Raw genomic sequence first — 53,818 nt, 5'->3', positions numbered from 1 at the left:
GGAACCTCATCTCTCTTACTGCACAGCATTCCCCCATCTTATCGCCAAGCCGAGAGCTCAAACCCACCCCACAGTTATGTACTGGAAATCAATGAGCTTTTCTGAGATGCAGTGATAATGAAAGAAGCGTAGACCGGCTGGTTCTAGATAACATCCTGACAGGAAGCCACGAGTCCCCACGCAGGTGATCTACCAGTCACATGGATGGCCCCATTCAGAACCCTGCACTAACCACATTCCCCCGCCACTCAACACAGCGCTCTTCTGATTTCTGTCAAGATTCCAGTGCTTCTCTGTCACCCTGCATGGGGAGGGGCGTCCCATCCCATGTAGTCACTGAAAAGTGATGTGTGGTGCCGACTAGAACACTTTCAGTGGCCAGCTCCTCTGTCTCCTAATTCTCATCTGATTCTTTCTGTAGCTCCCTGGCTACCAAGCCCTCAGACAGTGCCCGAGAGCAGCGTACCCAGAGACCGCACAGGCTTCTGGGAATCCTGACTTCGAGATAGCAAGTATGACTTTGGAGAGGGTGTTAGACCTCCTTTGCTTGTTTGTTTGGTTGCCCCGAGTTTTCTTTTTGCTTTCAAGACAGGGTCTCATTGTGAGGCTCTCCCAGGAAGCCCCTGAACTCTCCACAATCCTGCCGGGGTCCTCTGAATGCTGGGACTGCAGCTGGGTGACATCACCTCATCTGTCAAATGGAGGTGAAGTCCTTGTTCGGCTCACGTTTAGGCGATCATGTGGGTGAGACTTTTTGGGTGTAGTTTCTGACACGCCTAGGAAAAACAATCTCAGGGAAAACGCCCCGATCCTCTGGCTCTTACAGACTTTCTCTCCCCTCTTCCATGGTGTTCCCTGATGCCGTGCACCGCGGCCCCCGTCTGTGCTCTATGCGCTAGAATCCAGTTAGCGAGCTTCGGGCAAGGGGCTGGAGGTTGAGGAAACACACGCAGAGACAGACTGACACATGGACCTTCACTCACTGGTACCAAAAGCCCCTCTTTAATAGCACCATGGAGGCTTAAATATCCTGCAGTCATTGGCCAACAGATGAAAATCCCATCCTGTGATCCTCTAGGCAAAGCACAGCTTCTAGTAACTTCAATTAGAAGGCGCTAGCAGGGAAGAGCAGCTGAAGGCCTGGACTCAATTAGTCCCAACACCCTGAGGCTTCGGTATGAGAGGTGTCGTAGATGTATCCGCTGGGACTGGGCTCCACAATACTGCGTCTTGATCCTTTGTGGGTTTTCTGTGGTGGTCTCCGTCTGTTGCAGGGAGGTTTCCTTGATGAGGACAAATGTCGGATATAGTTAGGGATTATGCTGGTTTAGTAAAATGGTGGTTCTAGGTTCTCCGAGATCCATGAAGCCCTGGAGAGCTGAAATGACAGTAGACACGCTAATGTGGATGGGGGGGGGGGAGTCCAGGAGGCCTCAGCCCTACACAGAAAACCAGGGGTCCTCAGGGAACTGGAGAACTAGTCTTCCCCAGGGAAGAGCACACCGATTTAGTTATCCGATACCAGATGGTCAGCCCTAAAAATCACACATATGAGTAACATCATACAGACTGAGCAGGTTGTACTTATGCACTTAGGAATTTATGTATATAATTACAATTAATGAAAAGAATTCATGAATTTGAAAGAGAGTAATGAGGGACTTGTGGGAGTGTTTAGTGACTGCATTTGTATAGCTCATGCCCGCTGGAACGGCTCCCAGCGCCCTTTGCTTTGTTTTGCGTGTGTGTGTGTGTGCGCGTGCGTGCGTGTGCGTGCATGCGTGCGTGCGTGAGTGTGTGTGTGTGTGTGTGCGCGCGCGCGCGCGCATTTCTCACATTATGGAAGTTTGGAAGCTGCAAGGCCGATCCCGTGTCTGGTGAAAGCCATCCTCAAGAGCGATGCTGTGCTTTGCCCCCTCTGGTGGCAGAAGCAACTCCAGGACTAAAGTTTACTCCAGCTCACAGGTTAAGGGTGCAGTCTGTCCCAGCAGAGAAGTCAAGACAGCAGAAGCTTCAAGCTACATAGGTCACATGGCGTCCACAGTCAGGAAACAGTGGGGACTGCGCATGTGCACATATATGTGTGCATGTGTGTGTGTGTACCTGTGTGTGCAGGTGTGTACATGCACGTGTGTAGAGACCAAAAGTCAGCCTTGGGTGTTGTCCCTCAGGAGATGCCCTTCTTGTCTTTCACTGGGGCCTGGGACTCCCTAAGTAGACCAGGCTGGTAAGCTGGCGAGCCTGAGGAAGCTTCTTCCTGTCTCTGCCTCCCCAGTGCACGCCACCAGGCCTGGCTGTTATTGTTGTCATTATTATTATTATACTTGCATGTGTGTGTGTGTGTCTATGTGTGTGTGTTGCGCACGCTTCTGGAGGTCTGAGGACAACTTTCTGAACCTAGTTCTTCCTTTCCACTGTACATCATGGTGATTGATTGAGCTCAGGCTGGTTTGGTGATTGGCTTTTATATTTTAAGTGGGTTCCGTGTTTCTAGGGAGATTGCTCAGCTGTTACACGCACTGGCTGCTCTTCCAGAGAACCAAGTTTGAGTCCCAGCACCCACATGACTGCTTACGAGCACCTACAACTCCAGCTCCAGGAGATCCGACACCTTCTTCTGGCCTCTGTGGGCATACTTTTTTGACTTTTCTGACCACCACCCCAGCCCTGAGTGACCCATTGTGCCAGCTGGAAGGACACGGACCCTGCAGGGCATGGGCTCCCTTTCCCCTCATCTACCACTGCGGCGTGTGAACCAGGCCCCCATCGCCAGATGCTGCCTCCTCCTGCCTCAGGCATACGGGAAGACCCAGCCCTGCCTTGGTCCCACAATCTTGTGCGCGCCAAGTGCATGTCATGTATGTTCCATGTGCATGTCATGTGTGTTCCATGTGCATGCCATGTGCGTGTCATGTATGCACAATGCGCATGCCATGTGCACCATCTGTGTATCATGTGTGTCGTGTGTGTCATGTGCTTTGCCATGTGCGTGTGTTGTGCATGTCATGTGTGTCGCATGTGCATCACATGTGCCGTGTGTGCCATGAGTGTTCATGTTTTGTCATGTATGACATGTGTGTAGTGTGTGGCATGTATTTTTGTGTTGCCATGTGTGTCATGTGTTTATCATGTGTTTGGCATGTGTGCATTGTGTTTGTCATGTGTTTGTTGTGTGTTGTGTGTCATGTCTTTTATTTGTGTCTTGTGTTTGCCATGAGGGTGTCGTGTGTGCCATGTGTTTGTCGCGCTGTGTCACACGTCTGTCATGTGTGTGTGACGTGTGTTATGTGTGTCATGCATTGATAATGTGTGTGTCTGGTCTGGTTGAGACCGGTCTGGACCAGTATATTCTTGTCTGGTCCAGTCTGGTCCAGTCTGGACTGGTCTAGTCTGGTCTGGATCAGTCTGGTCTGGTTGATACTGGTCCGGTCCGGTCTGGACTGGTTGAGACTGATCTGGTCTGGTCTGGTCTGTGTCATGTGCTGTTATGCGTTTTTCATGTGTGTCATGTGTTTTTCATGTGTGTCGCATGTGTCTGCCATGTGTCACATGTTGTGTGTCATCTGCTATGTGTGACACATGTGTCGTGTGCTTGTTGTGTGTGTCGTGTGTTTGTCGTGTGTGCACTGTGTCATGTGTTGTGTGCTTTGTTATGTGTTTTGTCATGTTGTTATGTTTGTCATGTGTATGCCATGTGCACAGCAATTTGTCATGTGTGGCGTGTGTCATGCATTTGTCAGGTGTGCGCCATGTGTGTGTCATGTGCTTGTCGTGTGTGTCTCATGTGTGTCTCATGTGGGGAGGGGGAGTGCTTCATACCAGGACAAGGCCTCCAGGAGGCAGACGGGGTATGGGGACAATGGGCTGCCTGAGTGTTTGGGGTACTTAGGATAAAAGAGAGAGATTCGGTGAGATGGGGGCACAGCTGACTCTCTAGCTTAAGCGCTATCTGTGGTGAGGGCACCTCTTGTCACACATGCAGACTCCACTCCTGTGACCCACATCCCTGATGTCCCTTCCCTTCTCCCACACGCACAGTCTAGGTCCTCAGGAAGAGCAGCCAGGGCTCTTGACCACTGAGCCATCTCTCCAGCCCTGCATTTAACTTTTTTGTTGTTGTTGGTTTTTTTTTGGGGGGGGGGGGTTGAGACAGGTTTTCTCTGTGTGGCCCTGGATGTCTTGAACCTCGCTCTGTAGACCAGGCTGGCCTTGAACTCGCAGAGATCCACCTGCCTCTGCCTCCCAAATTCTGGGATTAAAGGCATGTGCCTCAACACCTGCTTTTTCTTGTTTAATTTTGTTTTGTTTTATTTGTTTGTTTTGTTTTTAAGACAAGGTCTTACCTGTAGCCTAGTCTGGCCTAGAACTCATTGCGTGGGTCAGAACTGCCTCAAACCTGGGCATTCCACTTATTTTGCCTTCCAAGTCCCAGGGTCACAGCCATGAGTCGTCTCCCCCTGCCCCAGCATCAAACAGCAGTTTTTGAAGCCATACATTCTAATACAACCTAACCCAAAGATGTATTAGCTTGATACTGAGGAATGATGGAGGGGAGATACTGGATGTCTCTGGGGAGCTACAGAAATGGCGCAGTCGTGCATGTATTTGCTGTGCAAACTTGAGGAGCTGAATTTGAACCCCTAACAGTCATATAACAAGCCAGACAAGGCTGCATGTGCCTGTAACCCCAGCGCTGGGGGGCAGGAGAGGGATGCGTGGATCCCAGGAGCTGAGGTTCAGGGAGAGACCGTCTCAAAGCAGTAGATGGCAAGTGATAGCCAAGGACGCCAGGCATCCTCTAGTCCCCACCTGTGTACACGTCGGCATGCTCACACGCATGGAGCACACATCTCCTTGTGTGTCATGATGAACCCATTGTGTTTCTAGAATGAAAAACGTTCCGTGCACTGCAGGAGTGCTGTGCCACATGGCATGATAGCAAGGTGTGCGTGTGTGCCCAGAGCCAGGGCTGCCGTGAAACCACGTGGTGAGACATGGCCTAACGCTGCCAGAAACACCTTGGATTCATGAGATTTGATTTTGAATTAATTTTTGTCGCAGTGCGCTCAGAAGCCTTTTATTGTTGCCAAAATCCTGGCAACCCTCACGTTCTGTTATGTAACTCCATGTGGGAGTGACAGCCTGCGAGACTGTGCTGGAAGGGAGAAGTAACTCCTGCAGGTCGTCCTCTGCCCGCCACACGTGTGTGTGAGCCTACGTGTACATACACAAACACTATACACACACAGAGAGACACACACAGACACATACACACAGACACACTCAGAGACACACATACACACATAGACACACACACAGACATATACACACAGACACAGACAGAGACACAGACAGAGACACATACACAGACACACACACAAACACACATACATACACACAGACGACACACACACAAACACACACACAGACACACACATACATACATTTTACATTGCAAAAAAGTTAGATAGTGCTGGTGTACACCTTCAATCAATTCCAACACTTGGGAGGCAGAGGCAGGCAGATCTCTTAGTTCAAGGCCAACCTGGTCTACAGAGCGAGTTCCAGGACAGCTAGAACTACACGAAAACCCTGTTTCGAAAAACAAAAAAAGAAAGAAAGAAAGAAAGAAAGAAAGAAAGAAAGAAAGAAAGAAAGAAAGAAAGATAATTGGGAAACAGGTGTCCTGTCAGGTGTGAAAGGGACTGGGCCTTGGGAAGCTCACTTACTTTCAGGCTCAGTTGTTGGCTCAAGGTGGGGCTGAGCAGGTGACCTGAGTTGCGCAGGACTGATGAGTGGAAGCTAGGCCAGGACTCTGAGGGTCAGGAATGCCTGGGGGGCATCCTCCTGATGGTAGGTCTGGTTGCCCGGCTGCAGCCTCAGGACCACTGTGGTGACTCTCCTGCTGACCTCACTTGTCTCATTTTCCCCTGTAGAGTGGGGAGAAGAGCAGAACCCAGAAGCCATCCCAGACACTGGCGCTACCACCTGCTAGGCCCCCTCTGTCACATGTGGCTTGTGAGAACCCTTTGCCATGAGTCAGCCATTGCTAAGCTGATCTCAGAAGGAGCTCTTACCTCCCTGGGCCCAGTGTTCATGGCCAGGCACCCACAAACACAGAGACACAGTGACAATCTGACCAGGCCCCACCCTGAGTGATGTCCATGACAGTCAGACATACACACAAACCTCTCTTCCTGCTCCTCCCCCTACTTCCCATAGACAGTGTCACCCAGAGGGGTCAGGGCTGGTCAAAGGAGGTAAGAGATGGGGGCTCAGGACCCAGCCAGGGCTTCCTTGAGAGCTGACATCTGAAGTGATACATGTTCTTAATGAAATCTGGCTAAACAGAATCAGAACTAATGGAGGTGGAAGCATCAGGACCTATCCACGTGACCTCTTACATCTGTTGTGTCTACCCAGCCCCTTGTGTGTGTGTGTGTGTGTGTGTGTGTGTGTGTGTGTTTCTGTCTTGTATAACCTCGATGACCTGGAGGCCCTGAAGTAGCTGAGAATGACCTTGAATTCCTGAGCCTCCTGCCTCTACCTCTGCCTTCCAAATGTTGAATCACACGTGGGTGACATCAAGACAGGTTCTGTCTTTTTATTTGAAAAGCAACCTCTCAATGATAAGCTTCTGGCTCCATCCCTGGTTACACGGATGAATGGAGTGTGTGTTCTAAGCAAAAGGAGCAGCACATGCCAAGGCCTGGGGACATGACTGCAGGGCATGTGGCAGGGCTTCATCCAGGACTTACTTGTCTCTCTCTCTCTCTCTCTCTCTCTCTCTCTCTCTCTCCCTCCCTCCCCCCCCCCCCCCCCCCCCCCCCCCCCCCCCCCCCCTCTCTCTCTCTCTCCAGAACTACAAACTCCAGCTATATCAGTGTCTCCCTGCACACTCCCATGCCTTTGTCTACACTGGTCCCTCATCTAACACACCTGCTTCCTACTTCATTAATAACCCACCTGTCAAGGCTCAGCTCTGTTTCCCATCTGCTCCAGAGAGACCCTCACTCCACGCATCACATGCGTGTACGCATGTGCATACACGTGTACACACACACACAGACAGACACACACACACCCTCATCTGGATTCCTTATATAACAGTTGACGGTAGAAGTCATGATGGTCAGCTTCTTGTATGTGAGGCCACCAGATCTGGGCTGATTTTCACAGCACAGCTTCTGGCCTCAGCTCACACAGGGCGGCATAAGAATTCACAGTCGGGTGGGGGTGGCTAAGAGCACTGGCTGCTCTTCCACAGGACCGGGGTTCAATTCCCAGCACCCACATGGCAGCTCACCATTGTCGATAATTCCAGCTTCAGGAGTTCCCAAGGCCATCATACAGATACACACGCAGGCAAAACACCAACACATAAAATAAAAATAAACAATTCAAAACTCACAGCCTTTCCAGGCAGCCTATTTGTTGTTGTTGTTGTTATTGTTGTTCGAGACAGGGTTTCTCTGTAGCTTTGGAGCCTGTCCTGGAACTAGCTCTTGTAGACCAGGCTGGTCTCGAACTCACAGAGATCCGCCTGCCTCTGTTTCCCAAGTGCTGGGATGCACCACCGCCGCCAGGCCCCAGACGGCCTATTTTGATGTGAACAGCAATCCCCTCCTTCCCCCCCCCTCCCCCACTTCTCCCTGATCCTAGTGTGAACCTGCCTGTCTCCTCTGGGATCTGGTCCAAGTCCTTCCCACCATGGCTGCATCTGAAGGCTGCCCTCTCTTGCTTCCTCTTGTGACATCCTGGAGCTCAGGGCCAATCCGGGGCAACTGGAATCCTTCCTACTGTCCCTTGCCTTTGTAAAGGGACAGCTGTAATCTAATGGCAGCCACGTGTTATGATGAGTCACAGTTAAGAGCATCTGGGGCCCAGGGATGGTGGCCCCGTTAACTCTTAATGGGCCAGGACTCTCTGCTAGATCTTGTAGGCTTCTTCGGAGTCTGCAAAGCCACCCCAGGTCTGGGTGCATAGTGGGCATCTGGGGGCTGACCCTTCACTCTAAGAGTGAGAGGGGACTGAGTATGAGCTCTGGAGTTAGGAGGGCTGAGTTGCAGTTCCCGCTTGCCACTTATTGGAGTGGCTCAAGACAGGTCACATGGACTCGACTGCCCCAGTTTCCACATCTGGACAATGGCAATTGTAGGAATTGTTTGAGAGGGCGAGTGTGAGCTGCTTGCTAGCGGTGAGCGTAATTTCCTGCCTTCTGGTCTCTTGCAAAACACTGCCCCCCCCCCCACGGCGCGCATCCCCTCCCCTTCCGTTGGACAAGTGGTTAGAATGAATGAATGTCCACGCCTGACTGCAGAAGCTAGACTTTCTCTGCTCAGATGGCGGGGCAGTGCGGCTGGACCGCGAGAGCTCAGGTGCGGGGCGCGCGGGGACCGGGAGCTGTGGCCTAGGGGAGGCGGAGAATGTTCCCGGCCCCACGGGTGGAGGCGTCCGCAGTTCCCGTAGTAGTTGTCTGCGCCACTGCTCTGAGGCCCTGGCCGCACCGACCTTGAGCGCCGGGGTCTCACCTGGCCAACGCCTGGGGTTGGAGGGATGGGATGTGGGGTGGAGAGGGCGGGCGCTGCGCAGCCGGGGCGCGGCCATGGCCCCACTGCGCGGGTGGGCAGCCCGAGACCGGCCCGGCCCCGACGCCTTCCCCGCCCCCCGGCGCGCCCCTCCCCGGCCGCCGCGTCGCGGGGATCCGGCCGCAGCACCTGGGCCGCGCCTGGCGTCAGGCGCGCGCAGCGATGACCACGGCCGGTGGCCCGGGAACCCTGCCCGCGGGGTGAGTGGCCGAGGCAGCCTCGGGGCGCGGGCCGTGCGGGGTGGATGCCGCGGGACCTCCCAGGAGGAGCCCCAGGACCGCACTGCGGCTCCAGCCGCTGGGCAGCCCGCGCCCCGCTGCCTCCCGGGGACCCTGGCTCAGTCACTGTCCCTCTGGGTCCCAACTTTCTCTCCCTCCTTGTGGAGTGTGCAGCCGTGGGGTGGGCCTTGTTACGATCAACCCTCCTTACAGATGAGGAAACTGAGGCATAGTTTTTAAGTGACTTGTCCTCCATTATCCAGGAGGTAAGAGTGGGGAGTTTAAGGTGTTTGAAGGGCTCTAAGCGTGCTCTGGCCCGGGATATTGGGTGTTGCAGGAACCTTGGCTGTCAAGGTGGGTATTGTCACTATCAACATGGCTGTCTTGGTCAGCCCCACCCCCACCCCGCCGAAGTCACGGTCAGACCCCCTACAACGTCCCCAGGCACTGCCAGCTGCTGTCTGGAGACAATCAGCGGCTCTGGCTCTGCTGTTCCCAGGTCTCAGTGCTTGAGGCTAGTTGCTGGTCTCCCTGGCTGTGGGAGGTTGCTGGGCAGATCCTGCTCAGGTGAGCTGGGAGGGGTGCCCGCCCTACTTGGAGATCAGAACAGGGACAATATTTGCCAAGGGCCCGAGGCCTGACAGGTGAACAGGGAGGAAAGGAGCCTGGTACCACAGGACAGCTGGAAGCCTCCCCAGGGCCCGCTATGGTAGTATGAGTCTGAGAGCTTGGAAGTTTGGTGCCAGGATACGGTGGCCTGGAGGAGGGCCGCTCATTAAGTTTTCCCTTCCTCGTTTCTCTTGTATAACTTTGGTCAAGGCCTTCACCTCCCGGACTTCTGGCCCCTCCTTTGGAAAACACAGAGAGGCTGGGCTAGCTGTGCCCTCCCTGCTGAGGACTGAAGGCCTCGCATCTGGAGCTTAGCCGGGTACTTTTCTGCACAACCCCTTGCGCACCGTGCCCTAGAACAGTGGTTTTTCAGAAGGTAGGCCCAGAGCAAGGCTTCCATCCACGAATCCCAGACTTCCCGTCTGGAAGCCACTCTGATCCCTCTGGCTCACACACCCACGTCTATGCTTGAGTCCCTGGAATGACCCTGGGCTTCTCCAGCCCTGCTCTAAGCTTCCAGTCAGCACAAATCTCTAGCATAAACAGAACAATCGTCTTCTTGTATGCCTGAGGGCCTACACAGGTTCATCTGTCCATTCCCCTGTCCCAGTCAGTGTTATCCTTGCAGGATTTGAGCAGAAGAGGGCCAAAGCAGAAGCATCTCCACCTCTACCACAGACACTTACTTAGTCACTCAGCAAATAGTCAGACCCCATCTAGGCCTAACTCTGGGAAAAAAGGGTCACGTCTCAGATTTCCACCATATAACAATAATTTCTTGGTAGTGGCGATGGGGTGGGTTGAGACAGAGTCTCATGTAGTCCAGGCTACCCTTGTAGCTGAGGATGACCCTGAACTCTTGATGTTCCCATCTCTATCTCCCACCAGGTGGGACTACAGGCCTATGCTACCATGCCCAGCTAAAAAGTTGTGAAATGTTTTGTTTTTAAGGCTTCAGAGGATATGATAAATAATTTTTAAAGATATTTTTGTTTTTAATTATATATATATACACACACACACGTGTGTGTGTGCGCATGCACTCGAGCGCCTGCATGTGTGTATATGTATAAAGAAAGAGTTCAGAAGAGGGCATCAGATCCCCTGTGCCCTGTGCCTGTAGTTATAGGCAGCTATGAGCCACCTATGTGGGTTCTGGGAACCAAACTCTGGTCCTCTGTGAGGATGGCACGCATTCTTAACCACTAAGCCACCTCTCCAGTCCCTATGGTAAATAATAAAATGGAAGCCGGTGGTGATGGCGCACACCTTTATTCCTAGCACTTGGGAAACAGGGGCAGGTGGATCTCTGTGAGTTCGATGCAAGCCTGGTCTGCAGAGCAAGTTCCAGGATAGCTAGGGCTACACAGAAAAACCCTGTCTCGAAAACAAACAACGACAATAATAATAAAGTTGACCCCATGTTCTTGTCACGCTGTGTTGCCATACATTAACCCTGTGCCCACATACTTTATTCTGTATTTAAGAGAGAAGTCTTGTTAGCGTCGCAAAGCCCTCGTGGAGCCTCCCTTCTGTCTTCCCTCTCCAGAGATAACTGCCAGCCGGAATCGTGGGTTTATCATTTCCCACTTTTATCCTCCTGCTGAGTATAGGAAAATCAAAAAACATACAGTTTGGGGATGGGGAATATTTTTTTTTTTCCTGAGACAGGGTTTCTCTGCATATCTTTGGCTGTCCTGGAACTCGCTCTGTAGACCAGGCTGGTCTTGAACTTGCAGAGGTTCACCTGCCTCTGCCTCCCAAGTGCTGGGATTAAAGGCGGGCACTTTTTGTTTGTGTTTGTGAGGTTTTGCCTTCTCGGTCCCACAGGCTGGTCCCTGTCACCCTAATACCTGTTTCATCACCCTGTGTAAAGACTCCATGTGTTTACTCACCTTGTTAGACATTGGGGTGGTTCCCTGGGTCCTGCTATTCAAACAGAATATTCCTGTATGGCTGTCTTTTGCCTCTGTGGTGCCCCTCAAGGGTTACTGGTGCACACTCAAGCACCGCCTCCCTCATCCCCTTCTTCCTCCCCCCCCCCCTTTGTTTCCTTCTGATAGGATCTCACTGTGTAGTCCTTGTCTGGCCTCAGACTCCAGATCCTTCTGCCTCAGCCTTCCTGAGTGCCGGGACAGGAGGAGTGCGCCACCACACCTGGCTTGTTCCTTTACAAAATCAGCCGTGCTTGGTGAGAGAATTGACAGCAATGGAAAAGAATAACCACACGGGGTGGCAATGGCGCACCCATTTAGGCAGGTGAATCTCTGTGAAGTTCGAGGCCAGCCTGGTCTACAAAGTGGGTACCTGGACAGCCAGAGCTGTTACACAAAGAAAGCCTGTCTTGAAAAACAAAAACAAACAAACAAAAAGAATAACCGGTAATGGTTCATGAGTACTTCCCACCTCTGTCTTCCCTCACAACCCTGGGATGTAGGGACTGCTAGGCCCATTGTATTGACAAGGAAATAAAGGCTTGTAAGGCTGAAGAACTTTCTGCTGGCTGGGATGGAGCTCAGTTATATGGTACGGGTCTAGCATGCACAGAGCCCTGGGTTTGATCCCCTAGCATGGAATAAAGCTGGGCATGACGGAACATGTCTGCAATCCCAGCACGCGAGAGGCAGAGGCAAGAGGATCAACCTCATCCTTGGCTACATAGTGAGTTCCAGGCCGGCCTTCGTTATAAGAGACCCAGTCCAGTCTCAAAAAACAAAAACACAAAGCCTTTACCAGGTGATCAAGAGACTGCAGAGCTACATCAGCCCAACCAAGGCTGTCTGCTTTCAAAGCTCTAAGAGACTTTGGCGTGTTAAGTCATGCCTTGGAGCACAGGCTGTGTGTGGCTAAGGGCCGCAGGAGTGTGTGGCTTTGGATGAAACCTCTTGACCATACTGGAAGCTTAGAAGGGTCAATTCAGAGCCACACACACACACACACACACACACCGTAGATATCCACTGCATTCTTTGATCTAGAGTCCCGTGCCACCAAAGGGCAGAGCAGAGATTAAAATCCAGGCCTGGTTCCAGTCTGTTCCCTGAGTGACTGTCCTGGCTGAGGTTAGGGTCGGGGATTAACAGGGTCTGAGGATCTCCCAGTGACCTTGTGGCCAGCCCAAGCCCATGACACAGGGAGATGGGAAGGGAAGAGGAGTAGAGTGGCTCTCTCCTAGCCCCTCCACCCCGCAACTTGCTTCTCACTGTGGCCTCCTATGTGTGCATGTATGCGGGGGGCGGGGTTTGGGGAAAGGGGGTGAATGCGTATGTATCTGAATGAGAGACATCCTGTGCCTAAGACCCCGATGGAGTCTCCAACTTAGTGCCTGCCCCTCCCCATCCTTTACCCATGCCTGAATGTCCTTAAGGCACAGCAGAGAGAGGCCACCATCACCACAAGGATGTAAGCTGGCAGAACAAGGTACCCTGGAACAGAAAGGGCAGGATGGACTTGGGGCCTCTTTCCCAGCCAGGGGCAGGGGAAGCCTGGGGAAAGCCCTGTGCTTTGCCCCAGCAGAAGCCCTGGGAGGAGTTGCCCACACCCGCTGTGTCTTTATGCTTATCTGTCAAAGGCAGATAAGAGCTCAGCTGGGAGGATTGAGCAAAATCCGTGTGCTGCAGCTAATTTAGATAAAGCTTGAGTGATCTCTTGGTGGATGGAGCGGCTGTCAGTGGCATTAATCCCATAGGAGTCTTCCTGGGCTCTGGGGCCAGGCCCTGCCTCATCTCTCCACCCAGCAGGCTTTCTGGACTGTCTTCTGCCTGTCGAGCCTGCTGGGCCTCGGAACCACCTTGTGGCACTGCCACTTTTACTCGCTCCATTCCCTTCATGGATTTCTTTCTGTGCCCTGGGTTCAGTGTGGTACCATCTGGCTGAGATACCTTCCTGTGCCAGGCTGAGTGAGGGCCTCTTCAGTCCCAATGCTTTCTACAGCCACAGCCCTGTTAACTGTGGCCGTCACTGCTCTGGTAGCTTAGGAGCCTTCGGAAGACTGAGCCCCTCAAGGGCAAGGTTCCAGTCTGGGGCCACTCTGTTCCCAGAGCCCATACTGAGCAGAGAGAGAGGGTGGGAGAGAGGGGGGGGAGAGAGCTCAGTCAGTGTGGTGGGAGGGAAGACAGAAAAAAATGGGTTCAACCCTATCTCTAGCATAAGGGGTAAGGGTGGCAGGGTCACTGTAGACCTTCCTCACATCAGTTAGGCCAAAGAGGTGCTGTGTGTCTTTCCCACTTCTCCTTGGGATGTGGTGAGGGGTAGGATGTTGGCAAAAATGAGAAGCAGGCTTTTGCCTCTGCACTTGGTGGATGTGAGCCTCTCGATTCTACGAGGCTCAGCCGATGGATATTGACGTAGGCAGAAACTGAGATTAGAGCCCAACCCTTGACTCTGTGGTCTCGGCCAAGTCAACTTGGCCTCTGTGGCTCTGTTTTCTCATCTGCAGTGTGATAACCACATGTCACAAAGCACTTTGAGGGTACAAACGAAGAATGCCATTGAGTGCTCGTAGCACAATGCTTGCAGTTTCCTAGTTAATTCACACAGCAGAGATGAATGGGTTGGACACTGGTTGCTAGGCTGGGCCCTGAACACAAAGGAAGACAGGCCTGCCAGGCTCCAAGAGAAGAAGGCCAGCCTGCTTTGGGTGGGGCCTTTTATGACTGTGGAAAGGAAGTGGGTCTTCTTCACTCTCAGAGACATGAGAAGCCATGATGGATTTGAATTAACATGGTCAGATCTGTGCTTTCAAAAGGTATCCGTGGCTGTTAAGACAGGGCTGGGTTAGAAGGGTGAGTGTTTCCAAGAGTCTGCCTTCAGAACGATTTCCTGGGGGCTGGGTGGGTTACACTAGGCACCCTCTAAAATGCCCTCCTGAACCCCTTGACTGCCACAGGTCCTCCCTAGCGGTGGGAGCTAGAGGGTGACTGGAAACAAACTGTGGTCACTGCAGCTTTGAGACTCAGGAACCTCCTGTTGGTCACTCAAGGCAGGGGAGGGGAGGTTTGGGGCTTGTACTGCTTGAAGATTCAAAACCAAACCTCCTTCGCTGCACTTAAACAGGGGCTTCCGGGTTCCAGCCTCAGTGAATGGGAGGGGGCGTGGCTGGGAAGAATCTACCAGTGGAGAAAGTATTTCCCTAAAAATGACAAACATTGGTTGATTTTCCTACAAGAGCTGGAAATCCACATTACCTTTGAGGACCTAGAATCCTTAAAGTAAAATAGTGATTTTTTTTTTTTTTTACAGTCTCAGGGTGGCAGCACCCAGGGAACCTGGCCAAAGTCAACAGAGTCCTTTCTGAAGGGATGGGTCCTCATCCCCAAGGTCCCTTTTGGAATTACTCAAATGTGAGTTACCAATAAAAGTACAAAACACACAAGGAAACAAGCCACTGTGAGTGACAGGCGCCAGAAACAATAATTAGCAGAATTATTTTCTCTGAGGATCTAAAATGCTAAATTAATAAATAATTAGTTGAGTTTACGATGTGTGAAGTTGAAGCTGAACGGGAAGCAATAAGCTGGGAACCAGTGGCTGTCTAAAATAACCGACCAGATTTGAAAGAAGAATCTAGTGGAATCTCTGGAAATGAGAACCACAATCAACATGAAAAAACCCAGCAAGCAATTAGCAAGTTCCACACCCAAAGAGAAACTAGCACAGTGAATGCCCTGTAAAGGGAGCAGGGAGCTGTGTGTTAAGGGGATCCCTAAAGGAAGTGCTCAGCCTGTAACCCCAGTTCTTGGGAGACTGGGGCAGGAGGGCTGAGCTGAGTGTTTGAGGACAGTTTGGATCACTGTCTTAGTCTCTTTCTTCTTTTAGGTTTACTTATTTTATCTAAACAAATGTCTCACCGATGTGTATCAATGTGTGCCACATGTGTGCCTAGAGCCTGCAGAAGTCAGAAGGGGTCTCTTCCCCCTGGAAGTGAAGTTATGGATGGTCGTGAGCCATCGTGTGGGTGCTGGTAATTGAACCGTGATCCTCCGCAAGAGCAGCAAGTGCTCTAAACTGCTGAGCTACCTCTCCAGGCCCTATCTTAGTTTCTTTTCCTGTTGTTGAGATAAAAATAACTCTGATAAGAGCGGTTTAAGAAAGAAAGGGATTATTCTGGCTTTGCAGTTCCTGGGGGGGGATGCTGTCCGTCATGATGGGGAAAGTGTGGTAGCAGGAAGCTGGCTGCCCATATCACAGCCACACTTAGGAAGCAAAGAATGTGACAGGAAGCAGAGCTGGACTGTAGAGCCTGAAGGCCACCCCTAATGGTCCACTTCCCTCAGGAAAACCCCATTTCCTAATAGATTCACAACCTCCCTAACTCAGCTGGGGACTGAGTGTTCGTATAAGAGCCCATAGGTGACATTTCACATTCAAACTACCAGAGCTACATAGTAAGTCCCTGTCTTAAAAGACAAGGGCGGGCAAGATGGCTCGGCAGGTAAAGAGGCTTGCTGCCAAGCCTGAGGATCTGAGTTCGATGCTCGTGACATACAGGGAAGGAGACGCTCGTCTCCCACACATGGTGTATCTCTCTGTCAACTTGGAAAGGGTCTTTATTATTTAAACAAGTCCCAAAAATCACCACTGATAAATGTGTGCAGAACCTAAGAGAGATTGAGGAAGGGTACCTTGTGGAACATGAAGTGTGGTATGAAAGGGGCTAAGACTGGGTAAGGAGGTCACAGAAGAGGAGAGGGGAGCTTTCCTGGCAGACTTGGGTCACCATGACAGCAGCTTGGCCCAGAGACAGGTGGGTGAGCAATGAAGCCCAGGGAGAGGGGTGGGTCAAAGATGGCTATCAGACTTCTGGCATGAGAAACTGGGTGGAGGTGTGTTACTCATTAAAGTGGCAAGGCTGAGAGGGAACAGGCTAGGGAGAAGGTGCAAGAGGCAAGCTTTGACTGCTTCTCAGTTTGCCTGGGAGGATCCGCTGCCCGGCCTCAGGGTGGGTGTGGGACTTGGCCTAAGTGGAGAACTTCTTTTCACTGGGGTTTGAAGATCAGGATTTTCTCCAGCAGTGTGGCAAGCTTCTATAAGAACCTCCTTCTAGTGCACACCTTTAATCCCAGCACCCATGTGAGTGGATCTCTGTTCTAGGCTGTCCTGATCTACAGAAAGGGTTCCAGGATAGCCAGGGGCTACATAGAGAGACCCTGTCTCAAAACACTAACAAGACTTCTTTTATTCAAATCAGACTCCTGGAAAAGTGGCATTTTCATTTTTTAGAAGGGAAAGTTTAGACCCAGGAAAGTCCCAGCCTTGGACTTCATTCATTCATTCATTCCTCCCTCCTTCACGAGTTTGTTAGGAGCCTGCTTGTACCAGACACTAGGGCTGGGGATACAGAAGGGGTAGAAGCAAGATTCCTGCTTTTTAGAAGCTTGTATTTTAGTGGCAGGAGACAGACAATAATTCAAATATGTAGGTAGGATGCTAAGAACTATAGGGGAACTTGAGGACCAGAAGAGGGCCAGGTATGTAGGAGATAGCATCAGGAAGGTGACTTAAGTATGGAAGGCTCTGGAATGCTCATACAGAACCATTGCCCTCCAGGGCCCATTGTGACAGGGTCAGTTCTAGAGTATAGGCCTGATGTCGGTAAGAACCTGGAGAAAGAAATACCTCAAGAGGGACGACGTGGAATCCATGTTGAGTGGTGCCCTTCTGGGTGGCAGCAGCGCCCAATGGGTCAGAAGGGCCACAAGGACTCCCTTTACACTTGTGAAGGGTAAGAAGCATCCCTTTTTATGGCTTCCTTGCTCCCATCCTCAATCCCGTCCCTACCCTGCCATTGAGTCCCAGGTGACACCCTGCCTTCTTCCACCATTGGGGATGCTGAGAGGTCCCTGTGTTTCTGCACGGAGGAGGATGTCTCAGCCCTGAGGAGGTTTAGTTGTCAGGTCAACCAATCCGGTGAGGCTCTGTCCAGGTCAGGAGAGGCCAAAGACTCCCTCAGTCACATGTCTGTTTCTTCTCTCAGGTCTCCTGTGAGCAGCCTCCATGAGGCCCTGGACCAGTGCATGACAGCCCTGGACCTCTTCCTCACCAACCAGTTCTCAGAAGCACTCAGCTACCTCAAACCCAGGTAAGCTCAAGGGGTGGGTGTGCACACATGCAGGTGCCCACAAAGGGATGGGCATGGACTGGGGGAACCCCGTGAATACATCATACTGACCCCTGAAGAGTTTTATCCAAATGGCCCAGGCACCCCTCTCCCACAGCCTGTGAGCAGCCAGGTGGTTTGCACAGTCATTGGGAGCTGGTGACTTCCATCCCATTGAATCCACTGCAGGTGATTTCCTGTTCCCTTTTCCAGCCAGTCTGAACTACTCCTTCCTCCTTTAGGACTGTTCGCTGGGCCTTTGGGTAGTGACGAGGGCTACGCTTTGAGGCGTTTCTCCAGTGTTTGCTGTTGGTCTGTTTGTTTAGTTTTGAGACAGGGTCTCCGAGCCAACCTCTGACTTGAGATCCTCCTGCCTCTGCCTTCCAAGTGCTAGGATTCCCAGCATGTACCACCAGGCCTGGTATACTGTTTCTAAATAATGTGCGCATGCAGGGTTTCTTTCCTAATCCCAATCCCCCACGTCTGTTTGGTTTTTAAAACTGAGGTGTAATTCAGATACCATAAAATTCACTTTTAATAAAAAATTATTTGTGCGAGTGTGCGTGCGTGTCTGTGTGTATACATGTGTGTATGTGCATGTACATGTGTGTATGTGTGCGTGTATGTGCGTGTTGTGTGTGTGCGTGTGTGTGCACGTGCGTGTACATGTGTGTATGTATGCGTGTGTGTGCATGTTGTGTGTGTGCGTGTGTGCGTGTCGTGTGTGTGCATGTGTGTATGTGTGCGTGTGTGCGTGTGTGTGCGTGTGCGTGTGCGTCTGTGTGTGTGTGTGTAGGCTAGAGGACAACTCTAGGGAGCCAGGTCTCTTGCCACCACCCTGTGTGTCCCTGGGATTAAACTCGGACTTTCAGGTCTGCATAAAGCTGAGCGATCTCATTATCCCAAATTCACCATTTTGTCACTTTAAAAACTCATCTCTTAGTAGACACAACTGTAGTTTTCACTGGGTGTGGTGGTGCACACCTCTACTCCCAGTACTTGGAGGCAGAGGCAGGTGGCTCTCTGTGAGTTCGAGGCCAGGCCTGGTCTATATAGTGAGTTTCAGGACAGCCAGGGTAACAGAAAGATCTTTTCTACAAAGAAAAGAATTTAGCTTTCTTACCTGGATATAATGGTGCCCTTCACCCCAGAACTTGGAAGGCAGAGACAGAAAGTTCTTGAGTTCAAAGTCATCCTCTGTTAGAGAACAAATTCAAGGCCTGCCTGGGCTACATGAGCTCTTTATCGTGAAAAGCAAAAACAAAAACAAAAGAATTTAGCTTTCTTACCCACAGGCCCCATGTTGTTTCCCTCACCCCCTTACTGTATTACAATATTTAACCAAATTATTGAGATTATTATACCTTCATAATCATTGCATCTCTTATATCTTTGTCAGCACACACACACGCACACGCACAACATGCACACATACACGCACGCACACATATACACATGTACACGCACACACACGCACACACACACATACACACACACACACACACCACAAAACCAAACCCACAGCTCTCATCCTAAACGGAACAGGAGAGAGTTTCTTCTGGCACCATTTTGAGTGATCGTGTCCTGAGAGCACAGATTGAGGTTACCCCAAATTCCATATTCCAGTATGGAAGCAGTCTCATGAAAATTTTATAGTTTTACAGAACCGATAAAATCGTAAATCAAGGCAAGTGTAAATACATTGGTGGGTACATCAGAGAGGCAGAACAAAATGAAGGAGGCCTTGCTACAGTCTCAGGATGCTCTTACGGCAGTCTTAGCTTCTGGATTGGTGGGAGCTGGTAGTCCACTAAGATCATAGATTCCATGTTAGTTCTGACACAGGCGTGGGCCAGGAGTGGCTGGAGCCCTTGATAAGGTAACTAGCCTGTTGGACCTGAGATATTCCAGTCTCTCATTTCAGGAGTTTTCCTTCATTATTATCGCTCACTGTCAGGATGAGTTGTGTGTTTGATGAGCTGGGTGGCATTTCCTTGCTGGACTTGTTAGTGGTCTTGGCTCCTCATCTCCTAGTGTGCTGTCTTTTACACCCTCCACAGGGTGACCCCATCACAAGTTGCCCCAGATATTCAAACACACCACATTAACTGTGAGCGAATCTACCATAGCTGTTGTGCTGGCTAGTTTTTTGTCAGCTTGACACAAGCTAGGGTCATCTGTGAAGAGGGAGCCTCATTTGGGAAAAAGCCTCCAGAATATCAGGCTATAGGCAAGCTTGTTGGCATTTTCTTAATTAGACTGCTTTGATGTGGAAGAGCCTAATCCACCGTGGGTGGTGCCATCCCTGGGCTCGTGGTCCCAGGTTCTATGAGAAAGCAGGCTGAGCAAGCCAGTAAGCAGCACCCTCCATGGCCTCTGCATCAGCTCCTGCCTCCAGGATCCTGCCCTGCTTGAGTTCCTGTCCTGACTCCTTCCGTGATGAACAGCAATGTGGAAGTGTAAGCAAAACAAACCTTTCCTCCGGAGTCGCTTCGGTCATGTGTTTCATCACAGCAACAGTGACCCTAGTCCTGTTCCTCCTCCGGTGTGATCTGTGTGTCCCCTTCTCAGAGCTGTTTCAGATCTTCTACTCTTCCTGTCTGCCCAGGTTTCTGAGCAGTGGGCTGGGACAAAGGTCTCTTTCATTCTGTAGTTTTGTAATCGACACTTTCTGTTCTAGGAAGTTCCCTTAATCTTCTGTTCCCTTTCTTTCAGCCAGGTGTTGGCCTTCCCAGGTGAGCCTTCTCTAAGCTTCGCCTTCCTTCCCTTCTCCTTTACGTTTGTTTTCGAAGGTGTGTGTATGGGTGTATGTGTGTGTGCGTATATGTGTGCATGTATGTGTGCATGTATGTGTGCATGTGTGTGCATGTGTATATGTGCATGTATGTGTGCATGTGTGTATGTGTGTATGTGTGTATATGTGCATGCATGTGTGCATGTGTGTGTGCATGTGTGTGTGCGTGTGTGTGCATGTGTGCGTGGCCACTGCACAACTTGTCAGAACACAACTTTCAGGAGTCATTTCCCTCCCTCCACCATGTGGATTCAGGGATTGAACTCAGGTCTTCAGGCTTTGGAGAAAGTGCCTTTACTCACTGAGCCATCTTGCTGAGCCCTCCCTTGCATTTCCGTCTTTTCCCTCGGAGTGCCATTAAGTTCTTCCCTTGACTTTGTTTCCTCCATGATGCCATAACTAACTTCCTAGTGCTCACTGTTTCTCTGCATATTCTTTTTGGTCCTTAACATCTATTTTTTTCTTCTTCTTTTTTTTTAACTCTTGTACACGTGTGTGATGCACGTGTGTCAAGGTTTGTGTAAATGTGTGTGTGCAGGCATGTGGGGGCCCAAGGCTGATGGTGGACTCATCCTTGATCACTCTCCTACAAGCTCACAGCCTGCTCGTGTGGCTAGTCTTGCTACCCAGCTTGCTCTGAGGGGTCCCCGATCTCCACATCCTTGGGGTAGAATCACAGGTGGGCCACCACGCCACCCAGCATTTATGTGGGGCTCTGGGGATCTTCCAGTCCCCGTGCTCAGACTGCAACTGCTTTAACTGCTGAGCTGCTTTTCCAGTCCCCTTTATATTTTTACTTGTATTTTATGCATGCTGGTGTTTGCCTGTATGTATGTATGTATGTATGTATGTATGTATGTATGTATATGCATCGCGTGTGTGCCTGGTGCCCAGGCAAAGAACCAGTAGAGAACCACAATCCCCTGGAAGTGGAGTTTTAAAAGCTTGTGAACCCTCATGTGGGTGCTGGGAACTGAACCTGGGTTCTTAGCGAGGTGAACGCCTTTAACTGCTGAGTCATCAGTTAAAGGCGTTTATCCGGCCGTCATCCCTTTTATTGGAGACAAAAATCTTACTATTTCATCCAGGATGGCCTCAAACTTGAGATCCTCCTGCCTCGGGTTGCCCATTTCTGGGATTGCAGGTGTGTGCCACCACACCTGGAACCCAGCATGCCTGCCTCACTTCTAGGACAAGTTGTTTCCCTGTGCCAGTCTGGGGGGCTCAGTGGCACGCTCCCTGCATCTCACCTTAGGGCAACCAAAAATTATCATATGTCCCAAGGAAGTAAAGTCATACCCCACCCATGACAACCAAAGACTCTTTCCAGAAACTGTCAGATTTCCTTCTGCAGAGCAGAGACAAATGCCCCTCATCACCCTCCCTGAGAACCATGGCTCTAGAGTGGTGGTCACCAGTAACAGCCACAGGCCCCGGACCCATTTATAGCCATTGAAACTTCAGAGAAGGCTGGATCCACAATTATTCATGATTCCGTACTGAGCACAGGTCTGCTTGTCTGTTCTGCCCCTAGTGAGGTGGGTAGCACCTTTCTGTGCTCCTTGGGCTTAACAAGGTTTGCCTCAGTCCCTTCCTTCTCTGTCTCTGCTGTCGGGATGCCACATCTCTGAATAAGACTGTCCTGCTGGCTTACGGTTCTCAGCACTGTCTCCAGGCACTGTCCGGAACACAGAAGCAACTCCTGTCAGTGGCAGAGCTGGGATGCAAAGCCAGGCCCACCCTGTGCTGCAGGCTGCATTCTGACTGCTGGGCTCTCCCAGGTCTCATGCAGGGTGGCATGGTCACCTTGCTTGGAAGTGCCTCATGTGGCTTCCTCTCAGAGAGGAGGGAGGCTGTGGAAAAGGGCATGCACAGAGAGAGATAGGTGAGTTCCTGGTACAGGAAGTTCAGGGTATGCCCATGCGATGTCTTGGAGTTTCTTTGAGACGGGCCAGGTAATTCTGGGGAGATAGCCAGGAGAGGAAATTGCTCTCTGAGAAGGCTGAGGGTCTCAGCGGAGGCTGACTCCAGCTCAGAAGTCACCTGTCTCCCGGGTGGTTCCCTGCAACCTTGCTCAGTGGCAGCTTGGGGAGTGGGCAGTTATGTGGCCCTGGCCTAGGGTTCCTAACTGGGTCCAGCAGAAGGTCTGAGGGCTCTGGATGGGAACCCCAGATGTTGAGGCTGAGGCGAGGAAGGAGGGCTGGCAAGGATTTGACAAGGCCTCAGTCTTGATTGCTAGTGGAGAAAGAGGGGGCCCACCCTCTGCACTCTTCCCCATCATGACAGCTGGTTTGGGCCCTAGGAGGTGGCACTCCAGGGGGCATCTTTTCACAGAGCTGAGTTCAGCTCAGGGGCCCAAGTGCCACATGTACAAACAAGAGGTTGTGAGGCATACAGAAAACTCTGGGTGTCTGAACTCGGGGGTCACCATACCTCTGTATCCCATTTCCCAATCCAGGTTGGAGTATTCCAGGTGATGGGCTGGTGAGGGCCAGGATTCCTGGCCACAGGTACATGTTGGGGCCTCAGGTCTCAGACTAGAAATTCCACTTTGTCTGCCAGCTGCCTGGGCAGGACTTCTTCCTTCCAGGCCCAGCAGGTGTGGCTGGGAGTATAGGGCTGAGTCCTGGGACCCAGGATGCAAAGAAAGAGGGAGAGAGAAGCAGGGAGAGGCCCTGGGAAAGAGGCTGGGGTGGGAGTGTTCTGAGAGATGCTGGTGGTCCTGCTGAGAAGCCCCTCAAGGAAGTGACTCTGGACGCTGGTGGGAAGAGGGACTCACATCTACCGAGCAGGGGTGGTATGGCCTGAGAGCTGAAAACAATTTCAGTCACTCAAGAAGCTCCCGAACAGAAAGATCATTGTATTCATTTTTCTCTTCCTTTCCTTTGTTTCTTCCCTTCCTTCCTCCCCCACTCCCCATTGTGTGTGTGTGTGTGTGTGTGTGTGTGTGTGTGTGTGTGGTCTCTGGCTGGCCTGGAACTTGCCGTTTAGACCAGGATAGCCTGGAATTTACAGACGCCTGCCTCTGCCTCCCGAGTGCTGGGATTAAAGGTGTGCTCCACCATGCACCTACAGAGGGGAATCCTGAGACTCAGAGAGGCCAAGAGACCTACCAGAGTCATGCAGCAGGTGACTGTCACAGCCAAGATTCCAGCCTGTGTCTGAGGGACTCTAAAGTCCAGGTTCAGCACCCCCACCCCCAGCAACAGACGGCCAGATCCTTTCCACTGGCCACTATTCCTACACAGAGTAGTCATGGCTGGAAGGTGCTGGGAACCTGCAGGACTGGGAGAAATCCAGTCTCTGTTCCTTTGGTCCTCAAGAATTCTGACCTATAGCAGGCAGATAATGGTGCATGCCTCTAAATACCAGCACTTGGGAAGCAGAGGAACCTCAAAACAAAACAAAATAAAACAAAAATCTCACCTCTGAGGGTTACCCAGAAGGAAAAGAGCAATGTCTGCAGGCTTTGCTAGTTTAATTAGAAAGGAAGACGGCCAGAGTCGTGTGATCTAACAATAAAACCCCTTATGAACCCTTGCCATCTCTCTCTCCTCTGACGTTCCTGGCATTGGCGTGATACTGAGGAGTTTAGAAAAGAATTGACCAGCCTGGTCTACAAGAGCTAGTTCCAGGACAGGCTCTAAAAAAGCTGCAGAGAGATCCTGTCTCGAAAAAACCAAAAAAAAAAAAAAAAAAAAAAAAGAAAAGAATTGACAAAGGCACTTGGGGAAGGGACCCAAACTGTGCAGGCTTCTGTCGTGGCAGGCAAGCTGTTCCCCTGACAGCCTCAGCGGCCCCAGCCTCAGCAGCCCCAGCCTCAGCGGCCCTAGGCCTCCAGCACCATCACCCCGTTGCTGGGGTAACAGCCAACTTCCAGGCTGCTAAGGGGTCCCTCCAAGTGCAACGAGGAATTGGCATTTTTCCAGGTATTACTGCCCACTGATGTCTCCATATTGGGCTAAATGCTGCCCCTTATACCATGGGACATTCCTTAGTCTAGAAGCTTGCATCAGTGGAGGCTCGGGGAGGCAGGAGGTGAAGGCTTTCTGAGGCTGTCCTGGCTCAACCCTGCCACATCAGACCACAGAAGTGAGTCACACTAAGCCCTGCCCCTTGGTCCCCACAGTCTTCAGAGGGAGAGCTAAACTTGTGCTCGTGGGCCGAGTGTGGTCTGTGCCCTGTCAGAGCCATGTGGTTCCCAAGGAGAAACCTGGATTCCCAGGGGTCCTGAAGGCTGTGGTGACTGAGTCAGAAAGTTAGCTCAAGCTGGAGGAGCAGCCTGGGCAAGGGCCCGGAAGAGGAAACTGTGGGGATTTGGTTGTCAGGTTTGGTGGCAAGGGCCTTTGCCTGCTGAGCCACCTCGCTGACCCCAGGGTTGCACTCTTGAGTGCTGGGAGGTTCAGCTGGAGCTGTGGGTCAGATGAGATGGGGAACCAGTGGTAACAGGTCTACATGGTGCTGGGAACAGGCAGGACCAGAGGAGGTGGGGCAGAAGGCAAGAGGCAGGTACCTGTGTGGACAAACAGCCTCAGGCCAGCACCAGGACCTGTGGCTTCTCCCCAGGAAGGTCACTTGGGGTCACTCAGCAGGAAGAAAAGAGGAGCTGGGAACTGGACCAAGATTTTTTTTTTTTTTTAGTTGAGAAAAAGATGTGAGCTCATTTTATTCCTTTCTTAGTAACAGGTATCAGGGTGGGGAGAACAAAATGGGGTGCTGGGAATCAGATCCCTCTGTGGGGAGGCTCAAGCTTCCCAGAATCCCTTGTCCCTCCCCGCTTTGGGCACTTGGTGTGGGCGTGAGAGGGCAGAGGCAGGGAGTGATTGACAGAGCTGCAGGAAGACAAAAGGCACTGGTGGGTTCTATTTTGGGCCCGAGGGAGAGAAGCCTCCTTTCAGGACCCAGGTAAGGCCAGAGGCTCTCCAGCGTCCTGACATTTCCCTTTCTTGGCTTTGGTCTTCGACTTGTTAGTTCTTAAACCCTTGGCAGTTTCCTGCTTGTCTGTAATGCATCCGTTACCATATTGGCCTCCCCCATTACCCCCATTACTCCCAGCCCTGCTCTCCCCCTCCCTCCTTGGATGGAGGTCATTTGAGGTGCCATGAAAGGGTCTGTGTCCCCTGCAGCCAGCCAGCCACCTCTGGTGCTCTCAGTGTCTGCTTTGCCCTGCAGAACCAAGGAGAGCATGTACCACTCACTGACGTATGCCACCATCCTGGAGATGCAGGCCATGATGACCTTCGACCCCCAGGACATCCTGCTTGCTAGCAACATGATGAAGGAAGCACAGTCGCTGTGTCAGAGGTGGGAGCCGTGGGGGCAGGGGTAGGGTAGCGAGGCCCACCCCACCCTCTCCTTCCTACCCACGGGCCTGGCGTGGGATAGGGTAGCGAGGCCCACCCCGCCATCTCCTGTGGGCCCGCGTGTTGGCTAAGGGCTGCTGCCGCCATCCCCGAGGATGCGTGTCCTCCAGTGCCGAGAGCTGGCCCTGTTGGCACGGCTGTAGAGCCTTGTCAGAGCCGATGGCTGAGGAGTAAATAGATTCTGTCTGCCACTTTTCCACTCTGTCTTGGGCAGGCCCCTCTCAGAACTCAACTTTCTTCATTTATAAAAGAGGCATAATGAGGTTTGAGTCACTGGGGTTGTGTGTACTTGAGTGAGTTTAGCCCGCAGTCTATGAGTGAACTAACTGTCCCCGAGTGTTAACGTGTGTATTGGTGGTGTCGCTGGCCACAGGGCATACATACACTCGCCTCTGTGCTGGCCCAGGCCCTGGTGATCCAGGAAATCTTTAGGCCTGGACTAGGGCTTGGGCTTGTGACTCAGTTGGTAGAGCACCTGTCTAACATATGGGGTGCTCTGAGTTTGAACCTCAGCACGGTGAGGAAGGGAGGAATGAAGGAGGAAGGATCCCAGCAAGTCCGCCCTGGACCAGAGTCTGGAGGGGCCTGTGGGAGGTGCCTACAAGCCTTCAAATGTTTGAAAGCCTAGCAAAGGTTGTCTTTGTAAAGACAAGTGGGACCTAGGCCGGCCCCTCTTTCAACCTCAAGGACTCACCGGACCCCCTTTTCCTTCTCCAGGCATCGGAGGAAGTCTTCTGTGTCGGACTCTTTCAGCAACCTGGTACACCGTCCCACCATGGACCAGTTCACAGAAGGTGGGGCATCCGAGATGCCTTTCTAAGCATGGGCTCTGGTGGCCCAGAGAGGGGAGGACAGTGTGGAGGGGAGGGGAGGGGGAGGGAAGGAGAGAAAAGTTCTCCATTCTGGTGTCCCCGAGGAGGCTGAGATATGGCCCAGGGCCTTTGGAGGAAGGGATAGAACAGGAGAAGCCCAGCCACCAAACAACATTATCAGCTAAGCACCAGGAAGCCTGAAAAATGTGGCTTTGCTCCTCAGGCCTGGATGGTGTAGAAAGGGCCTCTGTGACTTCATGTGCTGCCGCGGAGGGAATATGGCTTTACTTGAGCCTGCTGCCTTTGCTTTTTTCCTGCAGAGGAGATCCACGCAGAGGTCTGCTATGCAGAGTGCCTGCTGCAGAGAGCGGCCCTGACCTTCCTGCAGGTAAGGAAGCTCCCCTCATCCCAGCCCACACCAGAGATGTGCAGAGAGCCTTGGAGTTCTGGGTCAGTCCTGGAGTCCAAGCATGACTTCCCTCCTCAGAGGTGGCAAGGCCTGAGGCTCAGCAATCCAACCCTGGGCAAGGTAGATGAAGAAGGCAGGTGTTTCCTCCTCCCCTACCCCATGTTCTCACAACGGTGCTGCTTTCTGGTCACTGCTGCTGCTCCTGTCAAGAGTCACGCGAACACAGGCATTGCCACAGATCTGCTTTGCTTGATCTATGCAGCAAACACTTGTAGCAAATAATATAGTGGGCTTCTGCAGGTCTATAGATCTGTCATTTTGCCTGTGCGTGTGGTGTGTGCTTGTGGGGAGCAGAGGTTATCAGGTGTCTTCCTCTCACTCTCTACCTTTTAACGTAGTTAGTACATGTGTGTGTGCGCGCACACGTGTGTGTGACTGTGTGTATACATGCGGGCCTGTGACAGGGAGGGGGAAAGCATGCCATAGATGTGTGGAGGCCAGAGGAACTTTCTGGGAATCGGTTCTCTCCTACTTTGTTTTTGAGGCAGAGGCTCTCCTTCTTTCTCCTGCTGAGCTGTGTACTCCAGGCTCGCTGACCTCAAAGCTTCCAGATGACTCTCAGTCTCTGCCTCCGTTCTCTGGTAGGGATTATAGATTCACTCTGCTGCATCTGGCTTGGCACATGGGCTCCAAGGATCAAATTCTGTCTGTAGGCTTGTGTGTCTCCCTAGTCCCTGGAGATGCCGTGTTTGCAGAACTCCATAGCCCAAGGTCCTCTCTGATGTGTTTACACTTGTTACTGAAGCCCTCACAGGACAGCAAAGCAGTCGTAGAGGGGAGGTCTCTTCTCCCTAAAGCTACAGGATTAGCAAATAGAGAACTGGAATTTGAATTTGGGTCTGGCCAAGTTCCTACACAGTGGGAATTATGCACATTGTTACTGCACATGCATGTGTGTGTGTGTGCATGTGTTGGAGGAGGGTAGATGCATTTTGCTGTCGGGTGTTGTTTATTTTTCTTTAGCTTGTTTTTTGTTGTTGTTGTTTTCTATTCTTTTTAGACAGGGTCTCATTATACAGCTCTTACTGACCTGGAACTCACTATGTAGACTAAACTGGCCTTGAACTCACAGCAATCCAGCTGCCTCTGCCTCTCAAGTGCTGTGGTGGAAGGCATGTACCACCATGCCTTGGCTTCCTTAGCTCTTTTTAATTTTAAAAAATATTATTGAATTTTGTGTGTGGGGGTGTTTTGCCTGCATGCATGTCTTGTGTATTATATGCTTGCCTGGTGCCCTCAAAGACCAGAAGAGGGCATTTAGATTCTCTAGAGCTGAAGTTAAAGACAGTTGTGAACCACCATGTGGATGCTGGGAATTGAACCTAGACCCTCTGGAAGGACAGCCAATGAGCCGGTATAACACTCCACTCCATATAACATTACTTGTATATATGTTTTCTTTTCTTTTCTACCTTTCCCTGCGAGATGGGGTTTCTCTGTGTAGCCCTGACTGTTCTGGAACTTGTTCTGGAGACCATGCTGGCCTCGAACTCAGAGATCCCCCTGCCTCTGCCTCTCAAGTGCTGGGATTAAAGGTGTGCACCACTCCCTGGCTAGCTCTTTTTTAAAAAATTATAATTTAATTACAACATTTCCCTCTTCCCTTTCTTCTCAACCCTCTCATATACCCCTCTCCTTCAAATTGTGACCTCTTTTTTCACTAATTGCTATTGCATGCAATAAATGTATGTATATACGATACATATGTATATACATAAGTTCCTAAATATAACCTGTTTAGTCTGTATACCGTTACTTGTATCTGTGTTTCCAGGGCTGAGTTGGCACTGGAAAATCAATGGTGTGTTCTTTCCTGAAGAAGACCACCCGCCCACTCCCGACTTTCCTCAGTTGCCTGTAGTTCTGTGTGTAGGTTGAGGCCTCAGGGGCTGTCCCCTGTCCACTTTGGCGTGTCCATTGGTGTCATCCTTGGTCAACTCACTGTTGGGTAGCCATGGTGGTGAGCCTTTAGGGGAATGGCTTCAGACATCCTAGGAGACACAATCTCAGCCAACTCCCTGAACCCTCTGGCTCTTACAGTCTTTGTCCCCTCTCTCCAGTGTTCCCTGAGCCTTAGGTGTGGGAGCGTTCTGTAGATGTAGCCAATGGGACTGGGCGCCACCATTCTGCCTTTTGATTGGTTGGGGTTTTCTACAATGGTCTCCATCTGTTTCAAAATGCTTCCTTGATAAGGGGTGAAGACTACACATATCTGTGGGTATAAAGACAGATGCTTCTAGTTGTTGTTAGGGATTAGGCTGGTTTAGTAAGTCAGTGGGCCTGTCTTCTCCTGTCATACTCAGGACTTTAACGGCACTCGTAGCTGGCTAGGTTTCCAATAATAGGCACACTGTCCCTTACACTGAGTAGGTCTTCAATCCAATCATGGAGCTATTGGTTACTGCCAAGGTATGCATGCCGCTCGTGTGCCTTAGGCTTATCATGCCATGCTGTGTTACTGATGTGGCTCATTGGTGTCATGGGCAGGTAGCCTTAGGTTTTAAAATCTTTTTGACTCTCAGGTGACAGAGCTGTACTAATCCTAATCCTCAGTTTAGGACTCACTGGGAGAAGAATGGCATTTTATTTTATTTGGTTTTTTTTTGTTTGTTTGTTTTTCGAGACAGGGTTTCCCTGTAGTTTCTAGAGCCTGTCCTGGAGCTAGCTCTTGTAGACCAGGCTGGCCTCGAACTCAGAGATTCGCCTGCCTCTGCCTCCCGAGTGCAGGGATTAAAGGTGTGCGCCACCACCGCCCGGCCTTATTTGGTTTTTATTGTATATTATTATCACACACAGACCCGATTCTGCTGGAGGCTGAGCCTACATAGCCAGCCTCATCCCTCCGCCCCTGACACTCTCTCAGCCTCCTTCCCGCAGAGACCATCACCTTCCTCATCACCCCGCGCTGGTGATCCCGTTTGTGTCTAAACAGCATATTGTTGCTTTGGCTGCTCTTATCTCACAGAGGCTTCCAGTTGTGTGGAGCGTGGGTTCTCCATCTTTGAGTGACTGGATAATGTCTGTTATGTAAACATGCCTCAGTTTACCTAGCTTCCACAGTGAGCCTTGGTTGCATTTGGTTCTGGGTTTCATGGATGCTGATGCTGTGAACATTCCAGATACTGCCTTTTAGCCCATGTCCATTCATTTCTGAGGGGACACCCAGGACTGGGGCACCAGACAGGCTAAGGATTGCTGGGACTTTAAATAATCCACTACAGTAATTACCTTCAACATTCCAAAAATGAGCAACCTTTCTTATCTGGCATGGTCCTCCTACCCAGAGGGGCATGTAGTTGACTCTGTGTCTGTCTGTCTGTCTGAGAAGGGAAGTTGTGGCAGCCTGCTCTGGGTGACTGCTGGCCACTCCCGCTTCATCTGTCATATGTCTGGGAACAGGGTGGAAGGCTGTCAAGGCCCACAGCCGTGTGTGACCCTCCAGCCTACAGTTACCTGCCTTGGACTCAGTTCTCTTCATCTCTCCCCACCACAGGACGAGAACATGGTGAGCTTCATCAAGGGTGGCATCAAAGTTCGAAACAGCTACCAGACCTACAAGTAAGTGGGTCCAGTCTGGGGCCAAGGAGTCTATTACCCGTCCCCTCAGACTACATTGTGGGAGGCCCAAAGTCTAGAAAACTGAGAACTCAGACAGATTTATGTAGCCCCAGAACCTCCATTTTCTGGAATAATGTTCTCCTGGTTTTCTGGCTATACTTGTATGTTTGGTTTCGTGAATGCCTTGTCTGCTGGGGAAGAAACTGACCCAGAGTCTACACAAACAGCCTGTGCTGGTGGGCAGGGGGCAGACGGACAGAGGACTTTAAGGGACAGCAGCTTTTTTTTTTTCAAGACAGGGTTTCTCTGTAGCTTTGGAGCCTGTCCTGGGACTAGCTCTTGTAGACCAGGCTGGCCTTGAACTCACAAGAGATCTGCCTGCCTCTGCCTCCTGAGTGCTGGGATTAAAGGCACGCGCCACCACCGCCCAGTTTCTTCCTTGACCTTTTTAACATACAGGAATGACATGTGTGTACACAGACATAGACACACATACACATAGATGCATGCTCCCTATTCTAGTTAGGGTTTCTGTTGCTGTGAAGAGACACCATGACCATGGCAACTCTTATAAAGGAAAACATTTAATTGGAGTAGCTTACATTTTCAGAGGTTTAGTTCAGTATCATCATGGTGTGACATGGTGGCGTGCAGGCAGATGTGGTGCTGGAATAAGAGATGAGGGTCCTACATTTTGACCTGGAGACAACAGGAAGTGGGTGTGGCTTGAGCATATATGAGACCTCAAAGCCCCTCCCACAAGGACACAGTTCCTACAACAAGGCCATATCTACTCTGTCAGCAAAGCCACACCTCCTAATAGTTCCTTTTGTGCCAGAATCATTTCCACGCTATGTCTGGGTCCCTGACAAAAGTTCTCTGGGTTGGGGACAGCTGTACTAATGGTTAAAAGCCTGAAGACTTAGCCCGGAGCCCTTTTACCCAGCATGGTGCTGCAGTCCCTTATCTACAAGTCGGAAATCAGATTAAGCTCTGAGAACCCCTCCCCTGAGTTATACATTAGAACTTATTTCCCATTACACTTTGAGAACACTTGCTGTCTTTCCTCCCCAACCAGGGTGACTGTCCCCTGCACAGGACAGCTAAAGGCCTGTACTAGATTGTTCAGGGACAGCTAGACAAGTGCTTCAGTCCCCCCAATGTCCTGCCAGCTTCCAGAATGGTGACAGCAGAGCACACACCTGGTCAGGCCACCCCTCCCAACTCCAGACACCCCTCTATTAGCCCGTGAGCTCCCCTCCCCCATCTTTGCTGCCCCTTCCCACATCACTCGGCTGAAGACCTGTAGGTCTGCTCTAGGCTCTTCAACTATGCCAGACTCATCTGTGCCCCACAGCTTTCTGATGTGCTTCTGTCAGAACAGTTTGCATGGGGCTAGTTCCAACTCACCTCCCAGGTTCTAGTTCACACGTCACTGCCCAGGTTCTAGATCATGCGTCTCCTCCCAGGTTCTAGTTCACACGTCACCGCCCAGGTTCTAGCTTACATGTCACCTCTCCACTTAAATACCATCAGAGAAACCCTCTGTCCCCAGACTAAGTCCAGATACAGCCTTCTCCTTTCAAGTGATTGGTGGGGACTGTCCCCTAGAGGGTAGAGCTGTGGGACAGAGGGGGAGGGGTGTTACTGTGCTCCTTGCTGCCCTGTAGTGCCTGGCACAGAGAAGCCTGGGGGCGACTGCTGGAACAATGAAAATTCGCTGAGTATCAGCTCTCTGGGTTCTGAGCCCACCCTGTGAGGGAGGCCTGGGGATGTGACTCAGTCCCACCCTTCCTTCCCACAGGGAGCTGGATAGCCTCGTTCAGTCCTCGCAGTACTGCAAGGGAGAGAGCCACAGTCACTTTGAAGGAGGGGTGAAGCTTGGTGTAGGAGCCTTCAACCTGGTAAGTGGGAGCCCCTCATTTCTTTAGTGCCTGGGCTCAGATGCAGCTCCCCTGCGTGGCCTTGTCTTACACAAAGTCACCCCTGTGTGCCACTGTACCTGGCTGTGTGCTAGGCATGGGACCTAGAAATGATTCTTAAATATTACCAGGGGTTCAAACTGGGGTGTCATAGAGGGTGGCATCTCTAGAGAGTCTAAGTGTGCATCGGTGTGCCTACTTGGTAGCGTGAACCCCCGAGTGGGGTAACTATAGCTATAGACATTGGCAACCCAGAAACTCAGACTGCTTCTGCCCCGCACTGCTGGCTGTTAAACGTTACCAGGGGTCAGAACGAAGAGTCCTGAAAACAACTGTAACCCACAGGGGACAGGGATCTAAGTTCTCTTCAGGGCCACTGGAGAGAGCCCTTGAGCTGACTCTTAGATCCTCCTGGAGTTCCAGGCAGGGAAGGGTGTTCCAGGCAGGGGAGCAGCATGGACTGGGTTGGAGCCACATGGAAATGCTGCGCCTGCTTGTGGAGGAAGGAGCTGGTCCTGGGAGATGGTGCAAAGGCTGGTACAGGTCTGGGAGAGTTGGCCACTCTCTGCTACCTGGGTAACGGGCAAGTCATGGGTGGGGCCCTCTGGCTTTCCCTAGGCTGCCCTCCACACACCCACACACCCACTGCCTCTGATCCCACAGACACTGTCCATGCTTCCCACCAGGATCCTGAGGCTGCTCGAGTTCGTCGGGTTTTCAGGAAACAAGGTAACTGCCAACCTTTGGGTGCCCTCCGTCCGCCCAGTCCAGGGCTGGAGCTGGGCTCGACATAGTGGGGCTGAGGGACCATGGGGTCTGGTGCCAATTCTGGCTTAGCTCCCTCTGTGTGTGACCCCGGGGAGAGTCTAGACCTCTCTGAGCCTCAGCCTTCCCTCAGGATTTCTGAGGCCACAGATCTCTCCCAGCCCTGCACAGGAAGGAGGGTCTGTGTGACAAGGGTAGAAGTGAGGGCAGCCCCGGAGGGACCAGAGACCACACCTTCCTTCCGTGACTTGTATCAGGATCCTGGTTTTCCCCACTTGGACACCTACTCACTTCAAGGTGACCTTGAGCCAGTCCTTTCATCCAGGGTCATCTTTTGGTGCCCCTGTTTCATCTGTGAGTGTTCAGAGAGCCCTGTGCATCAGACCTTGAGAGGAACCAGGGGACTCACCGAGGCTGAGGCCTTGCACACCAGCAGGCGTTGGAGGAAGCAGACCGAGGAGGTCCTCTTGAGCAGGTCACCAGTAGGGTAGAAGGAACACTGTCCAGGAAGACATGAGACAACCCCACCTCCTTCCTCCCTGTGACTCTAGGCAATTCCCTTTCTCCCATGAGTCCCCTTTCTGTGAACATAAGAGGCTCCACCTTGTCCTGGTGTGTGTGTGTCCTCCGTGGCCTTCCCTGATACTCGACACGTATATGAACCACCGATTTTTGGTTTGCCTGTTATTTCTCCCAAAATGGCATCATTTTTATTTTTTAAAAGATGTATTTATTTATATGTATGTAGTGTTCTGCCTGCATGTATGCCTACATGCCAGTAGAGGGCACCAGATCTCATTCTAGGTGGTTGTGAGCCACCATATATGTAATTGCTGGGAATTGAACTCAGGACATCTGGAATAGCAGCCAATGCTCTCAACCTCTGAGCCATCTCTCTAGCCCAATGACACCATTTTTTAGAGGAAATGTTATTATACAAAAATCCATGTTTGCTTTTTTTTGTTGTTATTGTTTTTTAAGACAGGGTTTCTCTATGTAGCCCTGGCTATCCTGGAACTAGCTCTTGTAGACCAGGCTGGCCTCAGACTCACAGAGATCCGCCTGCCTCTGCCTCCTGAGTGCTAGGATCAAAGGCGTGCGCCACCACTGCCCGGCAAATCCATCTTTGTTAATCGTGAAAAAAGCATTAAGAGTGCCACAGAGAGCCAGGCATGATGGTCCTCAGCACTCAAGGTGCGGAGGCAGAGGCAGGAGGATCTCTGAGTTCAAGGCCTGGTCTATATGGTGGGTTTTAGGGCAGTTAGCTATACATGGCGAGACCCTGTCTCAGCAAACAAACAAACCTAAAGAGAGTCACATAAGTCATCAGAAACAGATGAGGGGTTGGCCACGGCTCAGAGTGTGCAGCTTCTCTTTGTGTGTGAGAGCTGAGGTGTGCGAACCCAGATCTGGGGCTTTCCCAGGGCACCATCAAAAGGACAGAGCACAAAGGAGGGAAACAGGCCACAAGGCTCAGGGCCCCATAAGGCTCACTCTTGGCCCTGGGAAGTCCCCTATCTGGGGTCCACAGCTGGCGGCTCCAGGGGCTGGTGGGTTGGTGGTCTCAGGAAGGCTGAGGTGGGAAGGTCCACCCTCACCCGCAGCTGCAGACCTGGAGCCTGCCCCAAACCAGGGCAGCTGTGGAGGGTTTGAGGCACGCCAGGCCTGTATTTGAGAAAGGGCTTGGATGCTGAGGAAGGTAGATGGGAGCAGAGACTACACAGAAAGGTTGGTGCTGGTCCCAGTGAGGTTCTGGAACCTTCTCTCCCGGGAAGCTTTTCTGGGCCCCAGGCTTCTCGGCACCATCAGCACCAACTTGCAGTTAGGGTCATTTTCTTCAGATCATTCCTCCTCCAAGCAGACTGGGCTGTTGGCTTCCGTGCCCACGAGAGGGTCAAGAGTAGGCACAGATGGAGAGATGCGGGAAGGGCAGCCCTTGACTCAGGATCACAATTCTGGTGCCACCGCTCCTGGCTCGGGAGAACAGACTCTCTCACAACTGCAGAGACTCCCTCATAACTGCCCACCTGGACCCCGCGACTCTGGGAACCCCAGCCTGTCTTCTTGTGCCCCCAGGACTACGGGCTGCTGCAGTTGGAGGAGGGCGCGACAGGGCACAGCTTCCGCGCAGTGCTGTGTGTCATGCTCCTGCTGTGTTACCACACCTTCCTCACCTTCGTGCTCGGTAGGAGACGCTGTGCGCCGGGGTGGCGGGCTCCTGGGTGCGAGAGAGGCTGACCCTGCTCAGGCACCCAGGACAGGGCAGAACCAGGTCACTGGGCTTACTGCTCCTGGCCTCTCTGCGCAGGTTCCCTCTGTGAAATGGGTGTGATTGTGCCACCTAGTGGAAGGTGTGAAGATGACAGCTGCAGACTCAGAAATGGCCCCCAGGTTATATTGAGCATGTGATGTGCCCAGACAGTATACACATTAGCTTGTTCAAGCCTCCTGTCACCCTGGAGATAGGGAGAATCGTGCCATTTCACAGAGGGAAAGACGGAGGCCCCAAGAAGGCCATGGCAGGTTGCTAGGAGGAGCGCAGACCCCGCAGTGGGAACCTGAGCAGTGCATCTCCCGCCACCCACAGGTACTGGAAATGTCAACATCGAGGAAGCAGAGAAGCTGTTGAAGCCCTACCTGAACCGATACCCTAAGGTGAGAACCAACCTCCGCTGGTCACCCCATCCCACCTGTCCCCGGTGGACACTCCATCCTCATGAGTGTCATTGCAGGGTGCCATCTTCCTGTTCTTTGCCGGGCGGATTGAAGCTATCAAAGGAAATATTGACGCTGTGAGTGATGTGAAGGTCTCCTGGGATGTGCCAGCCCAGTGAGAAGTTAGACACTTAGGAGCACTCTCGGGGGTAGGGGACCCCATGAAAGAGCAGGGCTGGGAGGAGCACTCCTGACTGGGGTGGTCTGGGGAGAGGGAGGGGGTGGTGTTTGTGCTGTAGGCTTTTGATAGAGAGATACAGGCGTTCCTAGTCAGGAAAAGCTGTCTGGGGCATGGTGACTAGGCTGGATGAGGTGAACGTGGGTGAGGGTTAGTGAGGTCGGAGGGGAAGGAACCACAGAAGACACTAGACAGGGAAGGCCACAGTCAGGGCCGAGTCCAGGGCACTACGCCAATGCGGAAGACTACATTGTAGGGTCCTGGAAGCCTCCAGCTAGCCCTACCAGGGTAAATCCCCAGGTGGGGGTAACCATGGAAACCACTAGAGTCTTGGGCGGTTTCTCTGAGGCGCAGACATTATTATATCAGTGTAATATTGACACACTCTGGGGCTGGGTAGATGGCACAGGGCGTGGCAACCTGAGTTTAGTCCCCAGCACCCATATGAAAAAGTCAGACATGGTGGCCCGTGTTTATAATCCCAGTCCTGGGTGGGGGGTGGGGAAAGTAATGGATCCCTGAGGTTTGCTAGCCAGCCAGCTTAGCATAATTGGGGAGCCCCAGGTTCCAGAGACACCCCAAGATGACAGCTCCTGAGGAAAGACACTTGAGGTTGACCCTTGGCCTCCTCTACATCCATCGACATGAGCACACCAATGCAAACATTGCAGTATTAGCACCTTGTGTGCCCTGCCCTATCCGCCCCCCACCCCAACACACACCAATATTCTCTGTTCCATGCTTTCATTTCATGACCAAATCCCTACAATCAGAAACCAGGACAGGAAGCTGAGGTTCTTTGGCTTCCCAGACTCCGTCTTGACCTGGCCCAGTTCAGGACCATCGTGCCTTGGGGGAGGCCTCCCTGCTGTGGAGTTAAGAGGGGCCGAGGGTGTTGGGGCCAGGCAGACTCTCGGAAGGCTGACCTGCAGCTGCCCACAGGCCATCCGGCGGTTCGAAGAATGCTGCGAGGCCCAGCAGCATTGGAAGCAATTCCACCACATGTGTTACTGGGAGCTCATGTGGTGCTTCACCTACAAGGGTCAGTGGAAGATGGCCTACTTCTACGCTGACCTGCTGAGCAAGGAGAACTCCTGGTCCAAGGTGGGCTGACACTGCGGGTCAGGGCGTTGGGTGGCCAGGGGTCACCCAGATGGGCCAGATCCCCGACCGAGCACGGATGTGTCCACAGGGTTCTAAATGGAACCAAATGTTTGAGGAGGACTCAGGGTTGGGAGGAGCTGAAAGCTGGGCCAAGCAGAGAGGCTGACTGGGTGCTGGGCACTAAATCCAGGCCCTGTCCATCATTCTAAGCACCCCCCTTGTCACCGAGCTACTTTGTCCCTTCAACTCTACTGTGTCCGTATAGCTGTGTGGTCACCTGTCTAAGCATGTACTGTCCAACAGAATTGCCCACTACGGCAGGGATTTTTTTCTTTGGCACCGCCAAGCATGCCAGCCACAAGGACACATGGAAGGTTGTCCAGCACAGCCAAGACACTGAATGGTTACATTTTATTTATGTTTAATCACATAGCCCCAGTGGGTCTGGTGGTCGCTGGAATCAAGCAGATCTAAAACACCAGATCAAGTGACTGGGCCTCACCCGACGCCAGGGATTCAAACTACATCATCCGGCTTAGCCACCCCACCTGCAGTTAGGTTCTCTTCTCTGATGGCTGTGTTTCAGGCAGCTTCTCTTCACACAATAGGCAAGGTGGCCGGGGGCTGCCCCCAAATTACATCTCCCCCTTAGTTTCCACCAGAGCCCACCGTTAAGTCTCATAGATCTGTGTCAGCATCTGGAGCTGGGGAGAAGGTGCCCCTCCAGAGAGCAGGAGGGAGACGTGTGTTTTCAGAAGAATGAGGCGGTATGACTGGAAGGGGTGTATGTGTGAAAGACAAAGGAAGGGGGGAAATTATAATATTACAGATCTGAATGGAGGCAAAATAAAACAAACAAGGCATCTATCTGCCCAACACAGACAGCCAGACTTAGAGTCGGTGCAGACAGAGCCAGCATTGTGCCTGTAATAGTGAGGGCAATGCAGAACTCTGAAGCGAGTGTCTTCAGTGTCCAGTCTGCTACATAGCACACCTACCCCGTGACTTTATCCCTTGTCCATAGCAGACATTGCTAATCAACCCTAGCATCCTCCATGACTTTTGAAGCCACTTGAACTCCAGGTGGTTGTTAGAGCAGCTCTGCCCTGACACACATCATGAGATCCAGTGGTCACCTGCATCTCCTTTCTCTCTCACTGCCTGTGCATGCCTGTGGCTCTTCCGAGCTTTACTGGGCACCGAGACCAAGCTGAAGAGAACCCTGGGGCTGACAGAGCTCTGAGGAAGCAGGTTCCCCAGTAATCCCTGTGTCTCTAGCATTTGTCTTCCTTTTTCACCGTACCCACTAAGGTAGAAGCGAGCAACTCTGTTGTTTGGGGGTACACAGTGGATTTGGGGTCATTCTCGGGGAGCTGCTTTTCTCCTAACTGCTCACTTCCTTCTGAGCAGAGGGGTTTGCCTTGAGGCCTTCATGATGTTGAGGGTCCATCCTTGGGGCCTAACTCTGGGCCACATCCATTCCTCATTGTCCCCACTCCCAACAAGAACAAAGCCTTAAAGAACCTTTCCTGTGGCGTGAGGCAGGCAGCAGGGTCCACCCACACAGGGACAGGGAGGCCTGGTGAGGCCACACAGCCACAGTGTGGTGCAGAGGGCAGGCCAGACGACTCCGAGGTACGGGGAAATCTGCTGTGAGGAACACCTACCTCTCTGTATGACTTTGGGGCAGTAAGTTTTTCTCTGTCTGCAGTTACTTTCCTCAGATAGGTTAAAAACGGGCATCAGTTTGGGGCCCTGATCCCTTCCTGCTCTCCAGCACCAGATTGCCACGGCGTCTGTCAGCTTCCAACTCTAGGGATCGATTTGCCTGTGGACATTGCTGTATATGCCACCTCCTATACTCGGCTCCTCCTCTGCTGGGCTCATTGAAAGTTCACCCTGAGGAGCCCTTGAGTTTGCCCAGAGCTTGCAGCCTAGGGCTAAGATGGTAGCAATCTGGTGTGGCACAGCTCAGTCCTATGAAGGCAGAGGCAGGGAGCCCAGAGGCAGCCCTGGAAGAGCCACCAAGGCGACAAAGGGCTGATTCAAGAAGACAAAACCTCTGGGTTGAGTCAGGGAGGGGGATTTAGGGGAAAGAGAAAGGAGAGGGCAAACCCAGAACAAGAAACAGGGCTGGGGGTGAGGGCACTGCCAGGGTTCTGTGTTCACTGGGTGGGGCTTTGCTGTGAGAGCGGCGAGGGGGTGCTGGAGGCATGACCCTCCGCTGGCGGCTGCTGGAGGCTTAAAGATGGGCACTGTCTGCCTGGCACAGCCTGGGTTTCCTACTCTGGTGAGGGCAACACTTGTGGAATTAGAGGGTAAACAGCTGACCCCGGGGAGAAGGGACTCACATCAGGAAGGTGACTGTGCCCCCGCCATGTCCTTGGATGACTTGGTATGCACACGTCACCGTATACCCCAGCCTGACTGCTGGTCGTACAGCAAGGGTGAGGGAGCTCTTAGAGGAAAGAGCCTGAGAGGAAATGTCTCCACAAGCAAAGGCCCTGGATGGCTGTGGAAGGACAGAGAAGAAACAGTATTAGGTGATCCTGCGGAGGCGTCTGGGGCAGGTCGTGGAAGGTCTGAGGGAGTCCTTGAGCTATAGCTGTCTGGCATACAGGGCCTTGAATGTCCGTGCTTGCTGGGCACTCTTGGTGCCAGGCCCTAGCCTAGGCCCTGGATCCAGAGGGGGCAAAGCAAAGACCCCACTGAAGGCTCATCCTCTAGGGACATGAAGCACACAGATGTTTTGTGTTGGCTCCCAGTGGATAAACGTCCTCTGTCAGGGACAATGCTGATGTGCGGTCAAGGCTGGGTCACGTGTGTGAAGGAGGACTGCTCAGGCCACAGTGGACTACAGGAGGGAGCCCCTCTGGTCTGGGGCAGAGCCATGGCTGGGTTAAAGTCTTGTCCAGCATCCTTGGTTAGTGCCTCCTGTGGCTTAGCGGTTTCCATCTGTGTCTGTCCCCTTGTCCCCTCACATGACCTATGAGCTGTGTGTTCCCCCCGAATATATGAGGCACATATTAGTTATATTTCATATATGGCAGTTATTACTCAATAGCTCATTTATGTTTGTGTGCCAGAGCACATATTAGGCACATGGATCTACGAAGGAGGCCAGATGTTGGTTCCCAGATGTCATTCTCTATTGCCTTACACCTTATCTTTTGAGTTGATGTCTGTCCACTGAACATGAACCTTGCCGTTTCGGCTGGGTGGGCTGGCCAGTGGGCTCTAGGGATCGTCTTGTGTCTGCCCTGTGCCCTCCACCACACTTCCCATCCCAGACACCTGGGTTAGACACTTGCAACAACACCTGGCTTTATGTGAGTACTGGGATTTGAACTCAGGACCTCAGACTTGTGCAGCTGGCACTTTACCCTCTGAGCCTTCTCCAGCCCCATTTCTTTCCTTTTTGTTTTGTTTTGTTTTAAGACGGAGTCTCTGTTTTGGCTAGTTTTTATGTCAACTTGACCTAAGTTGGTGTCATCTGAGAGGAGGGAACTTCAATTGAGAAAATGCCTCTATAAGATCAGGCTGTAGGCAAGCCTGTAGGGCATTTTTTTAAAATTAGTGATTGATGTGGGAGGGCCCAGCCCCTTGTCAGTGGTGCCGCCCTGAGCTGGTGGTTCTGGATGCTATAAGAAAGCAAACTGAGTAAGTAGTGATGTTCAAGCCAGTAAGCAGCACCTCTCCAGGGTCTCCATTAGCTCGGGCCGCCAGGCTCCTGCCCTGTCTGAGTTCCTGCCCCTGTTGCTTTCTGTGATGGAGTGTTATATGGAAGTGTGAGTGAAATAAACCCTTTTGGTCACAGTGTTTCATTACAGCAGTAGTGACCCTAACTAAGACAAATTGGTATCAGGATCATGGGGTATTGCTATGACAGACCTGACCATGCTTTTGGGAGAATTGTGGAAGGACTTTGGAGCTGGAAAAGCCACTGAATGTTCGAAGCTTGGTGAGCTGTTGTGTGGGCGCCGGGAAGGTGAGAACTTGGAGTAACAGATGACAGAGGCCTGGCTTGTGAAGCTCCAAAGGGAAGTTTAAGGTCACTTACAGACTAGTAGGACCATCTGTTGTTCTGAGTTGAGAATCTGCGGTTCTGGTTAGCTGGGGCCAGAGAATCAGTGATGATGAATAAGAGACCAGAATCACTGAAGGGAAGCCTTCGCTTTACCCCGACAATTGATGTTGGTCCTCTGGAGCTAAGAAATAGCGGTGATTAAGAAGAGACAGCACCTGTGAGGTGAAGCTTTCTGGGAAGTGTTTCTTCAGAGGCAGCACACTGGAGCTGTGCTCCAGAGGCCACCAAGTTTGTCTCTTACACTCGCAGCTGAACTTGATAATTGTGTAGGTCACCAGATGGTACTGGGTTTGAAGGCATGAGGGAGTCACGAACAGCAGCTGGGGCTTGACACTGAGAGGCCAGGATAGACCACTGGAGAGAGCAAGGCCTCGGTAACCATTGAAACTTACTTTAGATGTGTGCTCAGGAGTGTATCGCTCAATCATACGAAAGCTCTATTTTCATCTCTGTGAAGAATAACCATACCGACTTCCACGCTGCTTGCACCAATTTACGCTCTTACCGGCCGTCTGCAAGGGCTCCTCTTCCCCACATTCTCTCCAGCATTTGTTGTCATTGCTTTTCTTGAATGTAGTTTTGATTTGCATTTCCATTATGGCTAAGGATGTTGAACATTTTCCCAATTATTTATTGTCTATTTGTACTTCTCTTTTTCAAGACTTATTTATTATACGTACAGTGTTCTTTCTGCCTGTGTGTTTGCCTGCAGGCCAGAAGAGGGCATCAGCTTTCATTATAGATGGTTATGAGCCACCATGTGGTTGCTGGGAATTGACCTCAGGACCTCTGGAAGAACAGCCAGTGCTCTTAACCTCAGAGCCATCTCTCCAGCCCCTGTACCTCTTGTTTTGAGAACTGTTTTGTATTTTGTTAATTATTATTGTGTGTGATTGTGGGTGGGTGTGCTGGAATGTATGGAGGTCAGAGGACAGCTAGTGGAATCTGTTCCCCACTTTCATCCTTGTGTGGGTTCCTGGGTTGAACTCAGGTTGTCACATTTGTGAAGCAACCACTCTACCATCTAGAATGACCCTGTGTTTTTACTTCTCTCTCTCTCTCTCTCTCTCTCTCTCTCTCTCTCTCTGTGTGTGTGTGTGTGTGTGTGTAAGGTCTCACTTAGTTCAGGCTGGCCTCAAACTTACAATGAAGGGAAGAATGAACTTGAACTCATGAAGTACTTGCCCACCATGTCAGAAACATGCATCACCTAACTTATTTATTTATTTATTTATTTATTTATTTATTTATTTATTTATTTATTTATTTGAGACAGGGCTTCTGAGTGTAGCTCTGGCTGTCCTGGAACTCTTGACTAGCCTCACACTCAGAGATCGCCCACCTCTGCCTTCTGGTGCTGAGATTAAAGGCGGTGTGCAGCACCACCACCCAGTGAGACAAATCTTTTTAAGGTTCCCCCCCCCCCAGACATCACAAGGTTTTTCATCTGGTTATTTCATAAGTAGAGAACCTACTGTCAGCTTTAAATTCCCAGCAACCACATGGTGGCTCACAACCATCTGTAATGAGATCTGGCACCCTCTTCTGGCCTGCAGGCATACATGCAGGCAGAACACTATACATAATAAAAAAAATAAAAATAAATTTCTTAGCTCAAAACCCTGAGTAAGCTGTGTTTGGGGCTATGCCCCAGTGAGAAAGCTGTGGCCTCTCCATTGCTATGACACTGGCTAGAGCTGGTAGTACATATGTACCACCACCATTTCTTTATTAGATTCAGAAGCGATCTCAGCTATTCAATCTAGAAGGGAAAGGCTAGACAAGAGGGACCGTCCCTGGATGTCAGGGACGGATGGAGGACAAGAGTGGCACGTTCAAGGTTCCGTGAGGAGACCCCATTATACACCCACAAAGGCCAGCTCGGACGCCGGTTTGAAGGGTTGGTCACCTTGAGGTTCTGTGTTCCAGCATGGATGATGCCGGAGGAGATTCCAGGACTCCCTCTCCTTCTCCATGCACTTCTTGGCCTTTGGCAAGTATTTTCCTCAGCAGTTGCCCTAGGAGACAGGTTTTCCCAAACTTGGCCACTTGAGGGCAGCACAGAACCGAACGCCTCTAACCCTCACCCCAGAGCCTTGCTTGTGCTGATGTGTGCAGAAGCCTGCAGTTCAAGCAGAGCTCCCCACGTCCCATCAGGTAGCCTTTGGATCTAGCAGGCAGGGTCCTTCTAGACACTTTCTTTAGGCTAGATTGAGGGGAAGGTGTAAAAGTGAGCGACACAGGTCTCCTACTGAGCCCTGCCAGGGTCCTCTTCACTCTTCCGTACATAGAAAGTCCCTACTGCAAGCCACCTGAGTCCCATGCATGCCACTCACATGGGTACCTATGAGTCTGTGGATCTTCCCATCATTCTTCAAGGGCACCTGTGGTCACTGCTTCCCAGCAGCACCCCTCCGTGCTCACCCCTCCTCTGCCCTGTCTCAACAGGCCTGCATGGGTCAGGTCTTTCTCTTGATGGAGTCAGGGGATGAGTCACAGCTCACAATTCCTTGGCTGCTTCAGCGACCTTCCCTGGGGACTTGCTGACCACACATCTCTCCTCTGGACCCCAGTGAGGGCCAGCCATGGTAGTTGTGATCAGAGGGCGGGTTGCTTTATCTCCCTGCTGCTGTCTCCACAGGCCACCTACATCTACATGAAGGCTGCCTACCTCAGCATGTTTGGGAAGGAGGACTACAAGCCATTCGGGGATGACGAAGTGGCGTTGTTCAGGTCGGGCCCCACCACAGTGCTCCTGTTGCAGGCCTTCCTGTTAGCAGATCAGTCGGGTTCTGTAGTAATAGGAGAGGGCACTCCCAGCTTGAAGTGCCCTGTGCCCTTACTCCTCTCTGGCCACCACTCCATGCCAGTGCCGCTGCTGGTTAGAACCCTGTGAATGTGTCTTGTCAGAAGCTTCTAGCACACATCTCTTTCGTCTGGTCACTAGGACAGATTGGGACACTGTATTAGTCACTTATGGAAGGAAGTTTATTTTGGCTTATGTCTCCATAGGATGAGTCCATCGTGGCTGGGGTGTGGTATGAGGTGCACAGGGGAGGGTGACAGGGTGACAAACGTCAGGCATGGTGCAGCAAGAGCAAAGCTGCAGGCAGGGTGAAGCCTGCGCCCCGTGACATGCTTCCTCTAGCGCAGTCACACCTCCTAAACCTTCCCCAAAACAGCACCAACTGGGAACCAGGAGCTCAAATGCCTGAGCCCATGCGGGACATTCTCATATAAGCCCGCAGACTGAGGACCAGAGAGGAAGATCTCTCCAGCAGCTGAGTTAGCTAGAGCCCCAGAAGCACAGCCAAGAACTAAATCTACTTCCCAGCTGGGACACCTTGGACAATTCCTAGGACAGGGATAACAAACGGTATAGTTTTTCAGTTGGGAATGTATCTGAAGATCCCGGAGTAGAACTTGGGACCTACAGGACTGTCCCCAGAGTGCTGCTGTTCTCAGTATCACTTATTTGTCTTTCGTGAAGAGCAAAGCCAGCCTGGAGTTGGAGGAAGGAGTCTAGAGCCTTCCTCCATGAAGATGAGGATGGCTGGCTCCCTTGGCAGACCTTGGTTAGTGCTGGGGAGCACTTACCCGCAGACTGCCTGCTGCCACAGTGCACTGTGGTCCCAGCTCACAGAATTCCCCCAGAAAGCTTGATAGGTGGTATGAGCTACGCGTCTGAGATTGGGAAACAGACCCAGAGAAGTTCTGCAATAAATAAGCAGCAAGGAATCTGGGGTGGCCTCACCCGTCCAGTTGTTTCCTGAGCCCGTATGGCTCCTGGTCTGAGATCCCAGCCACACCCAGTGGCCGGGCAGCTGGTCATGGGTGAGGCTCCAGCCGAGGCATGCCCAGCTGTGTGCATTTTATTCTATCCTTGAAACAGCTGAGGCCCTATCTCAGGAGGCTGGAGCTAATTAAGGGTTTGAGCTGTTTGTGCAGGTCCCTCCCTTTCCCTGGGTGTTGGTTTTGCCTCTGAAACTGGGATTAGACTTTTGTGGACCCTCCCAGGAAGGCCTGGGCGTCGAGGGGAGGTAAGTAGGAAGGCCTGAGGGTATCTAGGCACATTCTTACACTGCCAGCTCTGGAGCCTTTGCGAGCAATCAGGTCATGCAGGGACTGTGAAATGATACCATAACCTCAGGCTGGCTCACACCCTGAAATGCTTTTTAAATTCTCTCACCACAGTGTGGACACTGAGACCTAGGTAGGCCAAGTTGAGGCTAGAGACCTGCTCCGTTCTCCCTATACTCCTGCTCCTGTTGTTGCTGGAGAACTGAACACGTTTGCTGAGCCAAACCCTCAGCCCTTCTTTCCCTGTTTCTTTTTCAGGGCTGTGCCAGGCTTGAAGCTCAAGATTGCTGGGAAATCTCTACCCACAGAGAAGTTTGCCATCCGGAAGTCCAGACGCTACCTCTCTCCCAACCCCATCTCGTTGCCGATCCCTGCTCTGGTGAGTAGGAAGACAGCCTCTGGGGTGGGTGGGTGAATGGACTGGAGGTTTCACAAGTCACCGGGTGGGGAGACAGGTCAGCAGGCTGTAGATGCCTCAAGGCAGGAAGAACCGCTCTCCCAGATACTAGACACCTGACTGTCTTGTTCCTAGGACGGTTCTGCTGCCACAGGATTCTAACCACTATTTACTGTAGCCTTCATCAGGTCCACCTTTTCTGAGGCGAGGGTGGGGTCTCAGCTAAGGTTATGTTTGACTCTGAACAAAACCTGCATGGTAGGGGGCAGGGGGTGTAAGGCCTAAAGCAGGTCAGTAGAGAGATGGCTAAACTTGTCTAGCCCACACAGGTGGAGCCTCAAGATTAGAACTCAGCTGTGAGGCCCCTGAGCCCAAATCCAGGGCTACTGTTAGGCTAATTCCATGCATAGTTGGAGCTGGCATCAGATAAGCTGAGTCCAGAAGAGCAGGAAGCCCTGCTCTGCTTGCTGGACAAACTGTAGTCCCAGCTCTCCCGGGCAACGGTGTGTAAGCTTAGGGGCCTTCTACTGTGAAAAAGCGTCTCCACTGGCACCTGGCCCAGCTCCTACAGTTGTGAAAATCCACTGGTGACTTGTGTAAATACTTCCTAAGCTGACCTTTTCCTACTTGTTCTATTTAGAATGTGTGAGTGTATCCTCGACGTAAGTTCTGAAGTATTTTATGGAGTGACTAGGGTAGCACACACTGTAATCTCGCACTTGGAAGGTGCAGGCTGGAGGGTTAGCAACCTACATAGTGAGTTTGAGGCCAGCTTGGGATACATGAGACCCTGTCTCAAAAAATAATTAGTTTAAAATGTACAATAAAGTTATTACTATTAAGCCGGGCGGTGGTGGCGCACGCCTTTAATCCCAGCACTCGGGTGGCAGAGGCAGGCGGATCTCTGTGAGTTCGAGACCAGCCTGGTCTACAAGAGCTAGCTCCAGGACAGGCTCTAAAGCTGCAGAGAAACCCTGTCTCGAAAAACCAAAAAAAAAAAAAAAAAGTTATTACTATTAAATGAGGAAGAGGGTATTATGGGAAGGGCAGATGTGACTTAATTTAAATGATCCATGATTAAGCACTCTGGGAGGGATAGGCCCAAACCAGGATATATACTGCTGATTTCTCCTAGACCCTTTACAGTTATTTATCTTGAGACCACAGAGCAACTTAAAGAACACTGACGTAAATGTGCCCTGTAACAAGAATCTGTGTAACAATTTTATATAAATGCATTCATATCCATTACCTGGCTTGATGATTTAGGAAATGTGACTCTAAGCTAACAGGAAACTCAGATATTAAATTTCCATTTTCAACGTCAGTCAGGGTGGTTTCTAATTTCCGCGGAGAGGCCGCCATCCTTGAGCCCACTCCTGCTGGGGAGAGGTGACGGACTTCGGCTCCACTGTCTTGAGCTTAATAGTTTCCTCCAGTAGGGAAGTCCTGCCCGCCAGAGCAGAGAGGGCTTCCCAGACAGTTTTGGACATGGCCCAGTCCTCAGGAAGGGTTGCTTTGGATAGAGAGGGCATGATAAGCAACCGTAGTGGCTACAGCAGGAAAGGTAGCTGAAACCTATTGGCAGTTTGGCTGCCCGAAATCCTCATGGAATACAGGAGCTCTCAGTAACAAACCCTTGGCGGGGCTGCCTCCACAGTGCCCTCAGCCTTACACCTCCATACGCTTGGACTCTGGAAGATCAGGGACCCAAGGCCTCAGACCTTGTGAGCTGAGCCGCCTGTTTGACAGATGGGAAAACTGAGGCCCTGCCGAGGCAGAGACCCAGGACTGACTTGCCCCACTCCCACTCTCAGGAAATGATGTACATCTGGAACGGCTACGCTGTGATTGGGAAGCAGCCGAAACTCACTGACGAGATGCTCGAGGTCATCACCAAGGCTGAAGAGATGCTGGCAATGGGCCCAGGTGATTACCCTCAGGCTCTTGAACCTGCCAAGGCTACGTCAGGTCTTGAGTTGAAGTTTCCTTTGCCACAAATGTCCTTTCTTGTTCCTCTATCCCAGTAGCCAGTCTTTTAGAAGACCAGCGTTAGCTCCTCTAAGCAAGTGTCCCTGTTTCCTTGCCCAGGCCTCCTCTTGAGATTCCTCCAGTCACTCCTAACTCTTTCTGGAGTCATTATCTCAGGATCTGTCTTTTCTTCTCAGATGTGAGTCCCCTGAGGTGAACTGTGTGATTCACCTGTGTTCTGGGTCCCAGAGGGGCTCCCTGAGTAACTGTTGCAGAAGTGAGCAAGCCTACCTTCTTCCCCCACACCCCTGTTCTCAGAGAATGAGTACTCAGCAGACGACGACTGCCTGGTCAAACTGCTCAAAGGCCTGTGCCTGAGATACCTGGGCCGCATCCAGGAGGCAGAGGAAAACTTCAGGAGCATCTCTGCCAGGTACGTGCTTCTGGCCGCTCCATCCCCCACTGCACTCCAGTGGCTGTCTCCAGCCAACGCCGAAGTCTACTCTCAGGGTGAGATACCTGGAGGCCTATAGGGCTGATGTTTAATTTGGATGATTATGGTGCACACTTTTAATCCCAGCACTTGGAGTTTGAGACCAAAACATACATTTGGAAGTTTAGCTGGCAGGAAAAAAAAGGAGAAAGGTTTAAGTGGAGTGTGTCTAGAGACAGGGCACACAGTGAGGACCTTCCCTGCCTGGTGAGAACTGAGGAAGGCCACCCCGCAGATGGAGTCAGGAAGGGATACACAAGGAGTTTGTCTCCAGGGCAGTATGGAGCATGGGTCAGAGGGTGCCAGATAGGGAACAGGCTTCCCAGTTTAAAAGTCATTCAGCCTGGAGAAAGCATGGCCGAGACTGAAACAGGGAGGTGAGCTGAGGCCACGACAGGACCCACAGTGTGAGGATCTGGCTTTTCTAAGAATATGAAGTTCCAAGAAGGCAGTGAAGAGGACCTGAAGGATGTCTGCTTCCCTTCTGCAGTGAAAAGAAGATTAAATATGACCACTACTTGATTCCAAATGCCCTGCTGGAGTTGGCCCTGCTGTTCATGGAGCAAGGCAGAAACGAAGAGGCCATCAAACTCCTTGATTCTGCCAAGTAAGGCTTGGTCAACCCCCATATTTTCTGTGTTCCCTCAGAACTGAGGTGTCCAGAAACTGGCAGAAGTCCAGGCAGCAGTGAGGCTACAAAGCTGGTATAAGGACCAATGGGACCAGGAATGGGCCAGAGGGCATGACAGTAGTGGTAGATGAGGCCACTAGGGCTCAGCTCTTCGTCTTGAATCCCTTCAATGTCCTAAAAGCTGTTTTCAGATTATGTATGGATGAGGGTGGTAGTGGTGGTGGTATCTCACCACCGCCATTCTTCTTGTGTCTGACCCTCTGCTTCCCTTTAGACAGAACTACAAGAACTACTCCATGGAGTCAAGGACACACTTCCGAATCCAGGCGGCCACACTCCAGGCCAGGTCTTCCCTAGATGGCAACAGCTCTGCGGTGTCATCGGTGTCCTTGTAGCTTTGTGCTCCTGGCTGGACGACGAACACACAGCTAGCTGGACAGAGCTCCTGCTGCCTTTCTGTGGGGTCCACCCGGTGCTCCAGTGGAACGGCGCAGAGTATTTTACCTGTATGGCCAAGGCCTTTGCCAGGGGCAGAGCAGGTGGAGCCCTCTATCACACATACGGGTACTTGTTTCACACTGTGATGTTTAAGAGAATGTACGAACAGTTTACATTTCTTTAGAATATACTGATGGGATTATAGTTGGCGTTTAAAAAAAAAAAAAAACTAAACCAAAAAATTGCCTGTAAATCTGTTTTCACTCGGACAAAGTGGAAGTAAATCTCTACATGCTGCCAAGGCCAAACTGCTTTTCAAATCTCAGCGATGTCTCAGTTGTCTCAGACTTCTTTGTAGCATAGGGGGAGTTCCTAGCATCTGAGCTTTTGGCTTCAAAGTTCTAATACCGAATTCCAGGACAGCCAGAACTGTCTATAAAAAAAAAATAAGCCAAATTAAGTTGCTAGCATTTAAAAATGAATTTTCATATTTGGATTTTGTCTTCTAATTGAAAAGATGAAAGATGGAAGAATCATTTCAGCCATTCTTGGAGGCTCTGAAGCCAGAATGAGATATGTTAGACCTTGTTCTCAAAAGTGATTCAGGATGAAGCCTTGGGAGTCTAATAAGGAAAAGGCCAAACAAAATCCTTTATTCACGATCCCTTTTCATACTTAGTGCTGCCTTTTCCAGAACGACACAAAAGGATCTTTCCAGACAAGTCTTTTACAAATCTGTTCTTTTCTAAAGCACAGATGCTGAAACCAACCTGGCAGTGTTGAGGGGGTGGTGATTAGAGCAGCTGCTGTGAGCCCTTGAGACTGCCCGTATACCAAAGCAACCCATCACATGACACTACCACGCTTTGTAAAACAGCAGCTTACCAAACTGCTTTTGTTTCCATTTTAAAAGGTCAGGATGACATCCTTGCAACACCCAGAGATGCTGCTGTGTTCCTGCTGGGCTTCATTAACTAGCCCACATTTACCTCAGCTACCCTGGCTGCTGTATGGCCAATGAGTTTAATGGAAAGCCTCTTTTATCCACCAGTAGCTTTCTGAGCTCGCCTGTGAAAAAGAACACCAGACTTCTAAATCCTGTCCTCTAGTAGGGGAGCTTGAAGGTGGAATCCTATCCTAGGCTGCTCCATGTCCTGAGTCTTTCTGGGTCACATCTTCTCTAGAGCAGACTTTCATAGCACCTCTGCCTGGGAGGAGACTGACAGCTGGTTAATCCAGAGGGCAAGTGATTCAAATGCTGTGTCCCATATGAACAGTTGCCAGGGAAGCACAGGACCTGAACGGTCCCTTGGCAATGTTGTCTAGCTCAGATGCTCACCTGGTCTGCAGGGTGGTTGGCAAGAGGCTGGCTGGTCCCTATCAGCTCTCCCATACCTTGGCAGGGTTCCATATCATCTCTCGAGTCAGAGTGCGAGTGTTTCCAATGCAGCTATCACCATCCACAGCAAAAAGTCACAACCTGATACCAAAGTGAGGCCCCTAAAAGGCTTGGCTCAGGCCCAGGTGGGAGATTCCCAGCAAGAACTGTCAACATGAGAACAGCCCTTCAAAAAGTCTCAGAACGCTGGGACCACAACAAATGAACCTATAAATCCACTTATAACTTATAAATCCACTTCTCTTATAATTATTGAGGTTCTTTAATTCTCTAATTCTCCTTTTCAGGGGAGGTGTTTGAGACAGGGTTTCTCTGTGTAGCCCTGGCTGTCCTCGGAGCTCAGCGATTCACCTGCATCTGCCTCCCTCCCAAGTGCTAGGATTAAAGGCATGCACCACCACTGCCTGGCAAGTTCCTCTTCAACATCAATTTCCTAATGTCCTTATAACAATCAGTTAATTGAGAAGAGTGGTTCTGATCCAAGTGGTAAATGGGAACATCTCATCCTGCTGGGGCTAGCACGACTTCTCTAGAATAAGGTGAACAGTTCAATACTGACCAACAGTGTACACCCACAACCAACCTCATTTGGGAACTTGAAAATTTATCCCTAAATGAGCAACTATAATTGTTTCCAGTGCATAAGCCAGTTAAGAGAGACAGAGCTCTTTAGAGGCCTACAGTCGCTAAATTGATAAGCAGACATCCAGTCAGAGGCATCACAGCTACCACCTTGCAAACAACTGGGAAGGGCTGTTTTCCTTCACAGTAAGGAACACTTCACAATATTGGCCATCCAGCTATAGACATGGTGACACATACCTGTAATCCCAGTGCTTGACTAGTGGTAGCAGGAAGATTAAGAATCATGCTGGGAGATAGTGGCACATGCCTTTAATCCTAGCACTCAGGAGGCAGAGGTAGGTGAATCTCTTGAGTTCAAGACCAGCCTGGTCTACAGAGAAACCCTGCCTCAAACAAACAAACGAGCATGTGCTACACTGCTACATACTGAGTTCAACTCAATCATTGAAATGGGGGGGGGATCAAGTCAGTTTTTGTTTAGCTGGGTGGTAATGGTAATTCCAGCACTCAGGAACGTGGATCTCTGAGTTCAAAGCCAGCCTGGTCCACAGAGCAAGTTCCAGAACAGGCCCCAGAGCTACAAAGAACCCTGTCTTGAATCCCTGCCCACCAAAAGAACCTTTATTCTACAGACAATAATAGCTAGTAATAATAGTAATAATAGCTATCTGCCAGTTGCTGTCAACTAGTAGTAATCCTTATAAGTAGCCTATGAGGTAGGGACTGGTTGCTTTCAAGATGAGAAAACTTAAAATAGGTTAAATAACTTGCCTAGGATTATAGACCCATCATGCAGCTATCACAAAGATTTGAAGCCAGGCAGCTGAATTCTAAAGCCTACTTTACTAAACTGTTGGCTGACGTACACTGAACCCTGGGGCAGTACTGGATAACTAATTCCACCTTGGGAAATCTTTGTTAACACATGTAGAATGTATGGCATGGATGACACCATGAGACACCAACAAAGCAAAAAACCAAAACAAAAAAAAACAACAAAAACCAAACCAAACAACAACAAAAACCCTCTAAAGCCAAAAAGAACCATCCAAATAGTTGGGGTTGAAGAAGGCTTAATGGGTAAAGTTGCTTGCTGACAAATATGAAGACCTGAATTTAGATCCTTAGCATCCATGTAAAAAAAATAACAAAACAAAAATAAATTAGACACACAAGTACACATCTGTAATTGAGCACCATGGAGGCAAGGGAGATGGATCCTTGGGAGCTCACAAAAAAGATTCTGACCTATAAATTATACATACACATATACTTGTTCATGAAAATCATTGAGGCATGACGGAGGAAACTGACCCCCCCCATCTGGGCAGATAAATTCAGATTCACCTTTACAGTTGGGAGGGCAAGGCTACAACATATGCTAGAGATGGTTTACAGTAGGAAATAGGAACAGTAAGGGATGTATATATTGCTAGACAGTCAAACCTTAAAAGAATTTTTAGGGCTAGGGAGATGGTTCAGAGGTTTAAGAGCACTTCCTGCTTTTCCAGAGTTTAGTTCCCAGCAGCCATGTTAGGTGGCTCACTACCATCTTCAGTCCATCCAGCTCCAGGGGTATCTGATGGTTCTATCAGCAACTGTACTCACGTGACACACACACACAAAGATTAATAAAATTTTGACGTCACTTTTATTGTGTGCCTGTGTTGGCTTGCATGAGTACATGTAGGAGGCCAGAAGAAGACATTAGATACCGTGGAGCTAAGTTACAGAAACTGAGCTGACTGAAGTGGATGCTGGAAATTTAATTTGGGGCCTCTGCAAGTATATATATGTGTATGTATGGTATGTATGTATGAATGTACGTATGAATGTATGTGTGTGTGTGTGTGTGTGTGTGTGTGTATATATATATATATATGCGCTAAATAAACAGCTGCTCGCGTTCTCTCTAGGTCCCAATTATAATTGTTTTTTAGTTGGGTATGGTAGCTCCTGCCTATAGTTCCGGCATTTGGGAGGCCAAAGTAGGATAGCTCAGGAGTACAAGGCAATCCTGGGCTAAAGAATAAGACTGACTCAAAAGCTAACCAGTGTTTTTTGTTTGTTCTGGGACAGGATCTCACTACATAGCCTTGGCTGACCTCAAACTCAGAGGCTGACTGCTGTGCACCACTAGGCCCAGACAACCAGTGTGAAACTACCAGGCTACTACCTGCTCACTGGGCACCCACTTTTGTTGTTAAAACAAACACTAGACATGCTTGCTTAAGCAAGCACATAACACCTACCAGTTCAAATGACCCACAGGTCAGAATCCATTAAAGAAAAAAATATCTCAGGGGCCCACAAGATAGTTCAGTGTTCAGTTTGACATGCAGGCCTGACCACCTGAGTTTGATACTTGGCATCCACAAGTGTAGAGAACAGATTCCCAAAGTTATCCTCTGCCCTCCACATGCCTTCCAAGTGCTTCCTAATGTTATCAAGGATCAAAATTATGTAAATAAGCCACACAGCACAGTTCCCTAAGAGTTTCCATTAAGGCTACTACAATTTTTGGCTTTGCTTCTGTATTGAGCA

At 50.9% G+C, this 53,818-nt stretch overlaps 1 protein-coding gene across 3 annotated transcripts; it reads left to right on the top strand.

Moving 5' to 3' along the window:
• The first annotated feature begins 8,292 nt into the window (after positions 1-8,292).
• Positions 8,293-49,575, top strand: Ttc39a (tetratricopeptide repeat domain 39A). Of its 3 annotated transcripts, none has more exons than XM_038335349.1 (18): positions 8,293-8,378; positions 17,391-17,495; positions 25,480-25,611; positions 26,388-26,464; positions 26,803-26,870; positions 30,445-30,509; positions 32,314-32,413; positions 33,095-33,160; positions 35,273-35,381; positions 35,784-35,851; positions 35,929-35,988; positions 37,032-37,193; positions 43,922-44,013; positions 45,619-45,739; positions 47,575-47,686; positions 48,047-48,161; positions 48,712-48,828; positions 49,127-49,575. In XM_038335349.1, the coding sequence occupies exons 1-18, from the start codon at positions 8,293-8,295 to the stop codon at positions 49,245-49,247; spliced, it is 1,776 nt and encodes a 591-aa protein (XP_038191277.1). In that variant the 3' UTR covers positions 49,248-49,575. The 3 variants fall into 3 exon arrangements, with proteins under 3 accessions (XP_038191277.1, XP_038191278.1, XP_038191280.1); XM_038335350.2 differs by lacking the exon at positions 8,293-8,378 and adding an exon at positions 8,697-8,788; XM_038335352.1 differs by lacking the exons at positions 8,293-8,378; positions 17,391-17,495; positions 25,480-25,611; ... (8 more) ...; positions 37,032-37,193; positions 43,922-44,013 and adding an exon at positions 44,690-45,320.
• The last annotated feature ends 4,243 nt before the right edge of the window (positions 49,576-53,818 follow it).

The sequence above is a fragment of the Arvicola amphibius genome, chromosome 6 (assembly GCF_903992535.2).
Source record: "Arvicola amphibius chromosome 6, mArvAmp1.2, whole genome shotgun sequence".
In the NCBI taxonomy this organism is placed as follows: domain Eukaryota; kingdom Metazoa; phylum Chordata; class Mammalia; order Rodentia; family Cricetidae; genus Arvicola; species Arvicola amphibius.
Note: the sequence above shows the minus strand (reverse complement) of the source record. Positions and strands in the feature narration are given on the sequence as shown.

Bases quoted from the DNA above. Each gene is read 5' to 3' on its own strand.
- Ttc39a (XM_038335349.1), top strand. From the start codon at position 8,293: ATGAATGAATGTCCACGCCTGACTGCAGAAGCTAGACTTTCTCTGCTC. The intron at 32,414-33,094 runs GTAAGTGGGAGC...CTGATCCCACAG, and splicing joins GTGTAGGAGCCTTCAACCTG to ACACTGTCCATGCTTCCCAC. The intron at 44,014-45,618 runs GTCGGGCCCCAC...TTTCTTTTTCAG, and splicing joins GACGAAGTGGCGTTGTTCAG to GGCTGTGCCAGGCTTGAAGC.